The sequence below is a fragment of the Netta rufina genome (genome assembly GCF_964035555.1).
Source record: "Netta rufina genome assembly, chromosome: 5".
Classification (NCBI taxonomy): Eukaryota; Metazoa; Chordata; class Aves; order Anseriformes; family Anatidae; genus Netta; species Netta rufina.
In genome coordinates this window covers 17,800,338-17,872,426 of record NC_140128.1, presented here as the reverse complement: position 1 = coordinate 17,872,426, position 72,089 = coordinate 17,800,338, and the positions used below count along the sequence as shown (strand labels likewise).

Sequence of the window (72,089 nt, the reverse complement as noted above, 5' to 3'; positions counted from 1 at the left end):
AGGGCCTTTTGAGGGGCATTAAAGTTCATTTAGTCTTTGATGCATTTCTTTTACTACCTCCAAAAGCAATGGAAGGAAAACTGGCCTAGCAATGGAGCAAAAATGATGCCAGAGGAGAGAGAGCTATCTAGCATTCTCGGTGACATCTCATATTGTTCCCTTTGTGGTGGCAACAGGCTTTTATATATATATATATATATATTTTTTTTTTTTTTTCTGGGGGTAGGACTATATATGGCAGTCAGTACTCTAGGTGCTATGAACCTGCAAAGATATACTCTGAAATGTCACTACACTGTCCTAACAGTTGGGATTTATCCCTTAAAATCATAGATGGATGTCTCCCCAAGGCTGAAACAAATTCTTGGAACAAATTTTGGAAATTTGTTAACCAAATTAACCAATTTTGGTTAAAATTTTGGAAGACCTGGCAGCAATAAACCTATATTTGTTCTTTGTTTACAAGCAAAAAAATGTTAATCGTGAAAAATGATTATATATGTCTGCTTGCCTATTTATTCTGGTTCTATTCATAGGAGCATTAAACACACTGCATCTATACTTGTCTGTTTCAAAAAAAAAAAGGCACCTGCGCTACATTTATAGAGCCTGTACAACTTTAGAAAGAAATTGCTCAAAGTGGAGCACTGGCCATTCACAGCTCATCTATTGCCTTTCCCTTTTAGGAACAAGAAAGAGAGCATCAGTCAGTGGAAAATAAAGTGGAGAAGTCTGTATCTGCAGGGGGGGGAGGAGGGTGGGTGGGTCTGGCTTTATGTGTCATACAGCCGTTAGCTGAATAAACTCCCTTTGCCATTAAGGAGTGTGAGATCAAACTTGAGTATTGTCAATGCCATTACATATTGTGCCCTAGTCCTACAAAAGGGACGACCATAAATAAAACTGAAAGTATATGGATTCCACAGTGTGTGTGCACAACTGCATTTATATGAGGGTCAATAAAAGTTGCGAAAACAATTGTGCCATCAGGTGTGCTACAAAGCCCTTCATGTTTCTGTACACTGGTGTGAGGATAATCAGTAACTACAGAAGGAGACAGTGTCTTAAATCAAACAGGTAATCCTAGAACTTCTTGCATCGATGTAATCTTGCTTCACAGCAAGAGTGACAGCAGTACTCATTAAAGCTGAGGAAAAGGCAATCCAGTTTCATTAGTAAGGTTAACACCCAGCAACATAAACCCCAAAACTGATGTGTCTCTGATCATTAATATTAGCTGCTGCATGAAAAGCTGTTGTCATTAAATACCACGCGAATAATACAGGCAAGAATACTAATCTGTGGCAGATGCAAGCATGCATATCCATTACAGAGCTCATGAAGCTGGGCTTTCCTGGACAATATCCAACTTTGCCAGGGTGAACTTCAGCTGAGTAAGAAATCCAGATTGTCACTCATGAAGTATCTGGCATAGGTGCAAATACTCCCTTGTCTTTCGGAAAGTGAAATAGCATTTTTTTGTTTGTTTGTTTGTTTTTGTTTTTCACTGCAGGATGCATTCCCTTCTAAAGAGTAAAATCAATTCCAGGAATCCATACATTGTAAACATTTATCATTTATTATGCATTTAAATGTGCACAGCACATACACCACAGTCTTGAACAGCACCTGTATAAAACTACAGACAGATTCTGGTAAATGGTGAACTCTCATACCATGTAACATTGTTATCAAGGTTTTATCACAATATTTCAAAGTTACAACAACTACCTCTGAACATATCTTCTGTGAGGCTGTCAGTTGTGGATTTCAGTGGCATGAAAAGTGACAAAGAAGAACCATTCATAGGCAAATTCTTTGTGATTTTGCTGTCTGAAACTTGGAACGAAATCATCAGTTGTCAGAGGTAGCAGTGATAATTACACAATGATTACTCACATATAGAACACATAGAAAGTATAGATATCCCCCAAATTACAGAAGAAAAATCCTTAGGCATGACATTTCCTAGGCACTCTCTCTTGATTTGGCTTCCTGATTCTTAATTGTTATTTTTGCTTTGACAGCAGCTGGCTTAAGATGTGGTCCTGGTCTGCTCTGGTCTCACTGAACTTTGGTGAGTAGATTTAGTCTTCAAGGTCATGTGTAAGCAGAGAATACAGGCAAGTCTATACAATTCCAATAGAACAAAGACTTTTGTGTAGGAATGTAAAAAGAAAAAAAAAAAAAAAAGCTGAACTCAAATTATCCACAGCCTTGAGATTTGCATGTAGTCAGAAATTACTACTTTAGATTGGAAGATGACCTATAAACATCCTCTAATTCATTAAATGTTGTGGTTAGTCCCGGTTACAACTTAATTTATCGATGCCACAAATATGATTTATCATTTAAAGAAATGAAAAAAAGAACATAGGAAAAATGGATCCTTTTAAAGATTCCCCCATAATCAAACCTGTCTTTTCCTTCATCGCATTAGAGTTACACTTGCAAAATATATAAAGAAAAATATAGGGTTACTTGATGACGATATAGTACTGCAGCCTGACAGCTGTCTGCAAATATTTTCACCATGATTATCCTTACTAAAAGTAAATCACTGGGTAAAGATAGCTCAAACGTGACAAGGCTCAAATAGGATGCAACCAACTCTATCTTGAATACTTTTGGCTACATATGGAAAAAATAGAGATTTGGGATTACAGTGATAGTTCCTCTAAGCCCTTCTCCAGAATTATAAGACGAAGCAGAAAAGTGTGTACCTTCCATGCAGATTTTGTTAGGAGACTGGCTTTGAGAGTTAGTGAGGTAGAAATTAATTAACTTTTTCAGGGAATGAGACAGAACAAAAGCAGCATATTTCTTCTTCCAAATACTGTACCAAAAATAATAACTAGTACAAAATAAACTTGATTATTGGTAATTGATCCAAATTCTCTCTATGGAGCTTCTCTTTCTGTGAACAGACAAATGACTGCCTTTTCAAAACTTAAGAGTATTATAAATTTTTTCAAACTTTGACAAACACATGTAGTCTCCAAATATTAAAGGGAATTTGATATGAATAAGGTATAATTTGTTCACAGCAGCATGTTTCACAGTGTGCTGACTGGGGGAAGAACTGAGTTTTTTTTTTTGTTTTAGCCTAATGCAAAGCAATCATATCAAATATATTGTCCATTAAGGGCCACAAAAGATAGTATGCTCCTGTTTATCTAAATAGAAAAGAAAAAAAAAAAATCCTGCTGAGTTTATATAGGTGTTTAAACCTCTCTACCGCCGGGCAGCTCTAAGAAGACTGACTGCAGGAAAGTTCAAAGTTCAGCACTGGCAGATCTAAAAACAGATTTGTGGGGCAGCTCTTCAGCACCGCACTTTCTGTACCGAAGTAAACCGATACCATTCCAATTAAATAGCAACACTGCACAAAGGAGGTCAGGCATTGTGTGTGGCTCCACGCCGGCATCCCACCCAGGCACCTCCGTACTGTTCCTTCTCAAAGGCCAAGAGCTTCTTTGGGAGTCACGGGGGTTTTGAAAACACACAGAGGAGAACAAAGCCACCATAACAAACAAATACGTGTACAACAATAGACACTGTACAACACACACACAGTGCAAAACATTCTAATGTAGGAATTGAATGTCACCTGTTTTAGAACACGTAGTAGCAGCACACCTGTGATAACTTAGAAATGAATTAAATAAACCACAAAGCATAAGTCTTCTACTGTTGCACCATGAAATGAAATACCTTGGGTTGGAGGTTTGTTTTGTTTTCAGAAATTAAAAAAAGAAATCAGAACTATAAATAATTTTTGTGGCAATATATACAGATTTAAATAATTAATTTAAATATCTTACACCTACTCTTGCATAAAACTCTCCAGTAAAAGTGCACCATGTTTCTTTTCCCCAAATGTGTTCTGGGTCTTTCCCTGTGCTGAGGTAGGTCGGAAGGGAGATGTCTCAGATTCTAGGAAGAAAATGTGTCACTGTCATTGTGGGAGATACTTTATTGCCTTTCTTTGTTCTTCCGTTTTTGCTCAGGGCTATGTACATCCCGGGATAAATCCTGGATTCATAAGCATTGTAGTTGTTTGGCAGGAGAATCTCTTTGAATTTGCACTCATCATTGAAATGGGTCTGAAATGAAAAGGAAAGAATGAGAGGGAAGGAATTTTAAACATCAGGTGTGGAAATATTCTTGCTACCAGGTGTAGTAGGTGTGCTGCACGAAGATGTGCAGCTGACTTTCCCCCCTGTTAGTAACCTTTTGAAGTGGTTGTCCAAACGAAGCTTCAAACAACACTCAGAGGATCATTAAGGATGCTGCTTCCAGGCCAGACACAGACACATGGAGGGGGGAAGGACACCCCTAGCTCTGTCTGTGCTCTTGAGGGAAGGGAGCACATTTTAACAGAGCGGGCACTGCCATGAGGAATGACCCAAGCCCAATTCTGCTGCCCTGCTCATCTAACTTGGTCAATGAGTTTTTCCTATGAACGAGAAGGGAGAAACAAACTGTCAGACACCAGGACAATGGGAGTTATAAGTTGTAACCTGTGCCCATGTCCCCATGTTAGAATGCACAGGTCCACTGATATTCCTGAGTCTGCACGTGAGAAGTTTACTTGGTTCCCAAAGCAGAGGTTGTCCTACCACCAGTGAATTGCCCACGAGGCTTCAGAAAAATCAGAATGCTAGCACTTTCTCATGTCCTTTGAGGAGAAAGAGGCATTATGAAGATGCTCAGGGTGGACAGTATTTTCTGCTTCTTTAGTTTTACAATTGAAAGAAGGAACATTCACCTGTTTTAAAGGATCAGGAAAATAGAACTGACAGAAGGCATGCTTCCAGTAAAGAGGTTTCACATACAAAAACAAAGAGGGACAGGTGTTACAGGTGTGTTATCTGGAGAGTAACAAATGAGGTCACCTCTTGTTATTGGGCAAAAGCCTAGCATTTTGTAAGATAGGTCTCAGCCTGCCAGGCTGAACACTGCGTTGGGAATTACATTATCCAGGACACCAAAGCAACGTATTGTCTTCATAAGACATTATGCAAAAGAAGCTTTTGCACTTTAATGACGATTCTGCCTGGCTTTCATGTAAGTTGAAATCCTATGTGACAGGACTGATGCCACAGAAAATCATTCTGGATAATTCATGTGGAAATGCCCTAGTTAACTTTGACATAGTTTGGCCCTTCCTCAACCCAATTTTCTTCAAAAAATATCTGAGAGACATGAAATAGAAATGCTGTGGGTAGGGAAGGAGACCCATGAGCATGAGGTTGAAGTGATGCTAACGGCAGTTAGTTAACATATTGAGGTATCTCAAAAGCAGAAGGATGGCTCAACATGGGCAAAAACATGCACCGTTATTGTCCACTCCAAGTGTGTTGTAAAATATGCCGCTGTCTTTTCCAAAGACTCGATGAAAAAAAAAAAAAAGAAAAAAAAGATTTATATTGTCTCTCCTAATAGATCTGCCTTCACATAATTGCAAGCCCAGACCCTGAAGATGCTGAACTCTCACGGGAACTCTCCAATCGAGAGCATTAACAAAGAGTGATCAATAGGTATGTGACAAGCACTGATTCATCACATCATAAAGGATCATTTGTGGGGCCCTGGCTGATCAGAAGTTCAAGTTCCCTGTGAGAGATGGGGCAAGCAATTGCCATCCTTGATTGATGCTGTTTAAATTTAAATATGAGAAAGATATGGATTGAGGCTACCCTGGGGGTTTGCAACACAAATGATTGCTATGTTGTTGTATGAAGTGGGCAAGGTGGGTAGCCATGGTTGGCTGACTAAATTTTTCACATGGGAACCAAAGAAATACAAGGCAGAGAAGTGGGTTTTACTAAAAAAAAATCAGTGAACTTAGCACACCTGGGCAGCACACCTTCTGTTGGCAAGGCACCAAGGGCTAATCCATGGTGCCTGGCCCAGGAAGGGCAGAGATGGTGCTTGGGCAGCTTCCAGCACCATGTACACCTCTTATCCCAGCTGACTGTGTTCCCCTCCCCACGCACACAAACGGTGGCTACTTACAGATCCATAGAGTTTGCCTCTGCTATTCATGGCCACGAAGAGTCCACTTCTAACACCAAATATGCTCACCACTCCTCTTTCCACAGGGGAGATTTCCAGCAGACCTACATAGGAGAGATGGGAAATCAGGGAGACGAAGTGCTGTGCCCTGAAGGAGTGTGTGTGGTATCAGTTCTGTGCTCACCCAGAGGTTCCCATCCTTGGTGTGCTGTGGATCCCCATGCCCCAGCACTGCTGTGGGCGGCCACAGATCCCCAGCCTCATGCCCCACGTGCTGCCCCATGCTCCATGCTGGGACCTCTCTTCTTTTAGCCAAGTATCTATTTTTACATTGCCCCCAGGCATCCTCCTGTGTAGCCGAGGTTAAAATAAGACAGAGTGTGCTTGGGGGCAAATGAAACATTTGTCATCATGCAGCTTATATCCCCTGTTGGATCTTATTGTTTCAGTTGGATATCAGAGTCATGGGGCCACGGGGTTAAGTCCCTAGCAGATGCTTTTCAAGTTTGGGGGAGAGCAGGGCCCTGGCTGCGCTCCCCGCAGCCCCTGCTCAGAGTGGGCGGCCCAGGGGGCCGAGGACCCTCCAGATGCCGAGGCAAGCCCTACACCTGATGCGAGGGGCAGCGCGGCTCCGGGCACGGAGCTCTCGATGGGCTGCGCCGCCGCCCCCTTCCCCCGGGCGCCGGGCGCCCTCGGGGCAGCCGACGCGGGCAGCACCGCGGTGCCGGGGACGGGCGGACTTCTCCGGGTGGTGGGAGATCGGCCCTACACCCACCCTCCTTTTGCCTCATACCGTTCTCCGGGGCAAGGCGAGCCGCTCCGCACCCGCGGCAACCTCCGCGGGCACGTAGCGGCTCACCTGCCCGACCGCGGGGGGCTCGGCGCCGGCTTACTGTATCGGTTCTCGCTGTGGATCCCGTCGATGCGGCCGTCGGGCAGGACCTGGATGTGGAAGCCGATGCCCACGTTGCAGTAGAGGCGCCGCAGCCGCTTGATGCCCAGGAGGTAGTCGCCGTCGCGGGAGGCGTCGCGGCGCTCGGCCGGGAGGCGCGCCACGGAGCGGGCGAAGAGCGCCGCGTCCCAGCGGCGCTGGCGGGGCCCGGCGGGGAGGCGGCCCGGGGGCGGCCGGCCGCGCACCGCCCCCGGCCACAGCAGCCCCAGGAGCAGCGCCGGCAGCAGCGCCGCGGGGAGAGGCATCCCGGCGAGGGGCGCGCAGCCACGGGCCGCCGGCCGGTCGTCGCTCCGAAGAGGCGCTCGCCCCCCCAGCTCCCACTTTATGCTGAGGTCGGAGCGCGCGGGGGGGGGTAGGGGGGTGTGTGTGAGGAGTGTGCGGGGAGAGGGGGGTAAAACAAAACAAAACGCACACACACACAGAAAAAAAAAAAAAAAAAAGGGAAGAAAAAAGAAAATAAATAAAGAAAAAAAAAAAAAGCGAGGCGGCGGGAGGAAGGAGGGAGCCCCGCGCTCAGTCCCCCGAGGATCTGCGGTTTCCCTGGGCAGGCTGCATGTAGAGGAAATCCCGGGAGCAAGAGCTTCTGAACTTGATCTCAACTCCAGGAGTCTTGTCTGAAGTGCTGATCTTCTTCTATAGCTGCTCAGCCATAGCGCTTTAGCCCTAGCCACGATATTTATATATCCATGTGCGTTGGTACCTATTACATCACCACCTACTGCTGTCTGCTGCAGCCCTCCGGTTTAGCTGAAAGTCAAATTATCACCCCTAGATGCTTAACAACTCCGAAGCGTCTTGAGGGGAAACGGTGAGCAGCACTGGTGCTAAACAAGAGGGACAGCACAAACTTTTAAAAAGAAAAGGTCATATTTTGCATTCGTCACAGAAGGTTCCTTCTTTTTTCTTTTTCTTTTTTCTTTTTTCTTTTTTCTTTTTTCTTTTTTCTTTTTTCTTTTTTCTTTTTCTTTTTTCTTTTTTTTTTTCTTTTTCTTTTTCTTTTTCTTTTTCTTTTTCTTTTTCTTTTTCTTTTTCTTTTTCTTTTTCTTTTTACTTTTCTTTCTTTCTTTCTTTCTTTCTTTCTTTCTTTCTTTCTTTCTTTCTTTCTTTCTTTCTTTCTTTCTTTCTTTCTTTCTTTCTTTTTCTCTCCTCTCCTCTCTTTCTTTCTCTGTCTTCTTTCTATCTTTCTTTCTCCGTTCTCTTTCTCTCTCTTGCTTTCTCTCTTCTTTCTCTTTCCCTCTTTTCTTCTTTCTTTTTCTTTCTCTTTTTCTCTCTTGTAAATGCCTACAAATGCTAATGCAGGACACAAAAATCAAAGAATGCCCAGCACACTTTTCCCTGACACAATGTATGACTTTGTGGAAATCTGTGGAATTTCAGCTTTTGCTGTATCCAAGCGACATGGTTTACAGTTTGCTGGATGCAGAAAAATTCCCTTCATTAACAGCCAAAATAGTTGTTGCATGGGAGGTTTAAGAAATGAAAAAATGAAAGAACTTGGAAAGAAAACAACAACAAAACAAAAGAAAGAAAAGGGTAGAGGTTTTAATAAGGTAGAAAATAGTTAAAAAAGCAGTATGTGCTCAAAAGCAGTAATAATGACCAATAATGTTTTTGATTCTAAATATCCCTTTAAGAAATCAGAAAGCACAGCATTGCTCTGGAGTATAAGACATACGGAGCTCCCTCTTGGTCAGTATACTGCTAGGGGCTGTAGTGACAGCAGTTTGTTCCTGACCTTTAGAGGCTGCCCGTTCATATAAGTATTGCTGTGCTCTTTAATGGTATGATTATTTTCTGATCTTTGATGTGCATGCACTTCAATGTTGCCATTTTGTCTTAATGATACAGTTGTTCTTAGATAGGTACTTCATTAACTTTAAGTTCATGGGATTGAAACTCAGTATTTAAAAGTAGAAGAGGGCAAATTTTGATTCCAATAGTCCAGAACTACTTTGATTAGAGCAAATCCCATATGTTTTGTCACCTCCCTTTGCCTAAGCCTCAGCCCTCAACAGGTTTTCAGAACCAACAGGTGAGGGGACATTAGAACAATTTTGGAAGGTCCTGAATTAATACGAAAGTGGGGGAGAAGTGGTTTGTGACTCAAGTCCTTTATAGCCTGAGGACAGTTTAGTCTTTCACACCAGTAAAGCACTCCTGCTGTTCCAGCAAAGGATGCGAGAGAAAAGAGAATTGCCCCAAGCCAGATGACAGCTCACCTAGGTGCGAAAATCTCTGACCTTCGCTAAACCTAAGCAAACTTAGATGATGTACTTTTATTTCTTCTTGTGAGGTGCATATACAGTGTGTGTATGCATATGTGTGTGTGTGTGTGTATGCTTCCTCCATTGGTTTCTTTCTCCTGATGCACCTCTCAGGATGGAAAAGTGACTGCTGCTGCTTTATGGATAATTGTGATCTGGTGCTACAGGGGTAGAAGTCTCCTAGGTGTGGCTTTGTCTTAATGTGTCAAAGAAGTTAATTTATGTGTGTATTTTAAAGACAGCAGAACTTAGATGTTTCTCTGTGGAGGTTTACAGGCTGGTAAATCTACTGAGGTCAAACGCACAGACGTTTACTACATTTCCATTTGCATCAGGCCCATCCGGACACTCTTACACCTGACAAGTCCAGGGGATCAGTTCTGGATGAAAGTGCTGTACTGTACAGCAGGCAAAGCCGGCTGAGAGCAAAGCTGCTGCTCAGGGGTTTGGAAAGTGTCCTGCTCTGCAGAGCCTGTGCTGGGGGCCTTGTCCTTCCAGAGGGTCCCCAGAACAGCACAAACCCACCACACTTCAAAATCTGAATTATTTGCTCTTAGCAAACAGCGTTGGATGAAGGTAGGATTAAGTTTATTTACCCTCCAAAGGGTGGAGTGGTGTTTTTTCCAGACCTGCAGGTTCCCCCCTGCAGCAGAAGCATGGTCTAATGCCCACGGCTGATGGGTCAGAACCAGATCTGCTTGGCCTGGCTGCCACCAACAGTCCCTGGTACCCCTGGGGTACTCACACTCTCTCCATGCCTGGAGGGACCCACATGTCTGCGGGCCAGCTAAAATCCCCACTTTATCAAAGCAGACACTGTGATGTAAATTGGATCTCTTAATTCATTTGTAGGCAAGTAGCATCTTGTTAGGTCATGCTTGTTAAATGTCTTGACCAAGTGATTGTCCATGACCCAAAAAGCATATAAGCCTTAGCCCTGTGAATATGAATGTGGGTTAAACCTTAAGGTTAGGGACATGCACTGGAGGCCCAGCAGGTCTCGTTGGGACTTACATAAATGGGTCCTGAAATGCATGTTACGCTCTGAGTCCATATGCTTGTAAGATCAGGTCCTAGACAGTTACACAAAGCACCCAGAACATCACATTAAATTGCCACAATATCATTGGTCTATAAGGGATGCTTTTGCAAGTTAGTTCTTCAACTTTTTACAGAATGAAATGGCAGTCTTTCCATAAAGGCTTGAAGTGAATCTTTCTAAGAGGAAAAGGTATACATTTCCAGGTAAGAATGAAACAATGAGGTTTGATTTTGAGATTTGAATGACGTATATTCTTATATGTGTGAGCATGTGTACAGTTGGAGTTGATATTTGAACTGACCAGAGGACTGCAGATGACCTCTAGGTACCCTGACAATTTAGGCAGTCCATTAAACTCTATACAGATTCTGTTCCACAACACACCACAAAAAAGCACCCACTACCTCCAAAGACTACTCCTGATGCTTCAGAGACCTCCAATTGCTGATCTGTCCGTACCTGTGAAAAATACGGGGAGATGAAAGCAAAGCAGAACTGCAGCAGTTTAAATTTGCAACAGGTGTAAATGACAGGTGGAAGCTGCTGACATTCACGGCCTCTGTGCTGCAGTGTAGATATTTCCAGTTGGAAATTGTTGTCACAGGAAACAATCTAAATAGTATATCCCCTATGGAAGTCAATAAAACTATGTCTTGTCATTTTCTTTTGCCTCCTCCTCCCCCCCCCCCCTCCCCTTTTAGTTTTTCCCATGTGAGTATAGTATTCCCTTATTCCAGGGAGTTCCTCTAGCTGCTGTTTGTGTAATACCAGAATAGCTCCCAAACATTAATTTATCCTTGCAGAACATTTGTGAGGCACAAACACAGAATTATCCCAGGCCAGAGATGGACACAGAGAGAAGAAATGATTTGCCTGCCGTTGGCCAGGTTCTCTGAGGCAGAGCTGGGGACAAAGCATCCAATATACCAACAGCTTTTGAGCAGTGAAGGGAGCTGGGTATCTCCAGACCATCCCATAGTTAATTCTTCTGTCTATTCTGTATTATGCCATTATTCACTGCTGTGTACCCCCTACACCTTGTGTCACGCAATTTCACAGCAATAATTTAACTATTGAGCAGATAAAATGTCTTCATCTTTGCATTGGTTCTGTTGCCTTAGAGCATATGTGATATCACAGTTAGACAGCTCTGCTTTCCAAATTCCTCTAGGTTCAAAGTATAAGAAAGAGGAAAGGATTCGCAGACTTGAGACCCATGCCTAATTCAAATCCTGTGTCACGTATTCTGAAAGGAAAAGGGAAAGGAGGAAGGAATTTGGGATATCTCTACAACCTTTATGGAAATTATTTTGCATTTGCACAGGCACAACAGTCATCCAAACTTGGCTCTGTGTTTATATCTCTAAATGGATCTAAGTCCTCAATTTAAAAGTCAATTTACATATTTATTAACCCCACTAAATAGATGTAAATGACCCTGAAAAATATTGTTCATGGGCTCTTCTGCTGAAGGCAAATATTGTACTGGTCCTTTGATCTGGAAGGATGGGGAGTGGACTGGAAGGGGCATGGAGAAGTATATTGTTAGGAAAAAATCCCTTTCACTATGTTTGTATGCTACAAAGACATGGTAAAAAGCAAGCCTGTACCCCAGCTCTCCCTTGGCACACGCCCCTTTTAATTATGATGACTTTGGAAGACAACTACCCAGCGGTCTGCAGAAGGGACTCGCCTGAGAGAGCTTTCTCACGTTCACGTCTGGCTGCCTCTCTGTGCAAGCAGGGGCAGTGGTCCCGGGAGAGGCGGCCGGCTGGAATGCAGCACAGTGCTGGGGCCCGAGCCCCGAAGGGACGGGGTCGCTGGGAGACCTTCACCGTCCTGGCCTCTGCATAACACACATACCCACACACGCCAGCGAGTCATATGCACTCCTTTTCTTTTTTCTGTTTGCAGCTGGTCTATTTGATCTCTGTGTGCCTGGGCTGTTTGCCGTTGTGAGCGTCTTGCTGTGATCAAAACCTTATTATCTTGGGTGATGCTGTAGTGTTATATATTGGAAAAGGGCAGTGGAGTATAGCAGCAAGCAGCTGCAATGCTGGTCATACAACAAAGGCATCAATAACCTTTCTGCAGTGTACTTGGCCTGGTTCAGTGGGAGGACTGGGTGTCACTTAGCCTGTAATGGGCATGGACTTTTTCCACAGCTGCTCCCTCTACTGCTGTTGAGCTTCTCCATGTGTCTCTGTATAAAGCAGAGACCAGAGAGGACCACGTCCATCTCTGTGGCTCCTGTAGTTCCTCAGTGGTGTAAATGTTGCAATTCACACTTCCAGCTTGTGACTATGCTGCTCATATACACCCACAGCTGCAGGGATGGGCACCAAAATGCTCCAACTGGAAGATCAAGTCAAAGACTTTTGATTTTCTATGAATTACATTCAGTCTTATCAGCCTTTTTCTTCTCAGCTTCTATGCTTTATTTGTTTGCGGTATCACTTCTGAGCTGTAAGGTTGCTGTTCCCACAATGTCAGCACTGAGGTGTGAGGTGGTGGTGTGGTGACAGCAACCCTCTGGGAGACCCACGTCTGCTCTTAGCCAACCGATCTGACATGGTCACGGCAGGCCATTTCCTTGCCCTGCTGGTCCTTGTCACTAACTGACGTAGGCAGAGCTCTCAGGTGAAGAAACACATCCGGACAATCTATTATACCCTCTGCTTCTCACTCTGTTGCTCTCCACTACCCTCTTCCTTGTTTCTCCCTTTTTCTGTATCTGTTCTACTCACTTCTCCATCCTCAGGACAGGATGATGGGATTACAGAAAGGAATGCCCTTTGTGGAAGGTGCAGTCATGATAAAGGCTAACTAAATAACACCCAGACTTTAACCACAAGGCTGAAATTTGTCTCTTTCCTGGTGGATCTTCTGCAGTTGCCTTTATGGTCCCGCTGCTTACTTGAATGTGTGAACCATAACTGGCATGAAAATGAGCTTTGGGGACCAATGACATAAGAACCAGCTAAGGGAGGAATTCTTAGCAGCCCTAAGTGGGATTTCTCTGATGTTGTGATTAGTGTCAGTTGCTGAAACTGGAAGTACTGCTTTACTGTGGGGTGGGAGGATGGATGGAGAACATGGAGGATCTGAGGACTCTTCAGAGATACCGGCTTTCTTAGATTGTGAATATCAAAGGCTGAGTTCAATGCTTTATTAACAGGGAGGGAGTGTGTGATCGGAGTTCTTATTTTTGAAGAAATGTCCTGGAAAGTCATCAGCTGAGCCAGATCATTTTTGAGGGCAATAATGTCCTGGGGTCTTGCCATAGCCTCACAACCCTCATCCTCAAGCTTCATGAAACTTGAGCCTAAGTTTGGTGGAGAAGTCCATTAAGAACCAAGGTGAAAAAATATGTATAGAGGGCTCTTGCTATTAATGTAAATCTTTTTAAGAAAATCTAGTTCCCAGGAAGGGTCATCTTGACACTAAAACTCATATACTTTCATGTTCATTGCTGACATTTCTGCATATGCTATTTTGTTCTTCCTTGTCCTGTATTCTTTTCACCTATTGAAATTATAAACATTTCAAAACTAAAAATATACATGTTTTTCCTTTTGTCAGATTATGGCACACTTACTTTTGCTGATACATGTCGTGGCACTCTGCCAAACAAAATTGGTGAAAGGAAACATAATAGAAAATGAGTTTTGAGAATCAGGGTAAGTGTTTGTTAAGCTTATTTTCATTATTATTGTTGTGGGAAATAGTAGCTTAAGCTAACTTTTTGTGTGAGAATGTTTTAGCTGACTTTGAGTGTAGCAGAACTGGTTTACATGAATCTGTTCAACATGTGGCCTCTTTGTATGAATCATTTTCTACCGGTGGCTAACGTGAAGAAAACTGGCTGTTGTAAGCAAATGACGTGTATTGCTGAATTTTAAAACTTCCCAGCAAAGCACCACTTAAAATCTGTCAGAACATATATGGACATAGCTGTACAATCCATAACCTCTCTGAGCATGTAGGAAAGGAACTTTTCCAGTTGACCTTTAGTGTCATAACTGTGAAACAAACGGATGTCTCTTTTCCTTATTTACTCTTGGACTTTTCACAGTGCTCATCACTGCAAGGTCTGAGTCCTCTCTGGAGTTAGCAGCCATATCCTCAGAATACCCCCATGAGCTGGATGTTACTGTCCTCTTTCTCAGACTGTTGCTTGCTGTGGCTCCAGATCAGATGCCTTCACATATGCCTGGGGTGGCAGAGGGGGAACTGAGATCAGAGAGATTGTTGAAGATCTGTGTGGTCTGACTGGGCTGATAAACTGCTGTGGTAGAAGTTCTCAAAGCCAGGTCTAAGCAAGTGGTTTTGCCCATGTGGCACACTGTGTAGAGAACCCATTACATTAACTTGGACCTTGAGGGCAATGCAGATGCACTGGTCCAGCAGCACCACACCACTTGCCTGCAGCAGGAGATGCACCTGGGATCCTTTTATTTTGGATGAGCACTGCATTGTGCTCCTGTATGTGCTGTGTGGGGAAGGGGCTGAAGCACAGGTGTCCTGAAACCTTTGTAAATACTCTTCCTTCCTAATGAACACCACTGGTATTGGCAATGACTACAATTTTATTTTGCACTCTGACATGCAAAAGGCCCTGAAAATAGTTACGAAAACACAGTCTAACAGACAGCAACACAGTTTAACAGACAGCTTGCTCAGACAAACTACCCAGTTCAGCACTACATTACTCCTAATGAAACCAGTCTGGAGATTCAGTGTGACCAGAAACAACTGCTTTGTTTACTGGGTGAGTGTTTGAAAGGTAAGCCATAAGTATACACAGATAACAGCTCTACAGATAGAAAAACAACCAGCATGGAAGTTACCCATGAAATTCTGCATTATTTGAAGACAGCAAAAGCAGTAATAATAAGGTAATACGTAACTTTTTTCTCTTCAAGGCCTTTTGAAAGTAAAGCTAAGAAGCCAAATATACAGCTAAGGACCATATTGCAGAAACATGTAGAATAGATTATCTGTGAACAGACATGTCAGTCATCTGTCATCATATATATCTAGAAGACTTGTCTTAGATTTTGGCACAATTATCACTCACTCTCTTTATGCTGCTTAATAACAGGCCTTTTACATTACAATGGGAGCCAGTTTTCACTCCAAGTTTGGATCATACAAGACATAACTAAGTGTTGGTGCACAATCCTTGCCCAGAAAAATTCACCTGCCCCCAGCAAACCTACAGAGATAGCATAATGCATTGCATGAACTTAATCATTTGATTACTCTTTGTCATTCAAGGCCCAGAGAAACTTCATCCTAGTAAACCGTTTTAATTTTATTTCTGTCTCCTGGACATCTTTCTCACTTCACTAATAAAGCTAGAAGAGCTACAGTAACATTGGTATTACAGGAACTAACAGATACGTTAAAAAAATAAGTAAATGAAAAAGAGAGAGACTGTTTATCTTCTTTTGGATGGCTGATGTGATGGTACTGCTCTAAGAGCATGTTTCTCACAAGGGTCTACTTTTGTTCCTGCAGGTGAAAGGGGACAGGACTAGACTCTAAGTCACTGTTTGATGAAGCCACATCATCTCCTTAACTCTCAGAAATAAATATTTGGTTTATGTTTTTTCTTCCATTTAAAAATGTTTTTATTTGGACATAGACAATATATGGATTCTTTATTGTTTATGTGCTCTGTAAGAACAGATCTCTAGGCAGTTAGCTTAGAAACTTACTTTGCTTAGCATGTCTTTTTTTTTTTTTCTTTTTTTTTTCTTTTTCTTTTTTTTTTTTTTTTTGTAAAGAGGTAGAATGAGTTAAATGCAGAATCGGAATGACCATTTTAAAGCTTGTCTTGAAAAAAGTCTTAAACAAGGTAGACAATTATATAATGAAGATTTTGGTATTCTTAATGGTTTCACAGAACTAACCTGTGATTCCGTTCATCAATTCACTGGAAGACACTTGGAATCAAGTCAAGTCATCTTCCTGAATACATGTGCCCTGTGAACACTGAGTGTAGTACTATGATCATCTAAAACCTGTTAGCTGTCACATGCAAGGAGGCCATGCCCCACAGGTCCCACATTTCAACTTTGCTGTGACCCAGTTGGAATACTGCATAAGTTACTGCATGGAAAACACTGAACTAATTTTTTTCTCACTTATTTCCATGTAACTTCCTGAGTCACTGGGAAAAAAATAAAAGAAACTGAGCCTACAGAAAATCTGGACCCTACTAGAGATATTGTCTTTATGTTCAGTGCAAAATCATTCAGAATGATTATTTTGATCTGAATCTCCATGTACATTATTATTGGTGTTAATGGGAATGGAGGATGTACATGTAAGCTGTTCGAATCAGAACGGTGGGATGGGAATGATACATAACGAAGAGAAAACTCCCTGCCCAGGGAATTCAGACAGTGCTGTGCAGTCACTGCTATGCTATTTGCCACGTGCTATATACAGTCACAAAATATTCCACTCAGTCAGAGACATGGCCAGAAAAAGCCCTGCGAACCCCAAAGTCTTACAGTCTTATAATAACCACTGAAGCACGCCTTCCACCACAAAAGGAATACAGCAAAGCTCCTGTTGACCCACATGGGAAAAGCTGTGTGCAATTTATTCAGAATATAAAGAAGCAGGAAAAATCAGGGGGGCTCATTTCTGTAGATCCATGGCCTTTTGGCATTGCTCTGGAACTGTGAAGCACATGTGAGGTAGGAACAATGTAAATTTCTGGCTACATTCACAACATTTCATTGTGTATGAATGACATGTTATAAATGATTTGAGGTTTTCAGAAAACCTATTTGCTCCCATGGAATAAAAAATAAATTTGTGTAAAAGTATTTGGTTGAGAAAGGATTCTGTCATTTAAAACATTCCTTTCAAAACTAATTTGGGTTCTTCTCCTAACTCCTTCCACTTTTTAATTTGCAAATTTGTGTTTCATGACAACTGTTGGACCAGCATACAGAGAGGCTAGTCATCACTTGAAGCTCAAATGCAGAAACTCAGAAAAATAAAAAGCACTGGAATCTTTTTGACTGTTTATTGCACTGGAAAACAAGGGAACTTAATGATGATACAATAGTAAAATGCCATCCCTATTGTCGACAACTCTGTGTATGTTATTATTATTATCACTCCCATTATTATTTTTCTGAAAAAAAATCAGTCTAAGACTTCAGTTACAATCAAACCACAAAAAGGAAAAAACAGAAAACACAATAAGCTGCTGACTGACTTGTGTCCCAAAACGCTTAGGCAGCTGCTATTTTTTTGATAGCATTTTTGATAGTTGTAATTTCAAATTACTGCAGTCAGGTCATTTTCATTTGGTCTTTTTGGCCAGCACCAATGTAGCAGAAACCTGAGCAAATGGCATCTATTTATATAGTGGTTTCGAGAAGAGAATGGGGCAGTGTATGTCTTGTCTCATACAAGAAGAGTAGCCACAGAAGAAAGAGAGCTGAAGATGGTGAAGACATTACACCAGGGCTGATGGGGACTTTGGAGCACCATGCTGTAACAGAGCCACTCTGGGAAGGGTGAGACAAGTCCCATAGATCCTGTCAACCAAGGTAGCCCATGGAAAGGATGTCTTTGTTGGTACTGACTCTGTCCTACACAAGGCAGGTAGATCAAAACCTGGCTTGGTAGCCTTTTTGGTGGAGTGGTGAACTATGATCCCAGCAAAATCACATTGGCCAATGACTGGAAGATATGACAAGGAGCAAGAGCTAGGGAGACCTTGGAGCTACCCTGTTTGTTAGCCTGGAGATCCCCACTGCTGAAATGGCTTAGTAAGAATGTTATTTTTGGTGGCACTGACAGTTTTTGCAATCGGTATTTGAAGAGGTATATCATCCACAGTGAATATGCTGCAGCTGGAGGATCTATTGTACATACTGTAAGAGCTCCTCTGTTCCTTTCCATATAAAACTCCCCAGCTCTTTCTCACACTAACTGAGGAAAGGGTATACCCAGGGCCACTGCAAGGGCAAGGGAGAGTAGTGAGAAGAATCAAGCTGGCAAATGTTTTTCTGTTAGATTTCTACAGAGTTTAGGAAGTTTCCCTGTGTCATCTTCTGTCTGTCCGTCTGTCTGTTTTCCACCCGCATCATCACAGTAGTTCATCCAAACTGCAACAAGAAAATTATGAAACATAAAAAGAAACTACCCCAAATCTCCATTCTCCAGCAGTTTTGGTGCAAGTGCAATCATAATCCAGAATTACAGCAACAAACCTTGTATGCTGTTGTAGTTTATTATTTAACTGAAGTAAATTGCCGTTATTTTCTTACCAGGCCTGAGGGATGGTTTGCAAGTCATTCTCATGCTTCATGGTGCCTTCAACTCAACATGAACACAGGCTAAAAAGTTAGCTCCCAAATACATTGGATCACGAATTGATGATGGTGGCAATGTGCTTTCAGGGGATTTAGCACTTCCCCCTCTTTTGTTCCAATGGGAACTGGGATAGGGAAATGATAAATTCCCAGAAAAGAGAAAGATTTTTAAAAGTTTTTGAGGTTCATAGTATAGTCTAAAAACCACTTATGTCAGGAACGAGTAGCCAGTCCAAGATAAAGTGGTTAAAGGGTGGGTGCATGGAGGCTAGGAAAAGGAGTTGCCTTAAATCAAAATTTTTGCTTCATGTTGTGGTGAGATGGCCTTCCTTTTTTTTTAGTTTTCACCAAATCCATTCTCATTTATGACAAAGTTACACATTATTATATTTTATTTAAGCTTCTGCTATGATTATGGATAAAGGAAAGACAGTTCCTTTAGCTGCAAAGTGGAATATAATCAACACCTTTGCTTGTGGACTGACTCTATACTGCTGGAGGAGCAGACATATTTAAGCAGCAATTTGGAATCACCAAATACTAGCCATATATATCTAGCTGTTGTTATACTATAAATATAATTATTGCTATTATTAGTATTAGCAATGGTTACTATTACTGGTTATTATTAGTCATAATTTTTACTGTGGTACCACTTAGGAATTCCCTTAGTAGACCAGACTGCCATTGCAATATGCACTGTAACACTGTTACCATGACAATTTTTCTCTGTTTGCTGGTGTGTTTTGGCTAGAGAGCCAGCTGTTGACTAGCTGTGCTCCAAGTTGCTGAGCAATAAATCCCAAACCAAATTCATGACCAGATTTCTGCTCTAAGTCTCAATCTTGTGACTTGCCGCATAGGCTGCTTTGCGACTCCACCTGACTTCAGCAAGTCACTCTACAAAAATACCACCCTGACACTGAAGCAAGTGGCTCCCACGCCAGTTTTTTTGAAAATATACCTTGCATACTCATTTGTACAGGTAAGGACAGGAGATTCTGGTGGGGAGAACAACGAAGAAGAATGTATTTCTGAAAGACTATGGAAACAAGTGAAGATAAGAGTAATTTCTTTGTAATACAAGAAGGGGTTTTTAGAAGCACATTATATTAAGAGAATTGCATTTAACTAAGCAGGAGGAAACAAACTTTGTGAAAAGTCAGTGGTTTCTCACAGATGAGATTTCTCTGACATCTTCAGTCTTCAGAGGTCCACAAATCATTGGCCTGGCTTTTAGGTTGATGTTAAACATATTAACATTGTTAATCCTTCCAAGGTGGTCATTTGACTTTTTTCCTTCTTGTAGCAGCATGTGAAATTGGCCACTGTGCACAAAGAACTAATATCAATGCACAGTTCTCTTGCAAATGATGTTTCCTTTGAAATGCATTTTCATAGCCTCCTGCATAGGGACACACATCATGCACCGAGCAAAAGAGGTGCATGTAGAGGTGTTTTGAGTCCACAGTGCCCACAGAGACCCCAGGGACTCATCCATCCCAGGACTGCTGGGTGCTACAGCCCTGCTGCCACTGGGACTGCAAGCCATTAGCACCTGAGGGCTGCTGGGTAGGCCACGGTATGTGAGCTAATGGTCTCAAACCATTACCTACCGAGCTGAAATCCTTATCACAAAAGCACTGTGGTTGTGATTTGCATCTCTCCAATGTGTGGGTTCAGTAACTTCCATATGCCATTACCAGTAATCTCCCTCTGTAATCTTTCTAGCAGCTCTGTGTCACAAATATCCCTGCTATAGGTGTTATGTTTTCTGATGGTCCACTTAGCACATTCAGACATCTTCCATGCTCACACCATTGTTTGATTATGTCTTTTTAGGGTTAAGATCTGATCAGTATATGTACACCCTCTTCTGAAGCTAAACTGACTTTTCTTAAGCCTGCTATTCAGCTGTGCCTGTTTTCTTGTTCACAAGCACTCAAGCAAACGTCTCCTCAAACACCACAAACAGGCTAATGCCTCTTGAGTTTTATATTCCTTCCTGTCACCTCCTTTTCTTTTTCTTTAGCTTGCTGTAATCACATCTGAATACCAGAGACAAGTCCTTCCGCAGCTTTGAAAAGCACTGGGAATACCTGACGCTGTCCCACAGGTAACACCTTCATTGTTAGCGTAGCCAGAAGGACGTGGCTCTTGGAAAGGGTGGCTGTGCATCCCACAGGGGGCTGCATCCAAGCAGCCATGACATCTGCGGGGCCACTGCACTCCCTTGATCCTTGTGCCTGTGCTTGTCACCTCAATGATTGACCTTTTAAATTTCCCAGCATGGATTATCAGTGATCTTTTCAACACTGCTTGGTTTTCCATCTCTCCTATCTAGCTTCTCACCTAAAGTCCTTGGTTTTCTTGTCTCCCTCTTCAGTAAGATAAACATTGGAGGGACGGTTTGTTCTGGCAGGTTACTGACTCTGCTCGTACAGAGGTGTGAGCTGTGTGAGATTTTGACCTACTCCAAAGCACAGCTGCAACATAGATTTCTGCCTGAGCAGATCTGGTTAGAAGTACTAATGAATTAAAAGCAGATCTGGAAACTGGTACTGGGTTCTAATTTAATGCACACTCAGCTTTTGTTCAGGTTAATCACAAAATTGATCTGTCCATTACTCTTCACGCTAAACGCTTTCCATGCTAAGGGGACTTTGTCCTTGATCAGGGTTTATCTGATTAAACACTGATAAAGCTGTATCATGATACAAGTAGGCAAAATGCTGCAATTAAAAGAAGATGAGCATTCAGACTTACCTGTTGTGACCGAATGGGAATACCAAGCTTTTTTTTCCTCCTTCAGGCTCGCTCAGCTTTAGTCCATCTCTGGCAAAAGTCTCTCAATCTTACAGGTGTAGTAGCCAATCTCCAGGGAGAGGTTGAGATTAAATTAGGTACCCTTGAAGCAAATCTCCAGCCACATCTTGCCAAATATAACAGTGTTACAGGTACTACAAAGATAATGAGAAAAATACATATTGTTTTATTAATTCGCATATATTACACATTTATAAAGTAGTACTAGTTATGATAAAAGCAAAACCCATTATAAATTAGAAAATTCAGAAGTCACACCAATCAAAAAACAGTCACAATAGCATTCATGCTTTGGTGTTTTAGTGAACAGATCTGTATTTGTAACAATGTTTTAAACAAATAAACAAAAAAATCACTAATCTGTGATTGATACCATGTTTAGTAAAAATATCTCATGATAATGAGGAAGATCTGTGACATTTTATTTCTGCTATGAATAGGTATAACAATTAGGGCTTCCAGTTCAGATTCCAGAGAAACATCTTTCTTCCATTGCATTTTTCTCTTTTCCTTATGTGCCAACTCTTATAAAACAAGATACCACAGGATTTAATTCTAAAAATCTAATATTACTGCCTTGTGGTGAACTGAATACTACAGATTCCTGCTTGATAATACTGTCTCATGGGATTCCTGTGTGGTAACAGAATCTCCCAGGATTCCTGCCTGGTAACCATATCTCACTGGACTTTGGTAGTATTTCTCCCATTGGATAACCCCAGCCCCACCAAATAAGCAGTCATAAACCTCATTATTTTACATGACATTATTTCTCTAAAGTCAGATCCTGTACTGATTGAATCAGTGTTCTTCCCCCACTCCCCCCAGCTGATTTTCACTAAGTTAGAATCAAAGCTCCAAGAAAAAAGAATATTAAGGAGCAAGTTATTTGTTTGACAAGAATAACATTAAATACTTTCAAAGCAGCAATAATAGACACATTATTAGACACAGGCTGGCTTATTTTCATAGAATCATTCAACTTCTGCAGGATTTACACTTTGCCTATAACAGTATGTGGACTAGAAAGCTTTATATTTTTCTGAAAGTGAGATATTACAACTGATCTTCCTCATGCCTCATGCAATGCTAGCTCTGTAGTGATACAAATATGAGCAATTGTAGTATAGCTAAAAATCACTAATACTATAGGCCAAATCAAAGAGTGACAGACCTATGAAGAATTTTTCAGGAAGTTTTGTGCCCTGGGGTTGGGATGCCCTGATAGGCACCAGTGTAGGGCTTGACTAGCACAGAGTGGCCTTAGCAGAGCTCTGAGCAGCTGAAGCTCTGGCTGAGCAAGAGAAGGAAATTTGGAAACACAGACACTACTAGGGCTTGAACCACCATGAAGGCATCTGCAGAATAAATGTTGGGGATGAAAAAGATAAGCAAGCACCACTGTATCTCCTGCCTCATGTTCAGACAAATAAATGCACACAAGCAATTTTTTTCCTTTTCACAGCTGTCTTTCAGTCTAGATATAACACTCAAAACCCCAGAATCTTACGGCTTTTTGGAGCCCAGGAGCTCTTGAATCCAAACCTTGCTTTGATACCAACTTTTCTCCACCTTTGATCAAGTCATTAAACCTCAAAGCTGTCAGAGACACAAGTGTCTGTGGTAATAATCCCGGACTACTTCATGTTATTTTTGAGAGGGTCAGTAAAGATTCTGAAGGTGAAAATATGACTGACATACTTGATAGTGGGTCTGCCAAGAAACCCTAGAATTCCCAGACAGTTCAGCTGCCTGAATTACAATTTAATTGGTGGGGACGCACACAGGTGAAAGGCATTCCGGAGCATCACTGGCTTTGGCCCTGGGTGGCACAGCACCCACTGTGATGACCAGAATGCCTATATGTTCTGACCATTTCTACAGGGGTGATGGAGACCAGGAATGTTGTCAGACTGGGATCTGTGTCTCTGCGCTATTGCCTTTTAGGGTGCATCTTGCTTCTTGGGCAGTGAATTCAGAAAAACGTGTTCAAGACTTGTGGAAATATCTGCAGGCAGCCTGGACAACGAAAACAGGAAAAACAAAACAAGGGGCTTACCAGGGGCTTCAGACAGCCTCTTAAGGGGGCACTCATGACTTTCTTGTGAGTCACTACCCCAAAATACTGTAAGTGCTATTCGTTCAGCGGGGCTCGCGCTGCAAGCTGGAAACAATCTAGGGAACTCTCATCTTCAGGTTGGTGGGGGCTGGCAGCACGCGTGCTCTCTCACTGGGAACGAGGGGCGAGACGAGAAAGAGCACGGCTTCAAAATTGCTCTCATACATGCTGTGGAGAGTGGAGCTGAGGGTCTCCTTTGCAGCTCTCATGGGAACAACGAGGATTTTTTTTGTGTCTGAGGGGTGGCTATGGCAGGTAAAGTTGATGCAAACCAGGAATACAAAGAAAAGGTGCAGAGGCTGGGGGAGAAGCATGAAAATTCCTGCCACTGCCTGCTTAGTTGTCTGTTTGGAAGAGTCGGGGAGAAACTTTGGTGTTTATCCCATTTATAGCCCAGAGGACCTTCTTAGGACCTGAAGCCTTATTGCTATAAAAATAGGGGAGAATCCATAAAAGCAGCAGCATCTCATATATAGCACAAATCTTCTCTTACAAGATAGGCAAGGAGCTAAATGCTGTAATTAGAAGTTCACTGAGTTATTTTCTGTATGTTGCAGCTAACGACACAGAACATGGACTCCTGATTGAATACCAAGGCAGTAAATCAATGGAGGGTCTTTGCTACCGTTCATGAAATGCTCCAGCTGTGCTCCAAAGGATTATAATGTCAACAGAACTCTTGATTTGAATCACAGCCTTGCCTTCACTCAGGGGCCATATATTAGTCTTGAAAAGCAGGCAGTGTTTCATCGCTCAAAGAAAAGAGAATTGCTGAGCTGAAAATAAAACGATGATGTAGGGGAGAAACATTGCAACACAGCCAAAGGAGATGTATGGCAAATTTAAGCAAAACCCTCTTGAAATTTGAACATTATTTTTCCATGTTTGAAGAGTTTAGGATAAGTTTCACAAGTTTAAATTTAATTCTTCCTGATACTTTCAGACAGTGCTGAGCCACCTGATTAAGTGCTTAATGTTGTGAATCCTCAGAGCTACACCAAAGCCAGTAGAGCAATGCCAATTGACCTCAGACAAGGATCTGGCACTAACATAGGGTATGATATGTACCAGCAGTCCCAAGAACCAAAACTTGTATCTTCTTAGAAATTTGTTCAGAGAACAAATATCTTTCTGCATATAACTTGTGGTTATGCTTCTGCTTTCAAGCATGTACAAATAATGAAAAATAGGCTGTAGCCCACAGAGCTGAATTCCTGAAGGTGGTGTAAAAGGTGTAGTTTTGCCTTAACAAAACACTTGAAGTTTCCCAGGAATCTTTTGACATTTAGCAGGTGTTCTCTTGCAATGATTGTAATAAATCTTAGCAACTCACATGCAACCAGGAAAAAAAAAAAAAAAAAAAGCAAAAAAAAAAAAAGCTGAAGACTCTCCTGATGATAACCTTGAAGCTGTTGACGAGGTCACAGTGGTAGTGTCAGTATAGTGTCAGTAGTGCCATACAGCAGTTTGCACATGTTCTTACTTTTTTTATTTCTATAGGAATCAGCTGCTGCCAAAGTACACATGATACAAACTAGAATCTTGATTATTCAAAGCTCAGTCATAGTCTCTGTTTCCTATAATACAGTTCTATCCCTGGTATTTATTGCTTACAGTGAAAAGTATCTCAGTTGTTTAAAACTGTAGTTACTCAGATTCAGTAACAGGACCCATTAAATCAATTTGCAATTAATATGGTGAATCCAAAACAATTTTCCCTCTCATAACGGTACTGAAGAAATACAAAAATTTGCATAAAATTATTCAAAAAGGGAAAAACTTCACTTTACTTTAAATACTTCTCTTGAAAAAGAGGAAGAGACATCACAGAGCTCCTGGAACTTTGTGCAGGTTTATATCTTTACAAGAGCAAGAAAACTGGCCATTACTCCTCTCTGAAATATATAATTAATTGAAAATCCTGCTTTTCACAAGCACCAATGTGGAACAGCAGCTTAAATACAACAGGGTTGGAGAGTTGAGCCAAGTTCCTGAAATGCAATACCAGTTTCTATTGCACATACTCTTGCAAAGTCACGATTCCTGCTGAGGATGACATTAGCCTGTTTCCTGGTCTTGCACGCAGTTTATTTTGGTTCCCTACCACCATGTGTGAGGTGTGCACAGAGTTTTGCCAGCTCCTGCTCCCTCTGCCGGTAGCAGGATTGTGCCCAGGGCTCTTGCCCAAGGTGGCTGCCATGATGGGTTAGTGGTTGCCATCAGATGATCCAAGAGCCTTCCCACAAACACTGTACATCTCCTTGCATTGTTGTCTTGCATAACATGAACTCATCTTCTGATGGGGTCTACAGGTGCAAATGTACATGTCACCAAAGTTGAATACATGATTGTAAAACAGTTGTAAAACTGTTAAAACATTTTACTGGCTTGCCATCACAAACAGTCAAACCAAATGAAAAAATGAATATGAGTTTGTTTCAAAATTAAGTGAACTTGAAGTATCACATCTGCAAATCAACGTTGTCACTGGTGCGTAAAAATGCATTTTACGAGTCTCAGTCATAGTGCTTTATTCCTGGAAGTATGTGAAGGAATTTTCTTTACTTTTCATCCATTTTCTTTATAATTTCATGGAGGCAGCAGCACCACAACATCAGCTGAAAGTGTAAAACACTTTTCTTAACCTTCTCTGCTTGTATTTCAGTCTGTCCATGTTTCTTGTCTGAGTGCTTTGTCAAGATTGCATAGAGAAGAGGCAAAAAGTGTCCTTCGTTTTTTCCACAGCTTTTTGACCAAATGTTTCATTATTTTCTAAAAATATATTTCTTACTTTGTTTAGCTATACACGTTCTTTACATAGGCCATAACCTAGATTTGCTCCAAAACCTAGTAGGAAAGCATACTTTTGCCTATCATTCTAACTCACCTTTAAAATGGGAACCTTGTTCCAATATTCAAATACAAGATGCAGTTTATAAATTGAACTATTTTATAAGGGTTATTTTTTATAAGTTTTTTTTAATGAATTTGTTTTTTTTTTTTTTCATCTCACTAGAGTCATGATGAAGAAATCATTAAAAATGTAGCAGATAGGATTTTTTTTCTGTTGAAAAGAAGTTACATGAAGTGGTTGGCCTGTGCCGTGAGACAGAACAATGTCACTGCAAAACCACAAATGTTTTCATGCAGATCTATTATCAAAAAAGCTTTCTTAGTTTTTGTTCTTTGTAGAGATCCCAATGTTTGTTAGAGTTCAAAACAGGAAGCAGTATTAAGTTTACATTAAAATAATCTTACCTTGTACTGAGATATGGGGCAGAGTCCATCCTAATCCTTTAGAAAAAGGTATTAAAGGAAAGTTAGACTTGTCTCCTTCCTTTTTTCCCAAGGAAGTATTTAACCTGATCAGACTCCATTTCTTTTTTGTCTTGCCCCAGGATCTCTTTGCATAGTGACAAACCCAAAAGGCTACACAATCAAATGTAGGCCCTGAGTTCAGACCCTGCTACCTTTCTCTCCAGCAGCTGAAGCCTTATACTTGTCCACAGATGAGCTTTCAGAAGTGTTTTTTTTTTTTTTTTTGTGGGTTTGTTGCAGCCCCTTGGAGATACACAACAAGCAGCCATTAGCCTGGTCACATCCCTTATGAAGAACTAAGGAGTAAAGTTCTTCAAAGGAGTTGACCCTGGTCAGAAACCATTGGACTGAGTTCACTAAGAAGGGGGAAAAAGGGGGATTACCCTGACCCATTTATATTAGGAAGGAAACTTTTTTTTTTTTTTTTTTTTTTTTTTTTTTTTTTTAAGGGAAAATCTCAGTTCTGAAGAATCCTAGACTCCCTCTGGGAAGATCTGGGAACAGCTCAATTTCCTATGGCTATTTTTGAAATGCATGAACAGCAAAGCATTGGAGATGCAATGAGCTCATCATTCAGAGCTGGGGAAAGAAACGGTTAATCTGATCCAGAGGGTTTTCTTTCCATATGCCCTACTGAATACGGCTAACAGATCCTCTGAGCAGACAGACTATGGGACACAAATAAACACAGTTTCTGCTGCTGTAGTTTTAGACCCATGTTGCCATGAAAAAATGTCTAAGGATTTAAGGATAATTTTCAGTTGGTTTCATGGTCTGAGCAACACATGCCTGGGAGACTCCATTGTCTGAGCAGTATAAACCAAGCATATACTATCATACCATAACTATTCCATACCGAGTAATGTATGTCACCTAACTTCTAGTGCTACTGTCTCAGATTGTCTGCAGGCTTCTTTCAGACTACCTCATTTCTGGTGGCATAAAGTAACGTTTGTGTGACTTCTAGTGGGAATGTAAAAGGAAGGTGTAGCTAACACTTTTCTTTGTAGCTAACACCTGTGTCAGGCACTTGGCTGAGCCATACCTTCTTAGTCTTTTGTTTTGTTTTTACAATTTTAGATAGGTGCCAGCATATGGGGAGCTCTCTGTTCTGGTTCTCCAAGGGGTGCATGATCCCAGCTGCACCAGGCCTTCAGGTGCTCCTGCCATAGTTGAGCACTATGGATGTAGCTTTCTAGAGTCAGTTCTCTGTTGAAAAGCTGGGTGACCAACTCATCTCTCTGGTGACAGTTTCTTTTAAAAGTCTATCACAAAGTTTTCTTGAAGTCATCAAGCATATTATAATTAAACTCTCCTCATTATACCTGAAGAGATTTAACTGGCTCACAAACCTGAGTATCTGAACTTGAAATTGCCTTAAGTAGTTGAACTGTAAAAAGCAAATTTGTGAAGATGTCTGAAATTGCATTAAATAGTTGAACTGTAAAAAGTAAATTTGGGGAGATGTCTCCCATAGCAACTCTGTTAATGTTTATTATCTCACCACCATCTGATCTATGCAGGACGTTGCAGGAAACTCATGCACAAGCAATCCTTTCCTTGGTTCTAAATGATCAATAGCTTCCTAGCATCCTTATTAATTCCTTTTTTTTTTTTTTTTTCATTAGCATCAGCATATCTCTAAATTCCACTCACAGATAAATCACTATTCTTCAAATCCAAACAGTTCAGACTGCAATAAAGATCCTACAGCATGTAGGATTGTTACTGTAGGAAAACACAGTATTTTCTTTAATATGTGAAGACTCTGAGCTTGTTTTTGTGGTCAGAAAGGGGATGCACCCTGGATTTCAAAAAGTCTTCTGCTATGCATCGGTGGCATCTAAACTATTGCAGAACTAAAACAGGATAGAGTTCTCTTTAACTGTCTAAATTTGGAGGTGGCTCGAGAATGCTAACAAAGGAGGACAGTTACCATCAACTGTTCTTTAATTATAGATCTGCTTGTTCACCTTCCCAAATCCTTCAAACCTTCTGAAAGGAAACAGGAGACATTTGAACTTGAGCACTGCTACAAACTTCAAAGGCACTGTTTAAGATAGCTTTAAAAGAAAGCAACTCACAATCAGTTCAACACATTTTCTTCCACTGTGCAAAACATTTCATCAGTAAAAAATAAAGAAAAAAGAACAGAAATCTTCTTCAACAGATGAGGAAGCAGATACACAGAACTAATGAATATACTGCCTTATCCAAGCTATTTGGCTCTGGTGTGTTTTTTAGTTCTTACAGGGGTACAGATTTCCCAAATTTTCATAGAGACTTAGCACATATACTCTCTCTTTCTCCCTCTTTTTCTACAAATTCTTGCTGCTGAAATAAACCTTCCCAGAATTACAGTTATAGGCAGTGCTCTCAACTGAGAAACTGTACACCCAGAAACCAAGGCACTTTTTACTTACAAAAAAAATAAACATTTTATTCACATGGGCCCCAAATGGTTCATTGCATGCATTTACAGAAGACTCAAAGTACTCCAGAATCCCTCACTTGAAAAAAATGGCAATATGCCATTAGCATAGCAAAAGCTCAGAATCCATATTCCTTTTTTAAAATGCCATTACTGGAACAAAGAAAAAATAATGCTTCCATCCCTGGAGCTGTGGTGACATGCTGGCAGGACCAGAAGCAACCAAGGGGTGATTGATGTCATCTCACTTCCACTTTTTAAGCTCAAGAAAATGCAGTAGTATCTGTCCAGATCTAGTTTGGAAGAAGACACTCTTTGCAGTCTCCTGTATTTGACATGCTACCGTCCCTCCACTGTCCGTGACCTCCCCACACAAGGAACAGAGGCTGACGAGACCCTTGGTGACCACAACCATATTCCATGTTGTAGCACAGGCAGGTCATGATCACTTGCATCCCGGAGCCAGGAAAACAAAGTGTGGAGACAGATCTCAATTTTCCCCAGACCACCACATCAGCTTGGGCCACACAACAGAACCTGAAGCCCAAACTCCAGCATCAGATTTTTACCTGCGAAGTCTGAAGGGCTTGTTCTTCCTTCACTTGGAAATGGTATCAGATTTAACTTGTATTATGTACATGCTAAATGGCTGTTACCATAAATAATATTCTAACATGATAGATTTGAACCTGGAAGAGTTTATGCATTTCATCCCACTGTATGCTGTTTCACTTGTTTGTTTCTTTGATAGTATATTTCACCAGTAAAGGATTGTTTTTATGTCCAGTAGAAAGATGCTGTATTTTTTACCAATAAAAATAGCTTGCATTCCTAAAGGAGAAGAAGAGCTGTTGGTAAGGCCCTTTTGTGCACAGATTATTGTTTTGAAAAGAGATCACAGCAGTTCTTATCAAGATCTGTTTGGTAGAATGGCACACTGATCTCCTTGCAAATGTTTATCTCTTAGAAAACAATTCTGCAGGCAAACAACATGTAAATGGTGGTCTTAATTGAAAGTCTCTTTTTACAAGGCCTTAAGAACATTACAGGTAATTAAAATTGAAATATTTAATTCCAGGAGTATAAAAATATATAGAAAATCCTTTGCTTTGGGCACACACCTGTAACTGTATTTTCTGTATGTATATTACATTCAGTAGTTTCATGATTGTTAAACTTAGAAATGTTTGACTTAGTTTATTTTAATGTGTTTTCAGAGAGGTACATTGTAAACCACTCTCTTCCAGTACAATCCTTGAGTTTTTGAGGCCAGAGAAAGGATTTCTCACTTTTAATGCCATTGATTATACATTTTTCAGAGAAAAAATACATATAAATATGCAATACATATACATATAAATATGAAGAATCTTATCATTTATATAAAATAAAAACAAGCACTAAGATTCAAAGTTTTCATCAGCATCATTAACAGCTTTATTTTCTGAGGTTATTGTCTAAGGGGGAGATTCTGGACTTCAGTGCATAACTGTGGCAGGGTGCACAGGGCAAAGGTTTTAGCTGTAACTCAACGAGGCTTTTCAAGGACATTGTTTTGTGATGTCTCATATTGCCCTGACTGGCTACAATTTTAAATATATTCACTTGATTGCTCCTCTGAGCTCATATTTACTGATGAGGCTGTGAATCAAACAGCTGATGACTAATATCAATGTAATAACAGCTTTGCTTTCTAGATTTTTATTTCAGCCTGTACTGTTCTGGATGGGAGTAAACCTTCTGAAATCTGGGAGAGTAACTTGGTTCAGACAATAAGGGAGAGTTAAGCCTTGTCAACCAAACAGTTGAACTAATGCCAACCCCTTTCCAAAACCAGGTCCATGCAACCATCCAAATCAAAGGCATGTGTGGTCAAAAGGATTTATTTGCTTATTGATTTATTGTTTTGCAGAGGGTTGTGCAGTGGTGAAGAAACACAGGAAAAAAAAAATATCAGGAAGTAAAGCTGGAAACTCAAGAACTCACAAAAAAAAATCTCACAAAAAAATCTTTTCCAGAATTATTTCATGCTTGTTGTGACTGAGGAAAACAACAGTTTTATGTTCTGTGTAAATAAATAAGATTATCTTAGAAACATCACCAGTATCACTTTTAAATATTCAGTGCTGGGGGGCATAACTGTGAAGCAGTTTCCAAGTAAAAACACGGTGCACCATTATTTCTTGGTGAAGGCTTGTGGAAACAGGTACCAGATCTATAGCAAGTGGTGAAACAAAGAATCTCAGGATGACAGAGGAATGACACTCAGTGAGAGAGAAAATCCACTCTGAGAAAGCGGAGAAAAACGTGTGAGTAAATTGGGAAATAATTCATGCCTTGTAACATAGTTATTTGAAATGGGGTAGCAATTTATGTTTCATAAACAACCATTGCTTTTTATGAACAGAGGACGACAAAAGTACTAACACAATCACCAAAGACCGAATATTTGTCATGGAGTTTTGAGCAGTTTGAGAGCTATGATGGGCTGAATGAAGGATTAAATAGATTAGGAAAACTGTTTCAGCTATAAGTCAAAATGTCATGAATCTGTCTGGAAGGGCAACTGCATCAAGCACTCAACCAATTTCTTCCCTCTTATTTTCCTTCAGTGAGGAGTTACCACACTGTCCCAGCTCAGACAGCACCATACACCTCAGCTGAAGAAACTTCAAATGTTGTCAGCTTTGCTACAGAACTTGAATCATTTATTAGAGCAGTGCACAGGAGAATGAGCAAGTGTATGGAAACTTTGCTAAGTTATCCTATCAGATTCTGGCCCAAAGAAATAAAATGAGTTATAGGATGCAGCTGGGATAATTATTGTGAATAGGATTTCAGCCTGTCTGTGTCTAAGAACTGTGGAATTAAAGGTTACTAAAAGAATATTAAGCAATGAATGTCTGCAATGAAAAGTATTTCAACAAGAACATCCTCTTTACTTTGCACAGATTTTCCACTGGCTCCTGATTTAGAGAACATCGTGCTGCCTGTCTAGTCCTGTGCAGATCCCATTTCCATTTTCAGTTATTTTGTAAGAGCAAAAAAAATTGGGAACATAGTGCACCATTACCTGTAACCTATTTAAAACCTAGATCTATTCTGTGTGCACCACTTTATGTTACTTCAATGTACATAATTTCAGTGTCTTTTTGCATGTCATTGGTAAGCAGATTTAAAAAAAAATATCTGATTTTCTTATTCAAACACAATGTCTTCCTTTGTTGGAATATTACAAAAAACAAAAAACAAAACAAAACAAACAAACAAACAAAAACACAAAGGTGGAAGTAAAACTGAGTATACTTTTTGGTATAAAGACACCTCTTGGTGTTCATATTTATAGGGATGTAAGCAGTGCTAAACCTATGACTGCTAGGCTTAATAAAGTCATTTTATGTATGAATTTTAATTCTCTCTTTCACAAAATTCCCCCCTTGGTGATGAAAGATTTCACTGATGGGTATTAAAATATCATACTGTTATTCAGCAGATAGCCCATAAGAAGACCTTCATGTCATTATGGCTTCAAATGGGATTTGTACCTCTCTGTTTCCATGTAATGTTGTATTTAACTTGCAGATCTTTTGTTAAATTCCGGTTGAATGCTTATTTCAGCACAGTTTCTCTTTTCTCCAGCTGTGCTGTATCAAAGACTAATTCTAGGAAGTGAAGAACACAGGGAAAATCTCATTGAAATTATTAGTATTTGTGTTTGTCAAGTGCATCTAAATCTTTCTATTGTTCTATCGTCTCTGATATGTTCAGAGAAAATATTAAAATGTAACCCTTTGCTAAAAATTAAACTTGTAATGTGGACTCCTCTCAGCTTTGCAAAAGTTAATTTCCAGACCAAGAGTATAAAAATGTATAGAAACAGATTTTTGTGGAATGAACCAGAACTCAAGATCATTAATCTTAGTCTAGAGTTACAGTTTTCAGTTTAAGACTACTTCAAGAAAATAACAGGCATTTAAAAAGAGAGGCAGGACACCGCAGCCACCTTAAACTGGTGAGTCACTACAGATTTGCGTGTTCGACATGACTGTTTTTTTTTTCCAAACAGTTAAAATGTATTTACATATTTCACCTAGAACTAGAAATTCCTGTAGAAAACTCAGCTAAAGAAAAGTCCTTGATAAATACTCTCATCCTCAGTGCCAAATTTTTCTATATCACAAGTTCAGTCAATACCACAAGTTCAGCTTTCACATCATACTTGGGACCTATTTTAGGAGAGGATTTATCCAATGGTAAATATGTATATTGCTAATGTTTGGCCAATGTAAATGCCACTTTGCCAACATTCATTTATTTGAATGATGAGATCAGGAGTCTTACTTTTTTAATTAAACAAATTCAAAAATACTGCAGTAATGTGCAGGTCTGTTGAAAAAATTAAAGTAGCTTACAGTTTCAGGTTTCTTGAATGGTCAAGGAAAAAGAATAATTGATACTAAATGATCATATAATAAAAATAAATATATGTTAGTTACAAAATAAACCAGTTTTCTGATTCCTGTGTTCCATACAAATAGGAATATAGTCTTTTACGAGCAACTGCCAAAAGAGCCATGAAAGTGCTGTGCTTCCTCTGTAGACACAAAATTGGAAAGTGTAAAAAGTTCATATGATCTGGGAGGACAGTCACAGAGATAGTACCCTATGGTGAGCTAGAGTGAAAATACTAGCAATTATTTTTTTTTAAAGAAAAAAAAAAGTGAAAGCCATCAACAGAATTATTATATAAAACTAAATTACATTTGAATGTGCCTTAGCTTATCTCACATCTTTTTTACCATGGATAATAATTCTAAAACAGCTAAAAGTAAGTGGTGTGACTTTCAGGTGTATTATACAGTGTATCAAAGACGCCCATGTTAATGTTTGCCATACAATCACAGCTGTTAGTTTCTTTTAGTAGTATTTTGAAGACTCTCATTCACTTCCAGTCCCAACACAAGCTCCCCCCACCCCATTAGCGTCCTCTCCTTCTTCGCTGGTTCTTACTGGGAGGCCTCAGGAGGCTCTCTCGATATCTCGTATTTGTGTGGAACAGTCGGACCATTTCATGGTCTTTGTTATCCAATACTCTGGGCAGAAAGAGAGAGGATTTCTGTGTCCTGCGAGTTTTAAAGCCCCTTCTGGGTCGTCCTTTCCCATTGATTGAGACATACCAGAGTCTCTCTGCACTGGCTTTGCGTTTTGTGCTGGCTCCGTTAGGTACAGTCCGGTATAGACGGGATGCGTAGGTGTTGTAACCCAGCTCATGGATCCTCTCCACAAACTCACACTCTGTGTTATAATTCTCCTGGAAAGCAAACACGGCAAAGATTAGGAAAGGCTATTCAGGCCATAGCTCTCTTTTACCTCAATCAGATTTTACCTCAATCAAATGACTTGCAAAGTCATTTGCAAGACTCGGCTCAGTTTTAGGCAAAACGCAGCAACAGGTGGTAAGAAAAGTTCAGAGAGGTGCTACCAAAGGCAGCTCTTCCTCCCTCAGAAGAGCTGGGCCTGAGCTGCAGTGTGGTAAGGAGCCTGCTCTCACCAGCAGAAGAGTACTCTGTGGGTCAGAAACAAACAATTTGAAAACAAAAAATGGCATGTGAGTAGGAATTAATAGCTCTGCTGGTTGTTCAGCTGTAAATTCAATTTGTTTGTGCTTAAAGGCCTAAATATGCCTGTGAGCCGGGTGGAGGATTTAACTGCGGCCTACCAAACTTTGCCATTAAAAAGGGAAAATTCTGTAGTTGAGTATATAATGTGACACTTTAGTTGGTATATTAGTACCTAAATACACCTGTGGTGGTTATAACCAGTTTATTGCAACGTTTTGAGGTGTAAAAAACACATTTATGAAACTTCAGCACAACAAAATGAAAGCACCTTGCCCACTTGTGTGTTCCTCCAAAATGCCAGGCTGCTCCTTTATCACAAACTGTAAGGAAGAGTACATACCCATCCTCAGGGCTCACATTTTACATTATCTATCAAAACTTTCCAACTTTCTTCATATTCTCAACTGAGAGAATACAGTGTGTGAGAGCCTGGCATGAGGAACTCCTTCCTCCTCTCTGGGAGCAGTAGAAGCAGTACAAATAAAGGACATGTACATCTTTTTCAAAGGACATTGTACATCTTTTTCTTAACTACAGAATTGTCTTTGCTCTATCTGTGAGATAAAGACATCAGTATCTAACATGTAAGGCACAGAGGCAGACAGGAACTACTATCATGGTCTTTATGGAAGTTTACCTTTAGAAAGGCCTCTCTGAGGACTTGGAGAGGGCACAGGTGGCCAGGCTGGGGCCAGAAAAGCCATAGGCTCCATTAGCAACATGTCTTTAATGCTGTTCGCTCACCAGAAATGCTGATAGGCATTTAACAAGATTTTAAAAGACTCCACATGTCTCAGTTTCACAGCTGTAAAACGGAAGTGCCCTTCCTTGCGAGGACAACATTTTGCACATGCTGTGGTGCTGCAGCCCATGCAACTACCATATGTAGGTAGATTTCTGTTGCTGTGTGCCTCAGATCTGGCTGTAGAGGATTTATCACGGAAGATAAACTTCAAGGATTATCACAATGTACTAAGGACACAAAAGAGTTCTGCAGACTCAACAACCTCATTTTATTGACATGGGGAAATTGGTGATATCAAGGGATAACTGAGTTACTCCAGTACCATTTCATAAAATGCTTCCTGTATCATTATCCCCAAAGAAGTCAGGCTTATTTGAAACTGGGGGCTTGCACAGGTTCCTGTCACAGTAACACCCATGAAGTAGTCGGCCATTTTTTCTAGGCAAGCTAAACCAGGAAGCTTCTCCTGAGCTTAGCCCTCACCCCTTACTTTTCTGTGAAAAAAGCTGGAATTCAATAGCTGTGCCTGAATTGTCCCTCCAGCTCTGAAACAGTCTGTCTCAAACTTGAGCTGGACACACATTTTTAATTAATATTAACTGGAGGCATGGTCAGCCTTAGCTCTGGCACAGCAAAGATGGTATGTCCTCATTCCACTTTAGCTGCACTGTCCTTTGCCAAAATTGTTTATTGCCTGGTACTCTGTACCAGCAGAGAACCTTCATCTTTACAAAGGGGCCCTTTAATTAGTGAGGATCGTGAGACACATTCCAGAATCTGGTTCGCAAACACTATCAGGATGACACTCTTGAGAAGGAGGAATAAAATACATTAGAACAGGGAAGGTGACTGAGTTGATTGTGTTACCTAAGTTGCACTCACAAGGCAAAATCTCACGTGTTTTGAGAACGCATTATGCTGCTCAAATCAACAGAATTACATAAAATGACTATTTGGAGGAAGAAGACTTCACATAGCTATATTTTACCCTTTTCAAATCTGCTTTCCTGCCACAGGATTCCTGGTGAAACTGCACAGTATGGTTGTTACACAGTGGCAGATCACAAGATTGCTGGGGATGTAATCAAAGATGCTGGAAGAAATTCAAGTAGGTAGGTAATACGTATAGCATACACACTGGCTAATAGGCCTTCGTATGTACCTGAGTGTAAAGAAGTCTAAGCTAAAGTATTTTATTCACTGAGGGGAAATACTGTCTGGGCTGAGAGGGCAAGACTCCCACTAATAAGAGCAGAGCCCAGATATTACCTCAAAGATCGAGACAAAAGTTAAAGGAGTAGAATAAGGTGTTTATTTTCACCTTTATGTTCTTATACCTCCTCATACTTCCTTTCCTTGCTATAGCCCTGCCTTTTAGTCCCCGTGAATTCTTTTTCTGTCCAGCCAAATGCTCTGTGAGGAGAAACTCCTCTCAGTAGGTTGGTTTCCTGTAACAGAGATGCTCAATTGCTTCTGGATAATCTTCAACATTTATATGCCCTGCTAGTGTCCAAGACCCATAGTGAATATAAATATAGGAGCATTTTGAATAGAGGTGGATATTCTGCACCACAAAGGCTGGCTCCTGAGGTCTTTATCAGTGCACACAATTGCTTAGCACTCTGGCCACATGAAATACCTTTGCTGAATACATTATTCTGCTTTTGGCTGTACAGGCAGTATGAAAGTAATAATATATCTTCTTTCTACTTTGTAAAGTACACTGATCAGGTTACCTGTAACAATTCCAGACAGAAATCTGTTATAACAAAATATATTTTTATATCTATATGTTATAAAATATTATAGGAAAAATGAAAAAGATTTAATTCTTTTCTCTATAAATGTTAATTTAAAAGAAATCAGTGCTCCCCACTGGACCTGTTCTCCACACAGGAATTGACAGGCATATGCCAGAGGCTTAACTGAAACTTACCGACGCATAAAGTCTGCCCCTTTTGTTCATGGCCAGGTATCTGCCAGAGAACAGGCCCTTGATGGCAACAATCCCAACATCAACAGCTGTTATTTCAAGGATACCTAGAAACAGAAACAATTGTGAGATTTCTTGTTGTTCCCTATCACACGCAATTTTCTGAGATCTGTTTGAATGACTGCTTACCTGCAGAGTATGATTTCACAGCTATCACCTGCTCACATCACAATCATACTGCAACCGTATGAACTAAACAAGGCTATTATTTGAAACAATGTAAAACAACAAGGATGTTGGAATTGTTTGAGATAATCTCAACAATAAATCCCTTAGATGTCTGATTGAGATTGAACTCTTTCAAAAATGAAAAAGATCTGACACTGAACTACAGGTTTGCTTAATCCTATATGTATATAAGAAAGTTTAAATCCTCTTTAATGCTTAGGAACACAAGAGCTCTTGACTTATTGAAACCAGTCACAAAGCGGTCCATTTCAGGACAAAGCCCTTGCTGAGGTCTCCAGAGAGTAAAACAGAGCATTTCAGAGCCACGTATACAATTGTGAAAGGAACTTGCCAGTTAGGAGGTCAGCATAGCTCTCCAGACAAGGACCATATGACTGTCTGAGCCAAGTTAAAAGACAGGAGATGTTTCAGGCCATCAAAGATGGGGTCTCAAACATTGGAAGGGTATCACAGATACCCTTGGCACAATACCTGCCAAAATCTTTACGTTCAGCCAACCATGCCACCATGCTGATGATGGCACAAGTGGCTTGGGGGCTGTGCTGTAAGCACCAGGGCTCTCTGGCTCAAACTCTGCTCTCAGTCCATCAGCTCTGGGATGATGCAGCTGGGTACTGGCGGTGAGCCTGGCACCCAAGCCCGGCACCCAAGCCCACTGCTGCCTTTGGGCAATGATAAATCAGAGCTGGGCGCTTGTCCCGCTTGCAGAGCGGCATTACTGGCCCGACCATGTCTGTGAGAGTTGGGCTGGGTTGGGTACAGCTGTTTTGAATCAGCCACCGGTTCGCCGTTGAAGGATGTCTCCTCCGGGCTTTGATAGCGAGGGGGTTTTCCTCTAGGAAATAGTGGTTTTCCTTTATGGACTTCAGACAGATCCCGGAGGTCTCCCTGTCTCTGCGTGCCGTCACCAGCCGGGATTTACGCTTCCTGGGGCGGCGGGGCCGGGTGCGGGGGCTCCCGGGGCTCCACCAGGGCAGCGGGGCGCGGAGCCCCGCTCTCCTCTCTCCCCAAAGCCCCCCCAGAAAAGCCCCCTGTTCCCGACGGATCCCGTTTCAGCTCAATTACCACCGATCCCCGGCACATGTCGGAGGGGGCAGATGTGGTTCAGCCCGGGGGGAGCCCCTCGGGAGATGGGCAAGCCGGGGAGGGACGAGGGCAGCCTGCAGCCCGCCGAGGGGAGCGGCGGGGCTCAGCACCGGGCTCACGGACGGGGTGCTGGGGTTGGGGAACCGCGGCAGGATGCGGAGAGAGCAGGGCTGGGGGGGTCCCGCGAGGACCGCTGCAGCTTCGGTGCCGCCGGGCAGAGGGAGGAGAAGAAGGAGAGGAAGAGGAGGAGGAGGAGGAGCGGGAGCAGCCCTGTCCCGCTGCGGGCCCGGCACCGGCATCGCCTCCGTCCCTGCCGCAATTGGTCCTGGCGGGCGGCCCCCTCCCCGCTCGGCCCTGCCCGGGGAAAGGTGCGCCCGGTACTCACTGAAGACGCTGTTCTTCTCCAGGGTGCCGTTGATCTTGCCGTTGGGGTGGACCTGCAGGTGGTACTTGGTGGCACAGAAGAGCTTCCTGCGCCTGGGCGCTCCCCCCAGGTGCTCGTAGACGCCGCCGCGGCCCCCCGCATCCCGGCGCGGCCGGGGGTCGCCGGGGGAGGCTCCGGCCGGGCCCGGGGCGCACGGCTGCTGCCACAGGCTCAGGAGCAAGATCCAAATTACGAGCATTGTGGCATGATGGCCGCGGCGAGCAGTCTGCTGGGGCGACGGAGGCTTGGAGCGAGCGGTACCGGGGGTCCCATCAGGGACGTCTCGCTAGCGGCGCGCCGGGCTGGCGAAGCGCGCTCCGGTCCGGGTGGCGAAGCATCGGCGAGTTCCTATCGGCCTCGCTCCGGCCCTTTTATCTGTCTCAGATTTACTTAAATCAATAGACATCGGCAAAGGCCACCGAGGAGTCCCAGCTGTTTGTGTTAGATGGAGCTGCCGCGATCAGCCTTCTCCTTGGGTTTCCAGCTAGCCAGACGGCACGCATGAGAGACCGGGAGCAGGAGGAGGGGGGAGAGGGAGAGACCCACTGAAATTCGGCAGGAGACCGCGGGGAAAATAGCTGATCGGCAGAGCATAGAAATAAAAGCCGCTTCCTGCAACAATAGCCCGATCTGCGACCAATTGATACAAAGCAGAGGAGGCAAAAGGTATCGGGCTCGTGTGAACTCCCAGAGTGCAGCGTGGATAAAATTACACACACGCAGCATCTCTCCCCGGCGCGCCGCACGCACCCCCCCACGCTCACACCCCCGCCGGGGGGGGCTGCGGCCGCCGCCCTCCGCCCCGCGCATCCCCCGCAGGGCTCCGCCGCCCCCTGCCCAGCCCGGGGTACCGGTGCCCGAAGCAGGCGGCCTCGGGAAAAGGGCACGTTAAATGCAGGAGCCGCCAAGAGGGGCTTAGCGCCCGGCAGCTTGGGGGGCTCACGGTGGGAGAGCGTTTTAGTGGGGTCAGGGATCCTCTGCCACCTCCCTCCGCTTTGCCCCCGGTGTTGAAAGCAAGCAGTTATTACTAAATCGGTCAGTTCACGGCTACAAGTAACACCCGTTATTTAGGCAGGTCTTCAAGATACAGTCATTTCCAAATTAGCTTGAACAAAGTAGGGCCCGGCCGGAAAGCAAAAAGTTGTCGTGTACGTCCTCGGATGCATTTGCAAAAAGCTGGAGCTAATCCTTTTTCTTAACTTTGGTGCCTGGTAAGTCTCATTAGCTGTAGCAGATCTGCACTCGCTACCATGTAGCTTCACAAGACTGCCTACGCTTTCAAAATGTGATGGAGCTACCTATAAATAAATATAAAGGGAGGCAAAAGGTTCAACAACTCGGTGAATTACGCTGCCCCTGTGTGTTACTCAAAGGCAGCTCGTTAATTAGATTTGCATCTGAAACAGGCAGTAGGAGTTTTGGGAAGTGTTTCAGAGATAATTAGTATTAATGTGCTCGAAGGGCACACAAATACACCTTTGAAGTGAGTCACGACAGAATTCAAACGTTTGACCTTGATCGATATAAATTTTTTCCCCAGTATCGGTGAACATGTAGAGGTCTATAAAGTATTTTTAAAGGGCATTCCTACGTAGAGCAAGAGGATTTTCTTACAAGTTAAAAAAAGGAAGCTTTTACTAGTGGGAAAATAAGCGAAGGGATACGACCTTTCCTTAAAAGCACCTCAGGAGGACGAAAAGGTCTCGAAGCTACTCCCTATTTTAAGCTGTGCTTAATATTTAGTAGTTCTCCAAGGCTAAAAGGCTTTTCATTATACAGCCGTCTGGAATAAAAGGAAACACATAAAAAACCCACAAGCACCCCTCTCCGCCATTACCACCCTTTCCTCCCCCTTTTCTTCTCCACCAGTTAAGCCCCAGCCTCACAAGGCGAGTTTGATCTGGGGATGATAAATGTTTGTACAATTAATTCTTTATTGCTGTTTTTTCTGCAGTGCCACTTCCAGGCACTAATGCAGTTCCAGCACGTTTAAGTAAAAGTAAACGGTTAGGAATTAAAATAATTAAAGCACCGGGTCTGGTTAAAAATAAGTAAATAATAATAATAATGAAAAAAAAAAACAACGGAACAGGGCAGGACCTTGCTCTCGCAGTGCATGCGGGGGGGATGCTCTTATGCGGGCCAAACCCGCCAGCCCCCCCCCGAAATGACCTTCGGGGGGGTTGCCTTGGGGGGGCCATTTCGGCCCCCAGCTAGCCTGGGGCGCCCCGCGTATCGCCCCGTCCGTGCGCAGCTGACATTTGACGGGTCGGGGTTTGCGGGGAGTTTTTCATCAGCTCTCGGAAAAAAAACAAGCCCGCAAGATCCTTCCCACAGCCGCCCCCCCCCCGCCTCCCACCGCAATAATAAACCAAAAAGACTAGTGGGTGGAAGAGTAACACGTTAATGACTTTTGCTCAAATTGCTTCCATCTTGATCACATTTTCATAATTAGCACCATCATCTACAAATCTTTCCGCCCTGGGCATCTAACACAGACGGGCTTCCCAAGCGATGTGTATTCTACTTATTAGGGAGGGGAACACTTATAGGTCTGTCATTAATGGTTCCCTTTCAAATGAAATGAATACGACCTCCACTGAAATATCAAAGGGCTGTAGCTACCTCGTCTCACTTGGTACAACACTGAATAGCGAGCAACCTTAAGTCGTTTTGCTCTAGTCAGACATCTATACAATAAAACATAAGCCCGCTCTTGTATATTTTAAGTTGTCTGGTGACCATTTCTGAAAACAAAAAGGGTCCCTTTGATGTGGTCTAATTCTATCAGAGGGTGGGACGTCAGATGTGGTCTACCGATCCTTTCTGGAAATATTTTTAATTATGCCCCAAAGCTTCTTGTAGCCCCAAAGTAATAATCAGAGAGCAGTTTAAGTCTGTTACTTGGAGTGGAGGGGAGAATAGGCTCTAGACCGTATGTAACTAAATTAGAATTACTACCTATAATGATCTATTAATTCGCTTGAAATGTGTAACTATAAATAGAACATGCTAGGTATCTATTATTCCTTATGCTTGATCCTGCTAACGGGATATTTCTAAGCCTTCTTATGGTTAAGCCATAAAGGCAGCATTTTCCCTGCAAGTCATAGGGTAACAGTGAGCATTTGAGGCAGATGTTTTTATTCTTACAGCGTGCTCCTACTCCAGAGCACGCAGGGCACTTGTGTTCTTAGCTGATATATTCCAATATACACGTTCAAGAGCTTTGTGACAAAGCAGTGCATATTTCTATTCGGGTATTGCGTAGAAGTAAGCCTCGAAAAACAACGTAAAAATTTGAAAGCTCCTCTCCAGAAGGGGAAAAAAATAAATACTAGCCAAGTTTTTGCAATGAATCAGCTTTAAAAGTGCCGTGATTCCGGACGAGCTCTTCCTACGCGGTCCAACGCCGCCGCGCCCGCAGCTCGCTGCCCGGCTGAGATTTACGGGCTGCCCTGCTCTAACGAGAGGGAAGTTGCAATTTGTAGAGCAATAAATACCGAGGCGGTGGGTGGGTGGAGCCCCCAGCAGAAAAATCGCCCTCCTTCACCAATTAAAAATCCATCCTAGCTCCAACGTGGACCGTGGGAAGGTCTCAAGGAAAACAGCCTCGGTGATGATTAGGTGTTTGCTAGCGACTGAGCTAATGCCATCTTTTGAACGTAACTGTCTTGTCTGCTGCAGTTTGCTTTCACCTGCTGCTGCTGATGTTGGACAGAGGTTATAAAATTCAATTGATTTTGTTCAGCTATATTTTGTTTTCTTTGTGGCTTCCCAGTGAGGTTACTCTGCACCCTGTGAACATAATCTCGTTTAAACGACTTTCCAGACCACACAGCATCACATTACCCACCTTTATATGTGTAGGCAATATTGTTTATTGGATTGTACACTCTTAACTCCCGAAAAGCAGGAGAGAGTGGAGGAGGAGAGCCCTGGGCGGTAACTTCACAGCTTCCAAAATTTAGGATGCTTTTTCAGGTGGAGAAAGTAAGATTTAGGTCATTTCAAAGGTAAATAGATGCAAAGACCTCTCTGAAGGAAACATTAAATACATAACAGGCATGCCATCAGTTCCCTCTTTATGTTTTTCATTTTCATAGTTACTTGTTATGCTTTTATGTAAAATCAATCTGAGGTCTTCAGACAGAATGGTACAGTTCATTCTATACTTATGATGTAAACCACTGCTATATTACACTTCAGACAATAAATTCATTTAGAACTCATAAGCTATAAGCCTCCATACTTAGTTTAAAGGCATGTGTGGTTTACTGATATCACTGTGATCTAGCTATATATATATAACTCATCTGTTATATGTATGCATTTAAAATGAGTATCATTAAATATTACTTTAAATTACTTAAATCAATATTATTTATTATTATTAAAAATATTATTATTGTTGTTTATAGATTATTCATATCGACATGCAAATGCCTAAGTTCCTTACTTTAGAAAATTTCAGTTACAGTCAGCAAGAGTTTCCTTGGCTGAGGACTGAGGGATTAATCCTTCATTCAAAGTCCATGAATTCACTAAGAGCCTTTTATTTAATGCATGTGAATTTGGATCAGGCCCAATCTTATTACTAGAAAAATTATTTTCCCTTGTTCTAAGATAATCTGTTAATGGTTTATTGAATGAAAATATTCAAAACAATGAATGCAGAAACATTAAGCAAAAATTTCAATCTCTTTCCTTGCTCTGTTGCTTTTGCCTTTTCAATGCAAGAAAGAAAGGAAACAGTAGACAGAAATGTAACACTACCAAAATATGTGCCACGGTACAGTTCAGACAACTGTCATGTGGTTTGTAAAGATTTGTGGCAGGCTCAAACAGTGCTACAATAGGGATATTCAGACCATACAGAACTGCAAATTGTAGCCATGAAAATAACTGAACACAAGGGATGTGGGGAAGTCTAGAAGAGGAGTGTGAAAACAATAGAAATGTAATTTGTTGATAACAAGGGGACCAGATTTGTACACCTGCTTCATATGTATGATACCTCATTCATCACTTAATCTGAGCTCCTGGAAAATCTTTTTTTTTTTTTTTTTTGGGTATCTCAGCGAGTGTTTTTGAAATCAGCTTCAAAGCATTTCTTTAGATTTACAGGGAAGTGTGGTGTAACTGAGAGAAGTATCTGGCCCATATCCATGATGTAATTGTGTTTTGTGCCTGAAGGGCTTGCTATTCAGATAAATCTCCTACTACTTTTAGAATCTATCCCCCTGTTACTTTCACAATCAGAGGCTTGTTATGATCTCGCTCAGCCCTGTAAATCTTTGGGAATTGAGTTACCTGAAGATAAAAGATCTCTCTTTCTCCAAGCTGTGGTTGGATCAACACTTTGCAAAGTCAGATGACAGGCATAAGGGTCAGGCTCAGGTTGGGCCTGGGCTGTCCAAGCACTGGAGATAAAAGCAGAAGGTAGCTGCCTTAGGGAAATCCCACGTACACAACCGTTAGTCCCTGGAAGAGAAAACCTAGTGTCAGGAATTAACTACTCTGTATGTAAGACTAGTAAATATTGCTTTTAAGCTTTCCTGGTTTTAGAAAAGACTGCTTCAGAACAAGGTTTGCATCATCATATAACTGTTTTTTTTTTTCCCAAAAAAAATCCCTTTCATGGTTACAGGTTGTCCTAAGGTAGTAATGATGTGAAGTATCTTGAGGATGTTTTGCCTAGATCAAGGGACCAAAAAGAGGGGCAAAGAAGCAGGAGAAAAACAGGCAAGGAAAGAAAGAAGGGAAGAGTTACTTTGTTCCCCTTCTGGTCTCTGCTGTGGTCACCAGGAGGTGTGGATGGGGAGAGCATGGGACCAGGCCCTAGAGCTTACCCAAACCAACAGAACAGTGGCCTCCACTCAATGCTGTGCAACCTATACCTGTCCTGCAGACTCCCTCTTCAGGGAATGACTGAAGGTCTCTCAAGCTGGATCTGGTACTAGCTATAGGAAATTATTTGCTGAGGGAAAACACGTGGCCTTTCTTCCTAACACTTTCCCCCCCACATCCCTATTTTGTGGAAGCAGAAGTACTACGGCTTAAATCCTTCTGACCAGCAGTGCATATAAATAGAAATTAATCTTTTTTTTTTTTTTTTTTTTTTCAATTCTGCATCCCTCTGTCTTCCTTTGGGAAATTTACACTCTTCATCTGGCACTTCAGCACTGATATTTCAAGAGATATCATCTCCTGAGCAGCAGCTGGGCTTAGCAGTACAGCTACCACACTGAGCTTCCTTTTTCTATGACATTTCAGCATTGCTCCCTGGGGTGCTGGGTGTCTGAGCATCAAACCCTCTCTGCTGGCTTCTCCTGCAGCCCCATCAGCCCCTGCTCCCCTCCAGCCCCTGCTGCTCTGTCTTGAGTAATTCTGATTTTTATGGGAACACTAAAGGTGAATTCAGTTATCAATGGAGGAAATGGAGAAAAATGTCACTTTCGTCCTTCTTCAGATGAAACTGATTATTACTGTAGCCTTCTAAATTAATTAGATTATTAATCAAGTGATCAATACCATGTTCTAGACATCCTATATCTGAGGCTGTGCATCTAAGAAGGTCTTAAGACAAGATCAAGACAATCTGGGTCTCCCGTTTCAACCCAGTTTGACAAGTGGGTAAGGCTGTCAGAGCTCTTAGATCTGAGAGTATATTCTTCACCTGTAACATAAAGAGGGAAGCTTAATAATTAAATAGCGTGTTACCTTAGTGCACTTTCTAATCTGAGAGACTTCTATTACTTCTTTTGTCCTCAGAAAAATCACATAGAAGCAGTGACCCAAATTAGCAAGGTGTAAACCAAAAGAAATAAAAGATATTCCTGAATAATCATGGAAGGAAGCTATAGACATGATTTGTGATTGATGACAGCAATGGACTGAAATGGACTGAGGAATGCCTGTGACACACCTGGTGTTACAAATCCAAAGGGAAGACCTACATCCCTTTCTCACTAGTTGTAGCTTCTGGTATAAATTAGTGATTATTAGCTCCGCTGGAATATTTTCATGCAGAAGAGGGCTTTTTTTCATGCAGAAGAGGGCTTTTTTTTTTGTCCATGTAAGCATCAGGTATGTGAAATCTTGGTAACACCAATATCTACAGCCAAGTTCCACATGGCTGGAAAACACAAGTGAGTTTGTAATGGACATTTCTCTCAGTACTGTTTTGGTGGCATAATTGCCAATGTTATTTTATACATCTTTAACCCTTACTGCCAATTCTCACCTCTCTTCACTGTTTTCTTTCAGAGACTCTTCTCACTGGGAAATGCCATACAGTCTCCTCTTTCCTCTAGATGAGATGTCTGATAAGGACAGGTGAGTTTCTATTTCATTATGTCTGAATATGCCTTGCATCAGCGAGTTACATCTCATAGATGCAGCATCTTTGATGTCTTTACTGAGGCCTTTTTTCGGGCAGGTATGTATGAACCAGAATTTTTCTTTTGGCTCATTTTAAAAGTATTGATGTATCTTGCAGAGATAGTTCCTTAGTGAATGGTGACCATCTACAGGAGACTGCATAAGTATTTAGTTATATTTTGACAACTGAAAGAATCTGCATTCTCAAAAGGGTATTCCTTACTGCCATGAATCTCCCCTATGAAAACCAGTTATTTGCCTTAGTAAACTATTTCAAAAATAAAAATAAATTTCCAGAGCTGTTCCTGTACAACTGCTCACAAACCATGCATGGAAAATTGTTTGACTCCTAGTCAACTCTTTCAGCTTCTTCTGATTTTTATTTTTTTTTCTCAGAGGCCTCTGAGATTCTTAGTTGTCCACAGCTGCAGTTTGCAACAGAGAAGAAAAGCAACCTCTGTTTCAGATGCGCCTCTTTCAGTCCAACCCCACCATTTTCTGTGTTGATGACTCTTGCCTTAAGACTGCAATAAGGATTTAACTAGGCTCATTTCCCAATCCAAAACGGCAGAACAATCTAAATAAGATTACTGGAACCTAGATGAGTCTCTGATTGTAATGGACATTTAACCACATAAAGTCAAAATACATCAGGAATTTCATTTACAGAGGTTATGCATCCTTTTTTTTAATTTTTTTTATCTTTTTTTTTTTTTTTTTTTTTGCTTGTATTAAATCTTTGCAGAAGGCCATGTATTTCCTGTTCCAAGCAAGCAAAGAATCTTACTGAAATATCTGGAAATTATGTACCATAAACAGATCCTCCAAGAAACAACAGCCTTTGCAGAATTTCTCTGCTGGATATGTTCACCAGAGACTGCAGTGTCACTCCTAACCCTTCCTCTTTACATCATTAAGTCTTTACATTCTTCCAGACTAAGGCTAGCTGTTTTTCAGTAGATTAGTTGCCAGAGCTGCAGGCATCCAAAGAAAATCAGATACACATAGCAAAGTGTGATCTCCAAAGCAGTCAGGCAAACCAGGTAGCAGCATTACTCTTGTCTCTAGGTTAAGCTGGAGCTTGAGGTTCATACCTCAGGAACATGGACTGTTGAGGTTCATGTCCCAGGAACCTTTTGCCTCCTGCCTCAGTCTGACACTTCATCATTGTGCCCCAGGGTGGGACAGTTCAGAGACTTATTCACCAGTGGTACCATTTCCCCTCAAGGAAGTGAAAAGGTACATACCATTTCCAGTCTATTATTCAATCCATTTCAGCCTAGATATTAAATACCCAAGCCACACTCATTCCTGGGTAAGAGAATAAGCAGGGGAACTACACCAAGGTGTCTTCTTCTCCCTGTGTGCTCTTGCCTTCTCTCATCCTGTGCCACTCAGGAGGATGAAAATGATGCCCAGCTAGGCTTGCGCCTACTCTCATTCTTCATTGCCATGTCAGACTCAATTTCTTTGCTGAGAACCAGCAGGGCTGGTCAGCCCATGCCTTTCCCCCTTGCCTCTCCACTGCCTGTCCATGTGGTGCGTGTCACAGCAAGTGTCCTCCCTTCCAGCCACCTGTGTGGGGCCACCACATGAGTCCTCCTGGGCTAGTGAAGATCACAATTTCCCAAATGAGCTGGATGCAGCCTCTGTCACTTGCACCCTCCACTAGTTAAGGAATGGGACGATTTATTTATAACCTAAATTAAGGCTTTCTTATCTTGATAATATTTGAAAGTTAATAATTGCTGGGAGTGATCTGCAGCAGATGGAGATTTAGAGAACTTCCCCTAAAATAAGTCAGTGAGGTTATTGCTGGACAAACATCTGGACTAAAGGAGAACAGGGGGGTTCATAATCACCTGTATCTTATGAAAGTAGAATGCAAGTCGTTGTAGAGATTTGTTGATTTGCTTCTGTCTTAAATTTTTGAGTTTTCAAATACAGGTCACTCATTAAATTTTTTTTTCTTAGAAAGAAAGATGCCCGCCCCTCAACAGACCCACGCAGACACAGACACACACATGCACACATGCACACCTGCATCCCCTAACCAAATGTAATGCCTGAACTTGCAAACCCTTTGTCATGAAAGTAATCTTTATTCACGTGAGCAACCCCGCAGGACTATTCATGCAATGGAGAATTACTCACATGAGTAAAACTTTGCAGGATCAGGTCCTGGATCTAACAACAGCATTTTAATTACAGACAATCCCCAAGCAATGTGTACAAAAGAGTTTTTTCCTGGACAATAACAAAGGTTATTAGCCTGTTCTTTTTTCCCCTTCTTGCTCTTTGGTTTAAAAGGAGGCACCAATAATCCAAACCAAATAAAACTGACCTTTGAACCTTTTCTGCTGTACTTTTTCTCATGCCATGATTTCTTTAGTGTGTTAGTGATCTGAAGGCTCGTTCTGGGCTACAGCCACTTTCCCAGACAGGACTGCCTTTCGTCCCCTGACAAATCACTGCTGAGCCCCTTTTGTCCTGCACCACTTTGATCTCACCTGCCTGTCAGGAAAAAAAGAACTCCCGTACAGTCAGAATGCATTGCAAACAAATTGGCAACCATTTCATTCCCATACACCATTTCAACAAAGATCAAGATAGAGATAGAGAATTTTTAACCCTTTCATTGACCCGTAGAACCAAGGAGGAATGTTCGATTATGGTGGAATGATAAGATAATTTCTTAATGAATTGGAGGGTAAAAAAAAAAAAAACAAAAAAACAACACAAAACAAAACAGAAAATCAACAACCCTCTGTGGATCATACCAGCATGTCATATTAGCTGTCAAATACAAAGGAGTTATTGCATGGTGGGCAGTGAAATGTTCAGATACAGGTTTTGTAGAAGATCGCTTCCTTTCAATGGACAGCTGCTTATGCATAAACTAAAGAAACATAATAGGTATTCTCCAATGTGAATGAAATTAATCCTATTGTAAATAGCCATTGGAGTATTTAATGGGCTATCCGAAGCCCTTCTAATATACAAACTTCGACTTAGCCAAAGGTGAGTTCTTTCCCAGTTTAATCTCTGCAGTAATTTTATTTATTTATTTATTTTGCAGGGGGGGGGGGGGAGGGGGGTAATTTTAGAGTTCCTCATCACATAAAGTTTAAAAAAGGGATTATGTAACAATTTTAAAGTAACTTAATGCTTGGCAATGACTTACCAAGATCTGTGTATTTCACTCTGTGATGCTAAAGGTATCCAGTCCTTTGCTAGGTCAGTTACAATGAGGCTACAAGGCCAGTCCTGCTCCCAGCAGGTCATGCTTCGTCTATTTTTTTAAAGGCAAAATGTCCTACCATCTCCAGTGAACAAATATTAGCATAACCATAGGTGCATTTCAGCTGTTTACCATTTATCTGAACCCAATTATCACCACGTGCCAGCCTTCTGCCCTCTTTCCACAGTAGCAGCCCTGTTTACCGAGTAGTCTGCTTTCTACTGAAATACCTCAGCATATTTACATGTATGTTAGTCTAAAATGCACTGGCAAAACATTTAGTACTCAGAGAAAGGAAATTTAACACATTCCTCTCTTCTATCTAAAATGATCAAAAGACTAAACATAGACTTTTGGATAAAACAAAGTTACACCAGTAATGAAAACAAGAAAGTATATTCAAGCCTGCTGCCAAACATGTAATAATGAAACAATGGCATACTACACCAAAGAAATATTTAAAGTACATTTCATAACTAAAAGCTGAAAGCTTCTATCTTCCTGCCACACTCACCTGATACAAATAATACATTCACCTCTCTTTGCTTCTTAACTTCAAATTTCAAGTAACTTTCAGACAGCACTTTTTGACAGTGAAATCTTTGGAAGAAGCTGTCAGAAAGTTCCCTATTCTTGGCTGCAGTGCTAAAGCCATTACCAAAAACTAGGATCTAGACTAACAACAGGAGGCTTCATCATTCCCAACCAGGATCAGGTACTCCTTTTCAATAGAACCTCTGCTCACCTGCACTTGTAGTTCTCCTTCAAGGGCATTTTATGACCCTCAGTTTTTGGAGATGTTCAGTACCTCCAGGCCCTAGATCAGCTTTCAAAAGGGCAAAGAGAATCTTTGAGAATCCTTCCCCAGTTGTATAAAGGATAATTTTATCCTAACAGCTGTTCATCAATTAATCCTAAAGTGCATACTTGACAAAAAAACAAAACAAAACAAAAGTTTCTGCAATGAAAATCAGTAGGTTTGGAATAGGATCATGGATCATTTTTCAGGGAATTTCATGCAGTTTCTTTTCCTGATGTACAAGTGGAACAGGTCACCTAAAGACCTAAAAAGGATTAGACCTAATAAAAATGCTGATGATGGTGCATGTGGTGATGCCAGTAAAGCTAACCTGAATGCAACTGCACCAGTGCAGGTATGATCAGGAGAGATCATAAGTAAAATTCTGTTAAGACATATGTATAGCAACTGTGAATGCAGCTGCACTGATTGCAACAAAATGTCACCAAAAGATACCAGTGAGAAGTTCCTTTACTATACTGATCTTCAGATACGTGTATGGCTATCTGAGAGTTTTTTTTTTTTTTTGTTTTTTTGTTTTTTTTTTTTTTGTCAGTATACATTAGATCCTTTCTGAGGGTGGTCTTTCCCAGGAAGGGAAGCCACAGCTTGTATTTGAACCAGTGTGTGCAAAAGTCAGCTCCAAGTTAGTTTAGTGTATTCACTGCTTTGACTGGTGCTCTTCTCTACGTAATTCTACATACTACTTTCAAGTTACTTTTTTTTTTTCCTTTCTCTTTTTTTTTTTTTTTTCTTTGTTACCTGTTCCCATCAGCTACTTAGGGTGCACTCACTGTTTCTTTTTTTGAGCCTGATTATTTATAATTAGCATTTTCTGCTCCCATGTAATTGTGCTCTAAACTCTTTCACATTGGGTTAATTCACTGACTTTAAAATCTATTAATTGACATCCAGAGGGAAAAAAGTAAACATGTCTTTAAAGATGGCATGAATGGTTGAATCAAGATTAGGTCCCCACTCTTTTAGTCCCTGATTTTAAGGCAAGGCTGCAGTCTTCAAAAATCAATTGTCTTCAAAGCTCCAAAAAGAAATGGAGTGAGCAGGGGTCAGACTCAAGAGCATCCCTTGTGTGCTGGAGTTAACATTACCTAAGTACTTTAAACGATCACTAATTAGTGCATTCAGTGGGCACTCTGAAGACCACAGGATTGAAATATCTTATTTGGGAATAAGCAATTGTGTAAAGCAGACTAGATCAACTCTCTAACAGGGGCAGCAAAACAACTCTTCTGTTACAACCTGTAACCAGAGAGAGGTCCTCAAGGGCCTGCTAAACCATACACCATTGCCCTCTCCCATTATTCCCAGGTTAGGATGGCCATAGCACTCTTGACTATGCAGGCAAGTGTGCTTCCCTCTTAAATTCAGTTTTCAGTATAGCCCTGTTTGTTTTCAATAAGGAACATTAGTGTGCCCCTTCGTCATTAGGAGATTGGGCAGTAAAAAACCACAACAACAACAACAAAACCTATTTTTGCTGGCTGTTTCTGATTGGACATATCCTTAAAGGTAAAAAAAAAAAATAAAAATTCATAGATCAGTTGAATTCAATGGTGTTAGAATTTACTATCCACAACTGCATCTGAGCAAAACAGGAGTACCAACCAGAGGAGCAAATTATAATGAAATATTGCTAGCTCCATGAATTTTGAATCAACAGCTATAAATATTTTCTAGGTGTAACAACTATAAGAAAAAATCTTAAAGAGGACAAAAAACCATACCATTTGACATATATACCAAGCCAATTTTTATGAGTATACAAACACTGAGTATTCTTTGTGGTGGTTTTATAAGAAACTTGACAATCAAACATAATTTTAATGAAAAATAAGAATAAAGCATATCAGAAAGGAAACAGATCTGCCACAGAAAAATTGAAAATTGCAATAAGATAGCCTTTTTTAGGAGTACTATGTCACAATCCCTTATTTGCTTTTTAAAATGTATTTAATATTTACTAATTGCTGTAAAGTAGAGTGAGGATAAATTACAGGTAGTCGGTAGAGATTCCAAGACAGAAAGACAATGCTTTGACTTGAACCTTTATCCAGTGCTCGCCATACTGCTCATATGAAGTTTTCCTTTCTGGAAAATTTATGGACACACATTTGTAGAACTTCACCTTTCTAAAGTGCAACAAAAAATTTCTGTGATCATCAAATGAGCAAAAATGAAAGTGAGCCTATGACAGCTATGAAGAATGATAAGATCATCTTTATCCGCAAAAAGACAGAATTTCTGTTTTTAAAAAGAAAAGTTGTGTGTAAGACAAAATATTTCTGATTTCATAAAGGCTTCATAAAAAAGAAATCTCCAGAAAAAAAAAATTAGAAATAATTTCAGAAATTCTTGAAATGTTTTATTAAAAAAAAAATTTTTTTTTTCCTGTTGAAGACTGAAGCTCTGGTTTCTGTTCGTCAATAAAAAATGTCCTTGAAAAATTCTGACCAACTGCAGCACATAATGTCATCAAAAATCTTGTGAAGTTCTACTGGGGTTCCTAATAGCTGGTGTTTCTTCATTAGACTCAGTATCAGCAATTCTCTTGGGCTTTATAGCATGTTTGAGTGGAGGAGCTCCATTTTCAAACCTCAACAATAAATAAAAAAAACTTCATAACTGTTTTCTTTTGTCAGGATTTTGTTTCAGACTACAATACTTAAACTACAAATGTAAGAATGCTGACTTCTAATGTTTCTAGCTTCACAGATGTTACTAGTCCCCCCTCTAGGTAGCAGATAAGACCCAGAAGAATCATATTATACATTAGCAAAAGAATTCTACAGAAATATCAACCCCAAGGTTTATGTAATATGCAACAATGATCCCTGAATTTCTCAGATCTGATGACATGATGCAGCTTCAGTATTTTCGAATGAAAGGATCATTTAGAAAAATGTCAGACAAATGTAAAACTGATTCTAGTCAGCGCCACTGCCAGAAAACCTCCTGTCAAGCTGAAAAAGTGCCTGTTCCTCCTTGTGCCTCTACCTGAGAAACCTATCGTTAGCTTTTCTCTGTCTCAAGCACTAACTGATAAGCAGACGGAAATGAAGTTGCCTTACATTGGAGTTTTTGTTGCCATTACTTTTCAGGACATTGTGTTTTACCATGCCACTTTCACGGATGAATAGTGGCAGGGCTGTTTGTCAGCCCGAGCATGGCCAGGTGCTTCAGCACGGCAGCTCGCACTGTTCCAAGCCGGGTTCGGACTTTGCAGGGCTTGGCTCTCCAGTTACTGCTCGAAACCCTCTGTTATGCCCCATTCTGTAGCCTGGCCACAAGGAACAAGCAGTCTCCATAATATTAAAGCAGGGGTCATCTCTAATTGAAGTGAATCAATGTGCAGGTCAGATTTGAAGGATCTTTAATGTGAGAGATCATGAAATAGCAAGCCTTAAGCAATTGTTGGGACACATGTAATTTCAAAAGGCAAACACACAAAGGGAGATGAGAGTTGGCCACTGTGGGCAAGGCCAAGCTGCAGTCTGAGGCTGATCCACATTGCCCTCTTTCATTTCAGCAATGGCCCCACCCATGCCTTACTCTGCCAAAATTCATCTTCAATTTTTCTGTTTTGGCTACTAGTGTTTAAGGCTCAGTTCTGCTGAACTCTCCAGTTCAGTGCTAGTTAAATTAACCAAAATATTTAGATGAAAAACTGCATCCCAAATCAAACTTTTCTATTCTATACTCATTTACAAATGTTCAAAATTAAATTTGTCTAGACTGAGTATATTAGAATTTCATCTTGAAAGTGAGTTTATTTGTTATTTATTTGTTGGAAGGGGCAATGCCATCTGTCTTATTTTCACTGGCCATTCAAGATTTTTAATCTGCCGCATACTGTCACACATAGTCATTTCAAGTGCTGAGGCAGGGTCATTACTTGAAGCTCCCGAGAGGAATTATTTAATTAAGTATTCCCATCATTTATTTGTTTATGCTGTGCCATCGCAGGAAAAGATTTGGGTTTGTATTCTGTTTTTCTACATTTCCTAACTATGTTAGCAGCAGAACAAATGATGAAACAGATTCTCCAGAATTCTCTCTACTATAGTCTTTTTAACAAAAGGATTTTTAAAATAGAGGTGAATGTCACTGTGCTCCTAGCAGAGGCTGAGATAGTAGATGCATTGCTTAAATGTGCTCTTTAGAGTTTTAATTCACCAGGAAAACCCTCTCAGAGAAATTAAATAGTACTCCTGGGAAAGAATCCTTCTTTCAGCAAGTTTTCTTGGGACTTTCAGGGCCATTAACAGGCCTAATACACTGCATTACCTTTCCAGTCACTTCTTTTCCCTTTGTTGTGATACCTACTTAAAATATCAAAGCTGTGAGCAGTTCAATGAGATATTGAAAACTGAGTAATACTGGTTTTATATGACAATCTCAAATCCCTCCCTCTGTCTTTTTTTTTTTTTTTTTTAAAAAGAATTCTTTGCCAGTATCACTAGATGAAAAAGAAATAAAAAGTCTATGGGTGGGACATGAAGAACTGACAAGGTACAGCCAGATCAAAAAGAAGCCTCCATTAATAAATCAAAGAGGCTAAACAAAGGGCAGAAGAAAAAACCCAAAAACTTATTTTGAATCCTGTAACCTAGATGTAAGCTGTCCTAATTCAGCATTATTTAGAACTCACAAGATTAATTTCTAACCTTTCTAGCCTGAAGAAGAAGGAGGGGGGCGAGCAATATTCCTCTGGTGGTATCAAGAAGAATAGCAAGGTTAGGAATCAGTCAACAGAATTAACATATTTTTCTTGGAGGTAAAGAGATAGATAAAATGTTAGTTCTTGATGTTTCTGATTAAACATTAATGTTTGTGGTTTGTTTTAGTATGCACAACTACTGGTTTAACAAAGCTATAGAAAGAAATAGGGAAAGAAGGACATTCAGGTGAGTTCTTTAGCTCTGAAAGTAAACCTAGATAATCTGTTAACTATCACTGGACAGAAATAAAACTTTAGATATAAGCTAAAGGTGGCAGGCTTATCACATGTCATTTAACCTGGAGTCAGCTCTACATTTTTAGAATTAACTTCCCATCAGATATTTTCCTAACTGTACTGATGATCAGTATGAGATGCAACTGGTAAAGCTGCCAGAACTTCAAAGTGCAAAAGCAGCTATTAAAACAAAATCAGGAAGAATGTTTGGAAGAACACTTTATAAGGCTATGATAATATCCAGCAGATACTCAACGCTATGTGTAGGTTTATGATCCCACCAGTCCATTAGCTCTCACAGTCCTGGGCCAACAAGTTCTTTGTTCAGGTTTACAAAATGTTCTGAGTTCATATCAAATCCTGACCTCATGTTCTGGATGTCCCACATTGAATCAGACTTTATCCTGAGGTTTTCTGTATCCAACAGAAGTCTGATGGGCTCAGGACACAAAATCCAGAGATCCAACCCAATATTGCATGATAATATGCAGAAAACTGCCAAGTGTTGAAATAGATTTGCATAAGTATAAATATATAAAAATCCTGCATGACTTGTGGTATATAAATATGAACCGACTATTTAAGAGCATATCAGATAAAAGAATTAGCATATTTCCACCTTGAATACATATCTGGTAGAATTATAGAAATGTGTTTCCTTACAGTTAGATTTTTCTAGGAAAAAAAAAAAGAAAAAGCAAATCTCCTCCTTCTATTGACACATTTTGAGTGGCAAATTTTGGTAACGAATGTTTGAGGCTTCTGAGATACATTGTTTGTATTCAGCTATTTAACCCTGAGAATTCTTCTCAAAGACAAGCTGAGGCTCAACCTATTAATCCCACTTAATGAAAACATATAGGTAAAGATTTGGTAATCCAGATCCAAGCATCTCATGTCTAACTTCTAGAAGATAACACTGAAGTGACTGGTTGCTGTGAACAGAGGTCTGCACCTGCTAGTTTTATCTCCAAAGATACAGGTATAAGCCTTTTCAAATGCTTTTTGCTTTACTTTTACATCCTGTAATCTGATTGATGTCAATCTGAAATTGAAGGCAAATCTTCTCTTTCTCATCAATAATCTGCTACATTTTTAAAAGATAAATAGTGTTTTGAACATGCTTATCAAATCAGACATCCAGTATGATTCTTTAACAACGAAACCAAATTTTTTAACCTGACACTTTAAGGTAGACTTGATAACCCCTAATCCTCAACTGCTCCATAATCTTTTCTTGTTTTGTAAATTGCCTTTAAGAAAGTAGCCTAGACATGTCTTTGATGTGGCTTTGTCCTTTATTTACTTCAGCTTCTGAAAACCTTTGATAAATTAATCTCACCAATAGAATAGCAATGTGTAATTCATACTTTGATGCTTGCTACTGAAGGAACTGCTATTCACCACTGCTGCTCAGTGGATTAGAGGTTCAGAAGAAAATACACAGAAGGCATCAGAAAGCATCCCCATTTAAATGGTTTCATATACCCAGATGAGGAAGACTTTTTGTGTATTTCAGAAGCAAACCATTTCTTCTATAATAACTTCTGTATCTTAAATAGGGCTGCTTCCTACAGTTCTGCATCTGTGCATGTGTGATCCACTATGACTTAGCTTTCAGAAACAGGGGTTCCTGCGAGATTTTTTATATAAGCATCTGTATATACAAAAAAAAAAAAAAAGACATTTATATAAATAAATACAGGAATGTGCATGCATGTGTGTACATGCTCCACTAGAATTCAGTGGGACTGAATTATATGTCTGTGGACATCTTTCCACAGTATTCCAAGATGACCTGCTGTACAGCTATTTACACTCTGTGAACTGACACACTTCAGATTAATCTGGTATTCAGCACTGCAAAAAGCAAATCTAATTCACATGACATGTGGCACACAGGCAAATTTTAATGTGTGGGACCAGATGTACTTGCCTAAATCAGAAGCTGTCAAATCTCCAGTACCCTATGGGCTGTATTTATTTGAGTGATATCAGCACTGCCCAAGTAAATTGTCACTATGAAAAGATAGTGTATATATGCACACAGTAAGTGTACCCTGCCAAATCATCTCTGCTTTTATTAGCCCCACATCCTGGATTAGTGCATCTCAAACATGATGTTGATGATTCCAGGCTATACCTTTGCTTGCAGCATATGTGAGACCAAAAACGACAGAAGAATCATGGCTTTTAGCAACTTGTACAAATGAATCCTTAGTCGTGCTTGAAACAGAAAGTATTGGTGGAAAACACAAATGCACTGAGCACTGTTGTTGTCATCAATTTCCATAAAGTGATAGTCCCAAAAGCCTCTTTGTTATTTGGGTTTGTTATTAATTCTAATATAATGTTTTGACGTTATCTTTTAAGTGTTTAGGGTTTGGTGGCAGAATGAGCAACATTCCAAAAATGTTTGGCACTAAAAATGGACACAAACAACATTATAATTAGGCAAAGTCTATTTCGGGAATGTCAGAAAGAATGTCAAGAGTTTGTTGGGCCAGTGCCCAATATCATCATTTGGTATAATGACTCTATTTACCCCATTTAAATCCAAGATCACAACATTTTTCTTCAATGTGGGGCAAAAGATGGGAGACTTGATTTCTCACTCTTTTCTCCCCACATTTTGACCTTCCCTGTTAAGATACACCGTATCTTTCCCTTTATTTGTGTTCTGATCTCACCTCTTTAATCACACAGAGAAAAGTTGTAAATCTTTCCAAAAACTTCAGACACAAATATGAATGTGAATATCTAGGCCTAAAGACACTGTGATGTTTGCTTACTGTTGGAGCAGAACAGAGAAGAAAAAAGACAAGAAGCTGGAAGAAAATGAAAAGAAAAAGGAAAGACTTTTTCTTGCTTAATTAGTAAAAATGTTGGTCATATCAGACAGTGAATTTAAGCTGATTTACATTTATATTTGCATTGTTACAAATGGCAACTAAATGAGTTAAAACATTTTTAAAGTCTTCCCCCTGTGATGGATGACTTCAGAGATTGTCTTGTAGAATACAGATTTAACACCTCAGATCATCAGACCTTTTAATTCAGAGTCTCCCATCCTCAGGAAGAATTTTTTTTACCATGAGGATGTTCAAATATTGGTCCAGATTGCTTAGAAATGTTTTGGAATCTGTACTCTTGGAGATATTCAAAATTATCATACCTGAGCAACTTGGTCTAACATGACCTGCTTCAACCAGGTGTTGGGCTGCATGACCTCTGAAGTGGCCTTCCAACCCAAACTATTCTAAGATTCTGTGGTGATGATGTATAAGATGAATAAATAGACATTGTACATCTCCCTCACGTGGCTGTGAAACATGGAAAGAATATGATATATTCTTCTCTGTAACTCTTTGTTTGAATCTTCTCTGTAAAATTAAGCTTTGAAATTAGATTGTAGACTGATTGGCTTGGTTTTTGGATGTATGGGTATTGTCTGATGGCTTAGACTTTAGAAATTAATGTCTCCAAATGCTACCTCTTTTTCCTTTTTGCCTTATTCCTTTCCTTTTCCATATTTTTACTGACTGGTTAGGTATTCAAGGTCAGCTTTTTTTTTTTTTTTTTTTTTTTTTTTTTTAACTTTTCATGTAAAATAAGGAAACTATAAAAGTTTACAATAGGGAGAACTTCTCAAGAACAGGTCCAGCTGATAAGTGAATGTGTTGGACAACTCCCAGCCACCAAGATGACATTTCTTTGTCTACTAATTAACATGCCAAAGTCCAAGAGTCCAGGAAGATGACAGTACATGTAGATATATAGATTAGATAATAGAGAGATATTAGGTCTGGCTAAGTGTTTTTAGCAAAGAAAAGGATAGTCCAGTATGTTTGCATATACAAAAGACTAATAAATGACAACCAACTTATCAACTAAAGTTGACATCAGTAGGAAAAAAAATCCCCAAACAAAAACATCTGCAAGTATACTCTATTTCCTTCCTTCCTTCCTTCCTTCCTTCCTTCCTTCCTTCCTTCCTTCCTTCCTTCCTTCCTTCCTTCCGTCCGTCCTTCCTTCCTTCCTTCCTTCCTTCCTTCCTTCCTTCCTTCCTTCCTTCCTTCCTTCCTTCCTTCCTTCTTTCCTTCTTTCCTTCTTTCTCTCTCTCTTTCTTTCTCTCTCTCTCTCTCTCTCTTTCTCTCTTTCTTTCCTTCGTTCCTTCTTTCTTTCTCTCTCTCTCTCGTTCTCTCTCTTTTTCTTTCCCCTAGAAGAAAAGAAGAAATGCTTAGATCAAGGGCTAAATTCCACCATTATTTATGATGACAAAACCAAAGTTAATTCATCCAGTTCTGACTTCAGCCATAGGCTGTACCCATGATAAGCTCAGTGCAAAATAAGGTAGCTAATACCTTCTTGTGCTGTTTGTGGACTCTTGTATTCCAAGTTTACATGCTGCAGTGAAGGCATCTACTTCACAGTTATCTCTTTATAAGAGTTTATTCTCTTGAGAAGTACTGGAGAGAAATAAGCAGATTTTGTGATGAAATCTAATTCTGAATTTGGTAATTTAAGTTGTAGGTAGGAGGAATACTTGCTTTCCTTAAGTCCTTTAAAAAATAAAAAAGGATTCATATATACAAGTAAATATTGTAGACATCTGAAGCAAGGTGAAACGAAACTTGCCTTCTGCCTGTGAATCAATGCTTTTCTACAGAGCAGTTTTGGAAACAGAAGATCCTTCATGCCTTCAGGGCACCCTGGCTAGGTCTGTGTTTTCGGGTATGAACCTCTGCTCCCAGTTGCAATCCCATGCTGTGTCTTTGCTCCCAGGCAGGGTGAGATTGGGACGTGGACTTACCTGTTCTTCCTAGTCCCACACTACTCTCATGGAAAGGAACCCTAAAGCAGCTGGGCACATGAAGTATGTGGTATGCTCTGAATGAGGAGGAGGCCAAGATCCTGTGGCACGTGCCATCAGGTGCAACCTCAAACTAGAAAGAACATTTTTATGAGGCAGCTATTGGGCTATAAACACTTTCATTCTCTTTGAAAGCCAGATAAACCCGCTAACTTCAGATGATCCTTTCTGGTATATCAGCTCAATCAATATGCCTACTGACACAGATGGAGTATCTCAGTCTTGCACCAAAGTAAGCTGAGGGGATTTTTTTCCTGGGCTGCTCTACTATAGGACTGTTGGAGGGATTGCTATTTGAAGCAACAGCACAAGTTGTGAATTTCCTGGTCTGCAGACACAGACAAATGAGATGGGACAACATTCTCTGAGCAAAGAGCTCTTCGTGAAAGGGAATTGGAGAAGTGGAAAGTCTGTGCTCCATTACATTAATGTGATAAATCATTTATGTGCCTTGAATCAAATTTGCTGCATGATTTAAGGGCATCATCACTGTATGCAGTGTTGTCATTCCTTGTTAGTCGTTATTTCCTTGTTATTAATTCTAATTCTTATTGCCTCTCAACTGTCCACATTCAGAAAGAGAAGTGCTTGTTTTTTTTGTATTCTGTTGCTATGTAATGTGATATAAAACAAGTTTGCAGTGTCTCCCTGCATGCATGCCACCAAAACTAGGCCAGAAATCCCTTCCGCTGCAGCTGCTAATCATTAAATCATGGACCTGTTCAAGAAGCCCTATATCCTTATGCGAAGCTGCATGAGAACCTATATGAAGGTATTCACATAACAACTAAGAAATCCCCTGGAATACAGAATATGTGCAACCTCTTCATACTTTTGGGTAGAAAAGTGTTTTGGTTTTAATAGAACCACTATAAAATTATGATGAGGATTTACATATATGTATATTTGAATGCACAAAGAGAGAGGGAGAGAGCTCGTGTTATTTTAGAAGAGCTGGTCAGAAATTTTTAGTAGGAATGAGAATTGTAAAACAATTGGGGAAGGAATAACAATTCCACAAACTAAGGTTTCTGTAGACAAAGCAGACTATTGTTCTCAGAATGTATTTTATGTTGTATTTTAAAGAACAAATAGGGAAAAGATAATTGTGGACATCGTGTTTTCAATTTCAGACAGTGTAATTTTAGGCATACTATTTATATGGTTAAAGTTTGAAATTTACTCAGCATGTTTTTCCTGAGATATTAACTAGGGTGACAAGCAAATCTGCTGATTTCAAAGAAAAAAATAATAGCCCAGATTAAGAGCTCTTCATAAGAGTCAAAATTATTTAGTAAGATTTTAGAATGTTTTCACCAGGCCTCATTTCCTGAGTACAGAATTCAAATTTTTAAATTTTCAGTGCTTATTGAAACACATTTCACTTTCACTGAAGTTAACTGTAAAATCAAGAGTGTTTTGTATCTCTTCTTAATATACAAAAGTCACAAATATGTAGCTTTTTTTTTTTTTTAAGGAACAAGTTTTTAACAATAAGAAAATAAAAAGTGTGAGAGAGAAGAAGAAATCTTATAGTATTTAATGGAAATAAAATGGACTTCCTGCCTGACAATAAGTATTCTAACCTCTAGTATTCCTTGAATTAGTGAAAATATGACACCATTAAGAGGGGAATATAAGTACTGTATCTGTAGAAACACAGGCTGCAGCTTATAAATAGTTGGATGCATATTTAACATACTGTCTGCTCAGTTCTTAATGTCCCAGTCCTGGAGACCGGAGCAGGGGAGCTGGCCAGTCTGCAACAGTGGGCACTGGGACTGCAGCCCCTGGCAAGCACAGGGCCCTGGCTTGGGTTGAGCTGCACAAAGATGCTCTGCTGCAGGGTTAAAGGCAGTTGGTGCCGGTGTCTACCATGAGACAACTGCAGTGGCAGGACTGTGCCTCTTCCCAGTGCAGGAACACCTGCATGGTGTTCACATGATGCCTGTGAAGAGCAGATACGGGGTTTCTGTAGAGTTCTCTCTCTCTCTCTCTCTCTCTCTCTCTCTCTCTCTCTCTCTCTCTTTTTTTTTCACTTTTTTTCTTTCCTTTTTTTTTTTTTTTTTTTCTTTCCTTTTCCCAGCTTTGTGGAGCTGTGATTTTTGGCAGATATGTATCACTAATGTCTACCTCACAAGAGTGTTGCAAGTCTCAGACAATTAATACATGGATGTGCTGTTTTGGAGATAACTAGGAATTGCTGTATGACTGAATTTCAGTCTCTGTCATCATCTGTGGGATTTTGGCTGCTGGCTTCAACAGGAAGAAGATTTTTTGTACAAAAGAAACCAGAGAATGTTTTTTTATGAGACTCAAAGTGTACAGAAAAAGTAAGACAATTCTGAGTGCCTTCTAACATGTAACAATATTGATCTGCTATCACCGACCTCCCACTGCTGCAAGCAGAATGATTAAGCAAAGGCTGTTTATTTTCCTGTAGATCAAAGAGAGGCAACAAAAGAGATCTCCCCAAAAGGTGGTTCACTGCAGAAGTCAGTGCTCTTGTTTCCCTATCTGATCAGCAGATTCCTTCAGCTTGCATTGATAAACCCGTCCGCTGCTCAGTCAGCCCCAGCCCTGTCATCAGTCTTGTCGGACAAGATGCCTGACTCTTCCCAGGCTGCATGGGAGAATAACAGTGTTGCTTTGGCATAGCTAAAATACAATAGATGGGAGCTGGAATATAAAGTGGGGAATTCTTCACATACCTTTCCCATTTTCATGGACTATTGGCAGCGAAGAAGGAAAAAAAAAAAAAAAAAGTGCACTCTGGCATTCAGCCAGATATTTCATTCGTTTTCCTTTTAATTGCCTGAAGTCACTCTACATTGTGGTAGGGTCTCCCCATCCCCGACCTCTCTTTTCTCCAGGTCCTTTCTCTCCCTCCCCCTTGCAGCAAGCCTCAGCCCCAGCACTGCAGCAAGGCCAGGTCCTGCCTCCCACACGGCCTCCCAGGAGAGCAGCACCTGGGCACCTGACTTACGGGCTGCCTGCTCTCTGCTCTGACACAGCACAAACAAAAATCCCCCTCTGGGTACCAAGTGCTTGCCTTACCAACACTCAGCCTTAGTACATGGCCTAGGACCGCATTATTTGCTTGGGCAAACTGCCATAGCTAGCGGAAATCAAAGTGACTACAACAACGCACATCAGCCAGGGGTCTTTCCCCAGGTCTTTTATTATATCCAGTATCTGAAATGTCATCTTTAAGGCTTTAACTATATTCCAAATCCCCACTGCAGTCTACTTACTTAAATTTCCACTACAACGTCAATGAGGTAAAACAGTCCCTTCTCCCAGCCCTGCACTGCTGGGCAGTGCTCTTGGGATGTGCCACACAGAAGTGTTCTGCACCCCTTAGGAGCACTCTGTTTTGGGGAATACAGTGGGTCTTGCACCCTTGCACTATCTGTCCCTGAAGAACCTTATTGAATATTTGAAAAATGCAAAGGCAGGAGGTGTAAGAAGTAACACTTTTTTCTTCAAAGAACACTGAAGATTTTTTTTTCATATTGCTGTTGAACAGCAAAGCTCTCAAAGACCTTGTCTAATATTTTTGAAAAGACTTTGTGTGTGTGTGTGTGTGTAATTTAATAAAAATACATTTTAAAGACCTTTAAGAGAATCTTGACCTCCAAATCTTTATATAAAGAATCAGTTATGTTTGTCTAACAGCCATTTCATGAAAGTAGATTAGAATTCATCTACTGTTCATGAGAGATGGGTTCCCTGAATGTCTTACAGATTGAGATGTTTCCCAAACAGTAGTCAATACAAAATGTACACTAGTCAAATAAGCAATGTTGAAAGTATTCTTCTAATTATATAAAAAATTCAATTTTAAGGGATGTTCTGTAGAATTCAGAAAAAAAATGAATCTACCAGATTTGGCATTTTAAGGAGATATTCTTGGTTGTAGGAGTTACTGTGTTTTTTAAGTCTAACATCTCCATTCAATCTTTATTTACCCTAGCTGTCAGTTGCCAGTTTTATGTTAGTGAATAAGATGGTGATCTCTTCTGTTGGAAAGGTTGTAATAGAATGAAAGGAGAAGAGAAAATGAAGGGAATCTGCTGATGGAAGCAGGGAAAAGCATAAGACTGCTGTCTTGTCAGGAAATAAAATCATAGAAAAAAGAAAAATGAAATAGTGTCAAGGGAATTTATCCTCTACAAAACTCCAAGAAAGATGCTTGGAAATCCATATTAGACAAAACATTATTTTCTTACTTTATTATTCAGGCTCTTTCTGTGTCTAATGTCTCAGCTTCTTGGGTGTCCCCAAATCATGGGTAGCCACCTTGCATGAAACAGAAGCCCAGTGCCAGTAAATTGTGCTTGGCTCTCAGGACGAACTCCATCTTGTTCCTGAAACACAAGGATGGCTTGTTGACTCATATCTTAACATGATCATTAGAAATGCTTTCTTAAATTAGGCCTATGAAGAGATGGATGAATATTACAGGCTGGGAAGTAGCAATAAGGAACAGACGTGTCTGTACCTGGTGAATAGGAGTAGAGATGGGCCAGACTGAGGCAATCTCTTATTTTGGAGCTGTGATTTCAAAGCTGTGTTACACATCAGCCTACGCGATGGATCCAGGGCAGAGCAGGGAGCCCACAGCCACATGGCATGTGGGGACAGCACTGCTGCATTGGGCAGCAATTTTTTTCCAGCCACACTGCCACTGATATACAGCTGGGGAGACACAGCAAACATTTTATCTTGTGTGTTTCTGTTAGGCCAAGGAGAGAAAAGCTTGCTTGGCTTCCCAACATACTGCAGCCTCACTTCCCCATAACAGAATAGACACCAGCCACAAAGTGGGGCTAACACCCGGAAAGTTAAAAAGAACAATAAAACACGTGGGATGTTCAGCACTTCTATAAACACGAGCTCTAAAAGGTATGACAGAAAGAGAATGGAAGTGCTAGAACAAGGAGCTAGAGAGGGAGAAATTATGCACACTTTCAAGAGCACTGCAGTGATGTAGTGTTCAGAGCTCTTAGTAAGGGTTAAGATTTGTGCACTGATTGCATCTCTGATTTATAAAGCACTTTTCACTCTGAGATCTACAAGTGCCTCACACACTTCACCACCAAAGTCACTGCATTTGCCAGTAGAGCAAGCCAGCTCTGGAATGCCATTAAAAGCAAAAGCTGCCTAACGTCTAACTTTTAAAACACAAATATCAAAGAGAAAGGAAAAAAAAGGAGAGTTGGAAGGATGGGGAGGAGGGAGGAAAGAGTCAATTGCTTTTGCAGAAACTGCAGTTTCTTTCAAAAAACCTGTCATTGACATCTTTCCCCAGAAAACATTTTGTCATGCACATCAGTGTATGCCTTTAAGGAGATCAATCTAGAGAGGGAGTCAAACCAACAATCATCATGTGACAGATTTTCAGATGCTGTTCTCATCAATCACACTGATAATGAGGTGGCAAATTGCTGTCTTATAGCAAAACTAGAAAGACAACTACCCCAGTAGGTGTCAATGAATATGTCAAAGGATTGTCCCTAGGGGAGTCTGAGAAGGTTCTCAGAAACCTTTTTGTGAAGCCTGAATGCAGAATACTTTATTGATCACTAAAGAATTTGCACTGACATGCTATTTCCCCATGACATTTGAACCACCAATTTCCTAGCTCATGGTGAGTACCTATTTGGTGAACACTCTTTGGGAGTTTTCTTTCACCTTTAGATATACTAAGAAATCTTGTTTTAATATTGTCTTAGTCTTTCATTACCTAAAGAACATCAAAAGAAAATTTTACAAGTTATAAGCAAGAAAAATGCCTGAAAAAGTTTAATGACTGTGAGCCAGGAATAATACTTTAGAATTAATTTATTTAGAGTTTGAATATATTCTGAGCTATTTTCAGGCATTGAATATCATTTTATACTCTATCTTTTTAGTGAAGGAGTCCTGTTTATGGAGTAACCTACTATTAATCTGAATAGCTGGGTTATTAGTACACTGACTTTAGAAGAAAAAATGGTCCTTTTGTTCTCTATTTCCTAAGTCTCTTAGCATCTGAATTGGATCCCAGTATGCTCCTACAGCTAGAGATCATGCAGTGGTGAATTGCCATCCCTCCAGGTTATGTCCCTGGGATTCCGTGGCCAACAGGCTGCTGTTTACCAGGCATGGATTTCTGCAAGCCTTTTTTTTTTTTTTTTTTTTTTCTTCTCTCTCTCTCTCTGAGTGCAAACAGTATAGGCCAGCCTTTCCAGTTCTCAGGCAAATAATGTTGCAAAAGGTGTAATAGCGAAAATTTTGCACTTACTGCTTTGATTTCTCTTGGTTTAATTGTGAGCCCAATTTCACAAGTTTCCTTCAAAATCTGCATGGAAAAATGTGTCCAAACTACTTTTCGAATCAATCAAATAATCTTTACATTTAACATTGCTCAGTTTTTATATGAAATTTTTCTGTCAACAGATAAAATCTGTTTGATTTTTGTCTTGAAAAATACTTGGATAAAAATCCTCAATTAAAATCTGTTACAAAAAGAAAATATCCATCCAATTAATAATATTATGCAAAAAAAATATATATGTTGAAAAAAGCTATGTTTCAACAACAAATATCTTAATGCAAACATTTCAGTTACATACTGACTTTATGTGATGCCTAGTACAAAAGTTTCTAGTCTTGAGATTACTAATGCAGAATCATAATTGCAATAACATTTTATAATATTAATTTGCGTGTGAGTGATCGAGGTCAAGCATACTGGGGACACAGCCTTGCTGGTGTATACAACTGGTCACAGTGCAGATGGTAATTAAACACTGTTATTTGGTATACCTTTACATTGCAATTACATGCAAACTTTTGGCATAAGACCTCAGTTTTTACACATGCATTTGTAACCTCCACAAATGTGGGGGTCTTCCATCTTTGAGAATATTTAGGTATTCAAAAACAAACATTGGGTTTTACATTCAGTTGTTGTCTTACGAAATTAAGCACATACAAACCTTATTCAACAACAATAAACATAATTGCAAGCAATAACTGTGCAAAGGTAAAGAAGATCCAGGCCCAACAATTCTCTGTGTCCCACTTGTGTTCACTCACTGGTGAGTTCTGCCCAAATAAAATGTGGCACAAGCCTAATTTCACGTGCATCTTCTGTCAGAAGATGGTTGTGAAAGTCCAAGAAAACCAGTCTAAAAGATTGCTTTGCAGAATGTCAAAAGTGAGAGACTGGAACAATGTCTGGGATTGTTCCTGGGTCTGACCTTTGACATTCCATGAAACTATATACCAAAGCACAGCTCTACTTCAGCATTGAGTAATATATTTCATAGGGTTTATGAGCCTTATCTAATTCCAGTTAAAGTTAATGGAAAAATTCCCACTGAACAATACTAATAGTAGGTGTAGTCTTGCTGGATTGCCAAGGCGCCAGCTGTGAAAGGACCACTGTTGTGCTAGATGCTTGGTGGGGCAATAGCAAGCTCAAGTCCCAAAGAATTTATGATCTAAACAGACAAGACAACTCCATGGGGAGGGAACAAAATAGCCCAGGAACTGAATAATATCCTATTATACCATGCATAATTGAGTCATGTCGGTATTTAGTATCTTGGATCTTAATCTCCCAATTAATCCAGTTGGCATCAGAGACTTGAACTAGAGAAAATACATTTGCCTCTTAATTGGACAATTCTTTTGGTTTGAATCTGCATTGTATTTGGGGCTCCATTCATATTCCTTCAGATGGTTGCCTATACACTTAATATATGGATAATGTGGGACCTCAGGTGAGACAGCAAGTGTAAGTTTTGAAGGCAAGCAACCATTAGTGACTGAGTAAACACTGTGAGAATATCAGTGGCATGTACCTTAGTATATGGGCTAACCCTCCATCTATTTACTAAACTTCCTGGACATCTGCTGCATTAATTGTGATAGGCCTGCCATGAGATTTAGGATTTTTATCTTTTCACAGGTACCAAAGCAAAGTAGCAGGGAGAGAATGTGAAACTCAGTGACACTACTGCCATCCCCAGCCAAGCTGGCTGTCCTGCTCTCCTGCTCCCCCGTATGTGGCTGGCTTGGGTGGTGGTGCATATCAATCATACCAGCTTGCGGACAATTTAGACTCAGGAGGGCTGACTGTGTTTTGCCGATTTTGCAAATTTTGCAAATACTTTCAGTGTTGGGTCTTTCTTTGGTTACTGTTTATATCATATGTGCTACAGCTTCTGTGCTGAGCAATGTCAGCACCCAGAAGACCAGCCCCCTTAGCAATAAAATCTATATCCTTTTGGCTTGGTCGATGAGAGAGACATTATCAAGTGTTGTTTGAAAGACATGCTTGCAGGCTGGTTGAAGGAGTCATTCTGGCTTTATCATTACAAAAATTGTGATGTAAAAGACAATTGGATGAAGCATGAGACTCCTTCAACAATTCCTTTCCTTAAAGGCTTAGGGTGCAGAGGAGAAGGGCAAGGAGGCATTAAGAAGGCTGCTATTCTGAGCCTGCATTAAAGCCCCTTCAAATTCTCAGTCATGTTGTCCCAGTCTGAAGGTTTGTAAGGATTTTGGTGCACTATAAGCAGTGAAAACCCACAGCTGCTATTCACATCCTGAAATTAGTCTCTACCCAGAAGACTCTCTTGGAGGATTATGTGATCCTTTCTTGCCACCCACTCACTCTGTCATTTCCTAAACTCTGATGTTTTTTTACAGCATCTCTGGCAGTTAAAAGAACATATGTACATGTATATCCCCAGAGCAGACTGCAAACATGTTTTTAGAAGTACACAAGAAGACATCTATTTCATAGGTCAAACCAAAAGAATCTGGTTCTTTTATTGTTAAGGGACTCAAGGGAACACATGTACTGCTGTCGGCTTCTCTCCACACCCACTCTGTGCGATGACTACAGAATCATTTTAATCTAGAATGAAGACTGCATAATTCAAGCAACAGGGTCAAAAGTCCTACAGGAAAAGTGCATTGGTTTAACTTCAGTCAGTTTTTAAATCAACATTATTAAAGCTTGGCTAAATAATTAGGTAAGTAGATTAATATCACTTCTAATTTAATTTAAAGCTAAGCTAATATAAGACAAACTAATAGCTGCTCTTTTTTACACTAAAATGAATTTATTCCCACAAGAGTTTGCACTGATTCACCTAAATCAATTAAATTAATATCCTAGGTCAAACCAGTACAACTTTCCCATGTAACTAAGACCTTAAAAAAGGATTTTAAAGATAAATATCTCAGTTAAATACTTAAGCTGCAGCCTGAATGCTATTGAAGTCAATGAGATAGGAGCGCATGCTGCCAGCAAGGCACACACTGAAGTATCTTTCTGAATCAGTGGTTTCATTCTGCTTTCAGGGACAAACCCCCATTTCAGGGGATCCATCTTTGGATCACAGTGAGCTAACATTTTTGTTTCTTCCACGTTGGCAGATGAAGACTAATAACAGTTACCTTCACATTAAGTGGTCTGAGTCATTTCTACCAATGTAGCAACACCCAGCTGAGTGCAGGGCTCAGGACAGACTGTGAAAACACAGAGATATCTACATAAATATTCAGATAATTGCCATATTCTGAATAGTCATGACTGCTCTGCTATCTCCATGTATGCTAACCAGTGCAATGACATGAGCTGTTATTCTATTTTCCAGCAGGATAGATGGGTGATGCATTGTAGTCATGGTCCTAGGTGATGTAGCGGGTTGTTCCAGATCCTCCTAGGACACAAAGTTGTCTTCCAGCGTTGTTCATATTAATATGTTGTTCCCACTTATTTATTTAAATATTTATTTTCCCTACTCCTTAGACTCAGGAGAAGCGTACAGTATTTTGCAGCTCAGCATCTTCTTTCTTGTGGTCCTTTCTATGTATGAATCTGAAGCTCATTTTTGTAATAACTATTCTCTTCCACCATCAGTCCTCTGCTTGTGCTGCATCCTTATCTTTCTCAATGCTCATATGAATAATACTTAAAACAAGTGCAGTACCCCAGCTGCTTTCAGCAATCCCATTTGGATTTGCCCCTTTTACCCATGACAGCAGGTCAGCTATTGCTAGGTGCTTGGGAATCCCTCTGCCAAATGAGAGGGGCTCAGCTCTCCCACAAAGAACTCGCTGCGGGCCTTTAACTCAGACCATCTACTTATTCAGTACCATCTGCATTCAAAGTAGTAGGAAATGATGGATGCTTTAAATGTGGTGTATCTTTCATGCAAACCACGTAGCTCATGTGTTGGAGTTAGGCCTTGGCAGTACACAGATGAAAGCTCTGAGGATCAGACTACATCCATCTTTTTTTTTTTTTTTTTTTTTTCCCCCCACTTTTAGGGTACAGCGCTCCAAACAGCATCTGGGATTGTCAAAATGCAGATGAGTTCATAGTGCCTTCACACCTGGCACTCTTTACACTGTCTTGTGGAGTAAAGCCACTGCATGAAGGGGAGAAATATATTCCCTCACTAATTGGATGCTCTGCCCTCTGATACAGGCAAACTCCTGGAAGGTAGCTCCACCTGACTCTCAAGTGGATGTGTTGTGTGTGGTGTATGGAAAGGTCTAATGTAAGGGTGCTGACAAACCATGGTTAGATAATTAGTTCATGTAATAGCTGCTCTTTGGGTGGGCGATTTAGTGGTGAGGGATATGAAGATTTAACTCTCCTATCCTTCAGGCTGTTGTCCACATTTGAAAAACATGCTCAGCCCTGACCATGCCTCCACATTGAGGGCTGTGTCCAGCTGTGATTTCTGCTAGGACCTCATACAACTTCTCTGGAGCTCTACCTGCCATGAGTGCCACAATGATGTTCTCTCTCTATTGCAGTCCTGTAATAATTGCATAAACAGTCACCCCTGGGGGGTGACATACAAATAAAGGAAAGGCAAGAAAACGAGATATTCTGTGAGAGGAGTCTATAGGACATATGTACAGCATAAGGACACAAGTCAGCACATGTCTGGGATGGGAGCACCTAGCAGATGATACATGGAGTGGGATGAAAAAGAGAAAGGGACCGAGCAAGGCTTTGAATGGAGAAGCAGACTGCATCCAACCTGCCCCATGCATGGCTAACAGGCAGGAAGTTGTATGCAGAGTGTGCTTTCCTCCTCTGTTCAATATTTATGAGCAGTCTCCAAATTCTCATCCCTTTACCCAGCTTTATCCAAGATCTCTTTGCAAGTCCAAGGACGCAGACCACCATTTTTTTTTTTTTTTTCTGTTCTTCTTAAATCTCTTCTCTCCTGCTTCTTCTGTGCAAAAGCATTTGAAGATCTTCACTGTTTCCCCAGGTAGTGGACATCTCCTAATGTCTATCAGTCATCTAAGAAAAAAGCCATCTGTTCCTACATGTTTAGCCACTGTATCATCTCCATATATCTTTCTGGTGCTGCTGCTTGCCTGGACTTACGTACATGTCAGATGGATTAC

At 40.7% G+C, this 72,089-nt stretch overlaps 2 protein-coding genes across 2 annotated transcripts; both read right to left on the bottom strand.

Moving 5' to 3' along the window:
• Positions 1–3,929: 3,929 nt before the first annotated feature.
• Positions 3,930–7,218, bottom strand: FGF4 (fibroblast growth factor 4; the record flags this gene model as incomplete). Its single annotated transcript, XM_084287027.1, has 3 exons — positions 3,930–4,106; positions 6,022–6,125; positions 6,915–7,218. 3 exons carry the CDS (start codon positions 7,216–7,218, stop codon positions 3,930–3,932), a joined length of 585 nt encoding a protein of 194 aa, XP_084143153.1.
• A 27,081-nt stretch (positions 7,219–34,299) lies between these two features.
• FGF3 (fibroblast growth factor 3) lies at positions 34,300–39,578 on the bottom strand (the record flags this gene model as incomplete). Its single annotated transcript, XM_084287267.1, has 3 exons — positions 34,300–34,632; positions 37,624–37,727; positions 39,341–39,578. The coding sequence occupies 3 exons, from the start codon at positions 39,576–39,578 to the stop codon at positions 34,300–34,302; spliced, it is 675 nt and encodes a 224-aa protein (XP_084143393.1).
• Positions 39,579–72,089: the final 32,511 nt, after the last annotated feature.